The sequence below is a fragment of the Rana temporaria genome, chromosome 2 (genome assembly GCF_905171775.1).
Source record: "Rana temporaria chromosome 2, aRanTem1.1, whole genome shotgun sequence".
NCBI lineage: Eukaryota > Metazoa > Chordata > Amphibia > Anura > Ranidae > Rana > Rana temporaria.
Window position 1 is genome coordinate 136,222,495 of NC_053490.1, and position 72,089 is coordinate 136,294,583.

Genomic DNA, 72,089 nt, shown 5'->3' on the forward strand with positions numbered 1-72,089 from the left:
CCAATTTTCCACACCTACTCCCAAGAATTAAATTATAAAATAGTTCTTTCAAATTGATTTTAAAACAGTAAGAAAACATGCCCTAAATCAAGGACTAATCATCAAAAGGGGCACAGAAATGCAAGTGCAGAAGGGCAGAGTACAAGTCAGGAGGGCACAATACAGGTTCCAGGATGCTGCCGGGCCATCCCAGGACAGCTTAGTAAAAAGTGTGACTGTCCCGGCAAATCTGAGCTAGTTGGCAAGTATGATGTAATGCAAGATTATCATGGGGCCCCCATGCATCCATTAAGACAGCCCTACATACATATGCTGGCATTCTGGAGCTATTGTGAATGCTTCAGCTTTCACTGTACTGTACATGATCACCCTTCAGGTGTACCAGACGGTTGTAACATAACCTTACTGCTGTCTTTATGCATCATACAGAATCCCCAATTATGTCCTCCCTCATTCTCTTGAAAATTCAGAGCTGCCATGATTAATAGATCAATACATGCACCCTTGTAAAGTAATCCACCAGATCAATATTCAATTAAAAAGTGTTTTTTTATTTAATCAAGCCTTCATTAGATTATGGATATTGGACATGATTGCAACAAATAGCTACATGGCAGAGAATTAACTGTTGACACTTAGAAAGCATGCTACTAACTTCAAAGGCTTCATTCCCGTATCCCCGCTTACAGTCAGCGGAAACAGTTGTTATACACATACATTTTTTACATAGACTTGACTGTCAAGCTTGTCAATGCCAACATATTATCAAACTGCATCTATGATGTTTTTGTTAACAGGGAGGCTTACTGATACTCAACACAACAAAATCCACCATAAACCTGCTGAAAGCCATACATGTGGGAAAATTGCAGAGTTTACCCCAAGGCAGGCAGAGTACAGGTGGCGATTTGGGCCCAAAACATTTTTTAGCTAAAACATTTTAATTTACCCTATAACAAGCTCCTCACAACTTTTAGATATGATAGGCTAAACACCACCTTTGAATGCTGAAGATGACCTTGTATAAATAAAATTGTATAAACACTTACCGTATTTATCGGCGTATACTGCGCACTTTTTTGCCCTGAAATTCAGGGCAAAATCATGGGTGCGCGATATATACGCCGATACCCGCTTTCCCGCGCCAAGTTTGAACTACTGCGCCGGCATATAACGAGCGCAGTACACTCGTGTATAGTTGGGCAGGCTCGGCTCCTCTCGCAGTCACGTCCTGGATGTACAGGATGCACAGGACGTGACCGCGAGAGGAGCCGAGCCTGCCCGACTATACACGAGTGTACTGCGCTCGGTATATGCCGGCGCAGTAGTTCAAACTCGAACGGGAAGGACACCGCAGATGGATGCCGGAACCGACAAGGAGGACACCACCGAAGCCGCAGACGGACGCCGGACCCGACGATGGACGCCGCGCAAGACACCAAAACTAAGTACTAAAATGTTTTTTTTACAGGAATGCGGGTCCACTTTAGGGGTGCGCGCTATACTCCGGAGCGCGCAATACCCCGATAAATACGGTAGTTTATATTTATTACATGTTCCCATTCACATAGCATGAAAAAAAAAAAAAAAAGAAGGATTGCTACATACGCAAAAAAAAAAGAGCCCTACCTAAAGTGACAATGAAACCTTCTGTTGTTAAAACACTTTCACAATTGATTACTGAGTATGTAGTTTCTTCATATATTAATCCCTGCCCATGTTCCTGTTAAAGCTGGCGTCATGATGACTGGCCCAGGTTTCCTGTCCCAGGGAGACTCCATTCTCTTGCAGCCTCCTATGGAGTCACCCTTGCATGCAGGGACTAACGCTCTCACTCTCTGCACTGTGTGCATCAATATAAATACACAGCTCTGCAGCCGAGGATAACAAAGCACTCCCCTGCTCCACCCTCCTTCTCCACCTCCTTTTTTCCACAAGCTAACAGACTGGCTCTAGATTGCACTGTCCACTGGTACCATACATAAATGGGCGGATGGGAGCTACCCCATTCTGAGTGGACCTACCCGTACATCACTCAGAACAGGAGGGCCATTCACAGCCCATCACATATTGGAACATGGGCGCTGTGATTGGCCCTCCCGATCACATGATGGCTGTGTCCAACGACTGCCTTCACACTGTGTAAACAGAGACATTGGCTCTCCCTGCTAAACTCAGTGGGGTGGGTGGGTACATTGGGGTTGACTTTCTTAACGAAAATAGGTTGCTCACTTTGCAAGAGAATTTTAATTTTGCCAGCTGATAAAAAGAAGATCCATGTCTAGCTTAACGAGGTACTGCAGTCTGCTCCCACAATTTGTTATAAAAAACATCTTTGCCATTGTGAAGCTTGGATTGGATTGGATTGGAATAAATGCTTACAGTGGGGATTGAAAGTTTGGGCACCCCAGGTAAAAATTTGTATTCATGTGCATAACGAAGCCAAGGAAAGATAGAAAAATCTCCAAAAGGCATAAAATTACAGATTAGGCATTCTTACAATATGTCAAAAAAGTTAGATTTTATTTCCATCATTTACACTTTCAAAATTTCAGAAAACAAAAAAATGTTGTCTGCAAAGGTTTGGGCACCCTGCAGAGTTAATATCTTGTACTGCCCCCTTTGGCAACTATCACAGCTTCTAAACGCTTTTTGTAGCCAGCCAAGAGTGTTTCAATTCTTGTTTGAGGTATCTTTGCCCATTCTTCCTTACAAAAGTCTTCCAGTTCTTTGAGATTTCTGAGCTGTCTGTCACGCACTGCTCTTTTAAGGTCTATCCATAGATTTTCAATTATGTTGAGGTCAGGAGATTGTGAAGGCCATGGCAAAACCTTCAGTTTACGCCTCTTGATGTAATCCCCCGTGGATTTTGAAGTGTGTTTAAGATCATTATCTATTTGTAGAAGCCATCCTCTCTTTAACTTCAGCTTTTTCACAGATGGCATCAAGTTACCATCAAAAATTTGCTGAAATTTTATTGAATCCATTTTTCCTTCTACTCGTGAAATGTTCCCTGTGATACTGGCTGCAATACAACCCCAAAGCATGATTAATCCACCCCCATGCTTAACAGTTGGACAGAGGTTCTTTTCATTAAATTCTGTGCCCTTTCTTCTCCAAACATACCTTTGATCATTACGACCAAAAAGTTCTATTTTAACCTCATCGGTCCACAGAACTTGTTTCCAAAATGCATCAGGCTTGGCTATATGTTCATTTGCAAAGTTCAAACGCAGATTTTTGTGGTGAGGACGTAGAAGAGGTTTTCTTCTGATGACTCTTCCATGAAGACCATATTTGTACAAGTATCTCTTTATAGTGGAATAGTGTACCACAACTCCAGTGTCTACCAGATCTTTCTGGAGGGATCGTGCAGTCAAACGTGGGTTTTGAATTTTCTCACAATCCTGCGAGCTGTTCTGTCTGATATTTTTCTTGGTCTTCCAGATCTTGCTTTAACTTCCACTGTTCCTGATGACTGCCATTTCTTAATTACATTCCGAAACAGAGGATATTGACATCTGAAAACGCTTTGCTATCTTCTTATAGCCTTCTCCAGCTTTGTGAGCGTCAACTCTTTTCAGTTTGTTTTCTAGACAACTGCTTAGAGGAACCCATGGTGCTGATTGTTGGGGCAAGGTCAGATGAGTCTGGGCATTTAAAACCTTTGAGATTGACATCACCTGGTCTTCCTAGACGATGATTGAGAACAATCCATGACACTGGCAGGTCTTAGCTTTGCAAAGGGGGCAGTGCATGCTATAAATTCTGCAGGGTGCCCAAACTTTTGCAGACGCAATTTTTTTTGTTTTCTGTAATTTTGAAAGTGTAAATGATGGAAATAAAATCTAACTTTTTTTGATATATTAAAAGAATGTCCAATCTGTAATTTGATGCCTTTTGGAGATTTTTCCATCTTTCCTTGGCTTCGTTATGCACATTAATACAAATTTTTACCTGGGGTGTCCAAACCTTTGATCCCCACTGTATAGAGCGCCGAATGCGAGTTGTGAAACTCGCGTCTAAGCGCTTACCAACAAGCTGGGGGTATCCAGTTCCCAGGATCAAAGAGAAGAGACCAGGACATCTAAGTAGAAGAGGGGAACAAGCTAGAAGTAAACAGAAATATAAAAAGAAGGGGGAGGGGGGGGCAGGACACAAGGAGGCAGAAGATTTAATAGATGGAAAGTTGAAAAAAATTACTGAAGGTCCACGCTAAATTAATTCTATATCTGTCTATTTCCACATTTACAAGCTATTCTGAACAATACAAGCTGACTATAGAGTCCTGCAAAGGTAACACTTTTTTGTAATTATTTTTAGGTATGCGGTGTGAATGGAAATATAACAGTGTGCATAGTGGGGGTTTTCTCAAATTTGACTGCAAATTTTCAGAATATCTTATTGTTCATATTTTAATTCCCTTAGCTTGGTCATCGCGAATATGAGACTTAAATATGAACTTTATCCCCCTGCCCAAATATATACAAGAACGGATGAACTAGTACGATACACCAATCAGTGGCAGTTGAATAAAGCTTTTCCAAAAACGCTGTATTCATCTACAGAGGTGACTGTCCATCCCTGAATAATTTTTCATCCTCTCCTTTGGTATCACTCCACTTTTTTTTTTTTCCTCTTTCTTCACATCGTTGGTCAGGTAGAAGAAAAACATGACATTCAGTCAAGTTCAGAGCCCTCCCTTTACCTCCTTTGGGAATTCTCTGAACAAAAAAAGGAAGGCCGGACCTCTGTTTTTATTAACACCTTACTGCCAAAGAGCACAAGACTTATGCTACGCATGACTCAATAGGTACTATGGTTAAAAAGAACATAAAATGGTTATTTGTAAGAGAGTGTAAGCTAGAAACCTGCATTGCATAAATATGATCATCTTATAGTAGCTCCACTAGGGAATTCCGATCTATTCTCTGTCATCTGTACGCTTTGTATATTATTTATGTGCGGAAATCTTAGAAGCGGTAGATATAACAATATCATCCAAACATGCCTTGCATGTACTCATAATGACCACCTTGCTAGCTACCCTTTGCTATGCCTGCCTCCCTGATCTACAGTCAGCTGTCCATGTCCTAAACATAGCTTTTGCATGGAGTAATGAAGGAGGTTTTATCCAGGGAGCTTATTAAAGCATTGCACACACACACATGCAGTGTGGCTTACACAATACTGTCTCTGTGAGTGATGTTTAAAGCACCAGGCACTGTCAGCTCCTCACACCAGACCTAAACGGAGCCAGACGTAGGGCGGGGAGTGAGGGGGAAACATCCTCTGCCTGGATCTGTCTCCCTGAGGAGTCCTGGCAATCCCCTCCATAAATCCAGGGCTCTGCTCTTATCCGTCTATCCAGAACATTGATCTGAAAGTGTACAGAGTGAGGATTAAAACGGAAACAGTGAAGGGAGGGCCTGACCAGACTTGAAGACCACATGAAAATTGGGCTTTAAATGCAGAATATTCTACTAACAGATTTGTCTGTCTGCATCTGTGTAAAGCAGGTATATGCAATTAGCGGACCTCCTGCTGTAGCAAAACTACAAGTCCCATCATGCCTCTGCCTCAAGGTGTCATGCTTGTGGCTTGTCTTGCTATGCCTCATCGGACCTGTAGTTCTGCAACAGCTGGAGGTCCACTAATTGCATATCCCTGGTGTAAAGGATCAACACATGCAGTGGTGGATTACTTTATGGCCAATGTGGATAGTAGCCTGTGGCCGTAAAAAAAACACAAGCCTGTTTGCTAAAAATCAGTATTGCATTGCAGCCTTCAGAGTATAGAGCTCAAACTGAAGTGCGGGGCTTGATATAGATGGCAATGATCTTGCAATGAGAAAAACCAGCGGCTCTGATAGGCTGTAAACGGCTTCCAGATGCTTATCCTCGGGACGCACGGGGGGTGCGTTCCTTGGATAAGAGTGACAGGCGTCTCAGCCAATCAGGTTTACCAGTTCTGGTTACCGGTAACCCGATTGGCTGAAACGTCGAGGGCGGGAGAAGACATCAAGGAACGTTAAGCACGGCTGACCCCAGAAAGGCAAGTGCCTGGCGGGGGGAGGGGGCATTTTACAGGGCACAGTGGCAGCATTTTACTGGGCACAGTGGCGACAATTGATGGCACAGTGGTAACAATTGATGGGCACAGTGGTAACAATTGATGGGCACAGTGGTAACAATTGATGGCACAGTGGCTGCGTTTGGCATGGCACAGTGGTGACAATTGATGGGCACAGTGGCTGCGTTTGATGGCATGGCATAGTGGTGACAATTGCTAGGCACAGGGGTGAAAATTGATGGCACAGTGGTAACAATTGATGGGCACAGTGGTGACGATTGATGGGCACAGTGGTGACGATTGATAGGCACAGTGGTGACGATTGATGGCACAGTGGTGACAATGGGCACAGTGGTGACAATTGATGGCACAGTGGCTGCGTTTGATGGCATGGCACAGTGGTAACAATTGATGGCACAGTGGTAACAATTGATGGCACAGTGGCTGCGTTTAGCATGGCACAGTGGTGACAATTGATGGGCACAGTGATGACAATTGATGGCACAGTGGCTGTGTTTGATGGCATGGCATAGTGGTGACAATTGCTAGGCACAGTGGTGACAATTGATGGGCACAGTGGTGACGATTGATAGGCACAGTGGTGACAATGGGCACAGTGGCGACAATTGATGGCACAGTGGCTGCGTTTGATGGCATGGCACAGTGGTGACAATTAATGGGCACAGTGGCGATAAATGATGGCACAGTGGCGACAATTGATGGCACAATCGCGACAATTGATGGCACAGTGGTAACAATTGATGGGCAAAGTGGTAACAATTGATGGCACAGTGGTAACAATTGATGGGCACAGTGGCTGCGTTTGGCATGGCACAGTGGTGACAATTGATGGGCACAGTGGTAACAATTGATGGGCACAGTGGTAACAATTGATGGCACAGTGGCTGCGTTTGATGGCATGGCATAGTGGTGACAATTGCTGGGCACAGTGGTGACGATTGATGGCACAGTGGTGACGATTGATGGCACTGTGGCTGCGTTTGATGGCATGGCACAGTGGTGACAATTAATGGGCACAGTGGCAATAAATGATGGCACAGTGGCTGCGTTTTATGGCATGGCACAGTGGCTGCATTTGATGGCATGGCACAGTGGCGACAATTGATGTGCACAGTGGCTGCAATTGATGGGCACAGTAGCTGCGTTTGATGGGCACAGTAGCTGCGTTTGATGGGCACAGTAAGGCTGCAATTTTTTTTTGTTTGTTTGCGCCCCCCCAAAAAATTTTGAGCACCAGCCGCCACTGCTCCCCACCCAGTAGTAGCCGGGGTCCCAGAGTGTAAGACTTGACAGGCTGTGAGGCGGGCGGCGACACCGCCATTACTAGTCAAAAAAAATATGTCCCTGGATTTAATTAAAAAAATCTGGGTCACCTTAAACTAAGGTAAAAGTTTGCATAAGGTAACAATCATCCACATTCACAGCTTAGCCCATAAATCAGACCCTTAAAGGAAGTTATGAATGCTAGAGTTGGTTCACAGTGCACAGGCCCTGGGCAAGGGACTACTGTATTTGGGTTAAGGGGTTATATTATTATTTATGCTGCAGAGGCTGGGAAGGGGTGGAGAATAAAGATTTTCTGAATGCATCAGGGATTATGATTTCTAATGAGTTTTGATCAGAGACTAATATGGGGATAATGAGGAGCTATTGTTTAGAGCAACAGTTGCAGACCACTGATGATCCATGAGAACATTTTGGTGGCCCCCAGGGGCAGGGTCGATCCGAGGCGGGTGCGCTGGGTGAAGTTCACCCAGGCACCACAGAGGTGGGGGCGCTCAATAGCCAGACTGCTCCCCTCCTTCCTCCTTCATTGTTGTTGTCCGAGGCTGCTCTCTCCGCCGCCGCATTGTATTCCCTGCTGAAGTCCGCCCGACCATCCTCCTGTCAGAGATCATCGAAGGCAGAGCGGCTGTCTCTGTTCCGAAAGAGACCCACGCAGTGACGTCGTTGGGGGGGCCATGCAGTGCCCGTCGTTTGCGCTTCTTCTCCTCGCTGTCACAATCTTCTCCATCTGGGCGGCGCGGTTGCACACTGTGCTCTCCTCTCCAGGTGCTGCCAGGGTGGGGTTTGTCCTGAGGGGGAATCTGTATTAATGGAAGGGGGATCTGTATTAATTTTGTACGTACTCGTTATCCACGCATTTCCACATTGTATGCATTGCCCAAAGTGCATAAAGACCTTAAAAATCCCCTGAGGAGGCCCATTATCTCGGGTAATGGCAGCATCTCCGAGTGGATTAGCCAGGTCATTGACCAACATTTAAGGCCACATGTCCTAGAACTTGCCTCTTACATTAAGGATACAATTCACTTGCTTCAGATTCTTGACATGGAAATTCCAGATTCTGCAATCTTGGTCACGATTGATGTTGAATCTTTGTATAATAGCATCCCCTACGATCGAGGTATTGCTGTAATTACTCGTCTCCTCAAACAGAAATCAACTACAGAATGGAAGTTCAACAATTTCATTCTGTGTATGCTGGAATTCATCCTGAGGCACAATGTGTTCCTCTTTAAGGATTCCCACTACCACTCCCCCACTCCAGGTACAGGGGGTGGCTATAGGGACGTGCTGTGCACCCTCATATGCCAACCTGTACCTGGGGGAGTGGGGAAAAGCCTTTCTGTCCAGTGATGATTTGATGACATATACACAGCACGTCGTCCTGTGGCAACGCTGCATTGACGATGTGCTGTTGATATGGAATGGCCCAGAAGAAACCCTCAAAGAATGCTTAAAAATAATGAACAACATAGAATTTAATCAATTTTTTACTGTGTTATGACTGCTATAAAATCAACTTTCTGGATATCTGTATTACCAAAGATCAGTCTGGGAGGATCGGCAGTAAACTCTTTAGGAAGGAAACTGCCGGCAACACTATCCTTCATGCAGATAGTTTCCACCCAGAGCCTCTTAAAAGATCCATCCCATACAGTTAATTTTTGCGTGTAAAACGCAACTGTACGGATGTAGTGGATTTCCAACTGGAAGCTGACAAATTAACTTGTAGATTATTGATTAGAGGTTACACAAAATCCTCTTTGAAAAAAGCATTTAACAGGGTGACAATTTGACAGACTTGATCTAATCTTTAAAAAAAAGAAGATGAGACAGGGTGATGAAGCTACACAAATCATCTTGCGTTTTTCTAATGAACACGATAGAATCCGCAAAATCCTGTCCAAACATTGGGCCATTCTAACCGAAGAGCCATCCCTTTCGGGTTTAGTTACTAAACATCCTCAAATCACATACAGAAGGGCTGGATCTCTGGGGGAGATGCTTACCCAGAGTGAGTATAGAGGTGATCAGAGGAAAGACCCGTGTCAAATCGGGGGTACTTAACCCTTGTGGGTCTTGTTCCTTTTGTAAAGTAATAGGCAAAAGAACGTCACTAATCTTGCCTAATGGTGAGCGTTTCCACCTGAAACATTTTGCGAAGTGTAAAACGCAGGGTGTGATATACCCGTTACAATGTCAGTGTGGAACACTGTGGAACGTTCTATGTAGGCAAGACGCGGCAAGAACGTGTGAGTAAACACTTGGCCAGTATGAAGATCTGCACTTTATATTTACCCTTGGGGAGGCATGCGGCGAAATGTCACGGCTACAGAATGCCATCACTTAATTTCACCGTCTTGGACCGGGTACATACAGGACCTTTTTAGGGAAACATCATGGGGGGGTATTTATATATTTTTTTCATTTTTGTTGTTAATTTATTGTATCTAATGGTACATTCCTTATGTCTTGGAATATGTATGTTTGTAACTTTTATATGTTCATGCACTGGATGGAATTTGAGCCTAAAAAGCCCCTTGCATTATTCGGGTCTTTTACCTTCACAGCATACCTGGCACAAAGCCCCCCCGAATGAGGGAGGGGCATTTTTGATGGTTTTTCTGACTACTGCCGGGACAGACAATATATCAAATTTTTGTGTCAGGTGGCGATTTGTCATGTTTGGCAAAGGTAGTTTCCTTTTTGTCTATGCGGGTATTTTTTCCTTTTGTTTGTTTTTTTGCTACAATTTACGCATGGTCTTTTTTCCTTCCAATTCTTTCACTTTGGAGTTTAGCATTTTGTTAGATCTCTGGCAGGATCTGTCTGGACTTCCGGTTCTATGCCTTTCACTATTCCTGGCTCAGTCTTTTTTGGCTGATGGCACTTCCGGTTTATGTCCTTGAAGGACTGTGCTCCGATTTTTGACGGCTTATTTCCGATCGCGGCACTTCCAGTATCAGCCTGTTCCGGCAAAGGGATTCTGTCATTTCCGGCCACTGTCTATGACGCGGCCGTTTCGTTAGCTAGCTCTGCTCCCCTGTGGATATTTTCTTATCCATGCCCTGCCCTCGATGACGCAGTGGTTCCGCCCAAGGTGCGTCATCTTTGGGCGGGGTTTTGGGGTATTTTGGACGATTCCTGGAATCCAATGTTGCAAGTTCCCACTGGACATCGCAGCGAAAGTTTCTCACTATGGATTTTTTGCTACTGTAGCAGTTTCAATCCTTGGAGTTTCCTATAAACTTTTTCTTTTTGGGATTTTCCAAGAGCACAGCAAGTCCGTTGATTGAATTTCTCTAAGAATGAGTTACTTATGAATCAGTTGCCATTTTCCTCTTGATTCTTTGCAGGCCTTTTGTCCCTTTCCACCTTGGTCCCTCTGTTCTTTTTGGAGGAGCCCTGGGACATTTTTTGTCTTTTAGCAATCGAAATTGAACATCGTGTTCTGTGGCTTCCTTAGTTGTGGATGGTCTGGTGGACTCGTGCGGGTTCTGTGTGAGGGATTTGGTTCATATCTAGATAGATACATGTACGTTTTTTATATATTATATTGTAATGGGATGTAATTCTTATTTAGACCGGGTTGAGAAAAAAATATATCATGGTCTAAACCTTTATACAATGTGAATGTATTTTTTGATTGTTTAGTCTACAATTTCAGAGACACTGTTTTCCCTGAGGAAGATAATAGTATATATCCATATATTTCAAAACACGTTAGATTAGCTATCTGACACCTTCAGAAACCTCTGCCTTAGGTCCTCGACGTTCATATGCAGATACTGCCTATCATTCTATGTATTATTGTTTTTAACTATTTACCACTTAGTGGTTTATGTTTGTGAATATTTTGTATTAAATATATTTTTTTGATTCCATTTATTGCCCATAAAATCCCAATACTTTGAGGTAATTTCCTTTTTTGATTTACCGGGGATGGTGGCAATTTAGATGCCAGATTGTGGGGCGTACACTTTTTCATTTTACCAGCAAAGTGTGGACCAGTGGAGTTTAACGTCAGTCTCCTACAGCTTTCTGCCAGTACCTCTGTATTGGGTTTTAATTACTGAAAGAAGAAGAAGAAAAAAAAAAAAAGCTTATTTACCGACCAGCCCACAGACAACCGAATCAACCTGTCTAACAGTATGCGTTAAAAACAGTGGTTAAGTCTGCGCACATTTACAAATGCATGCGTAAGTTACGGAGCCTTGCCAAGGTAAACTGGTATCTGTAGAACCCATCGCGAAAGAGTGACTCCACAGTAGAAGCACATGTATTCTGATGGATAGGTGAAAGGCAGATGGACTGAAGGGGAACCCACCCATTCTTAAAGGTGCAGGAGCATATGCTTCCACTGTGGAGTCACTCATTAGTAATAGGCACTACAGATACCAGGGTACCTTTGAGACTGTAGCTTAAGCATTCATTTGCAAATGTGTGCAGACTAAGCCCCTGTTTTTAACACACAGTTGATTCAGTTGTCTGTGGGCTGGTATCAGCTCCCCCCCCCCCCCCCGTGGCTTTATCCTTGGCCTTGTTTATATCTTATGTTACCCTCCAATGCTTCTTATGAAATGGCCAGTTATAGGTGGGTGCAGTGGTCACTTTTTTGTATCACATGCCAGACTAGCCTTACCACATCCAGAGACCTACTCACAGAGGTCACAGCTCTGGACAGAATTTAGTGCTTTCCAACTAGTACATTATACCATTTCTGGTACAATATCCCTTTGAGTTTACCAAAACCAAATAATAAGAGGTGAAACCTAAACACTTCCAATTTGTATGTAATCAGGAAGGCCCTTGTATTACATGATTGAAGGTAAAGTGAAAGGAAGCTGAATAAGAACATTGTATAATGTAGCGCCAGCTTTAGGCCCCACTGAAATACCAAGTTTTTCAGTGTTGTAGTCAGACTTCCTATACATTTCAGACTAGACTTGCAATCTCTCAGTCCAGTGGGGTCCTTGTATGACCAAAAGATGTGGAGTTTAAGATGAGCAGCAATCTGGATTAATCTGGTCTCTACATAGCAGCTATGTAGAAGTCTTGAAAGAAGACACCAAAGGGAACAAAATTATCAGCGGGGTGTCAAGGAAGCTTGAAGTCATTATAAAATAAATAAATGGCTTGATTGAGGGAGTCATTTTTACCAGCAGAGCCAAAGAATAAAAAGGTTTGCAACCTCCTATGACAAAAAAATAAATACAAAATAAATGGGGGGGGGGGGGATGTTATATTGGGGCTGGCTTACAGGGTTTTTTCCCCAGTATGCCAGTATTTCCCAAAACTCCTGCTGGTGGCAGCAAATAACACCAATGTTTGAGAACCCCTGTGTCTCAATAGACAATAAGAAAACGGGAAATCTATAACTTATTTAAAAAGCCAAGCTCTTATTCGTGTTCTTAACCACTTAAGACCCGGACCAAAATGCAGCTAAAAGGACCCGGCGAGGTTTTGCGATTCAGCACTGCGTCGCTTTAACAGAAAATTGCGCGGTCGTGCCACGTGGCTCCCAAACAAAATTAACGTCCTTTTTTTCCCCACAAATAGAGCTTTGGTATTTGATCACCTCTGCGGTTTTTATTTTTTGCGCTATAAAACAAAAATAGAGCGACAATTTTGAAAAAAAAAAAAATTAATATTTTTTACTTTTCGCTATAATAAATATCCCCCAAAAATATATAAAAAAAACATTTTTTTCCTCAGTTTAGGCCAATACATATTCTACCTATTTTTATTTTTATTTATTTTTTACCAAAAACGCAAGAAGCGATTATCGGTTGGTTTGCGCAAAATTTGTAGTGTTTACAAAATAGGGGATTTTTTTTTTATAAAAATGCAATAAAACTATGTTTTAATACTAATGGCGGCGATCAGCGATTTTTTCGTTACTGTGACATTATGGCGGACACTTCGGACAATTCACCCGCTACCCCCCCACGGCTGGGTACTAGCACAGGACGTACCTGTACGTGCATGTGCCCAGCCGTGCCATTCTGCCGACGTATATGTGCAGGAGGCGGTCCTTAAGTGGTTAAAGAGCTCTTGCTACTAAAAGCTAAAATATTAATTAAGTTGCTATACTAGCCAATTCCTCACAAATGGGAAGTAGGGGGGCATTAGTATTCCAACAGGAAGCAAGTCTGAAAAAAAAAAAACCAACAGAGCCCAAAAGAGCTGGCCAAGGATGGGGAGAACAAGCAGTATCACTCACCTGTTCAACACACCAGTGCCAGGTGAGTGAGTGAAAAACGTATATAGCGCTGCACATGCGAACTAAAATCGCCTCTGGGCGCTTGTTTGACCATTTCTCCTTTGACCTCAAAAGAGATGGGTTTTGATCTTTCTCCTAAAGGCCAAGTGGTTCTCCTCCAACCGAATGGAGGTTGGTAAAGTGTTCCAAAGACGAGGGCCTTGGACAGCAAATCTTCTTTGGACTTGTATCTGGTTTTGGGGATTTGGAGTAGATTTTGGTTGGAGGATCGCAGCGCGCGATTGGGGTTATAAGCCTTTAGTTTTTCGCATAGATATTTGGGAGCATTTCCCAAGATACATTTATGCGTCAGACAGAGTGCTTTGAAGGTGATGCTGTCTTTCACTGGTAGCCAGTGAAGGCTTCTCAGTGAGGGGGAGATAGGACTTTCCCTGTGTGCCATCTGACTTCCTGTTTTGGCAGGTGCTGCAACCAATCACAAGAAAAGAAGGCAGGGGACTGGTCCGGTTTTAAAGAGGCCGCATGCAGGCTGCTTGGTGTTCAAGCAACACATCTGCACACTAGCGGTAACACAGTAAAGTGTTTCCCAGTGCCTCCCAGTATGGTTTTTATGATCTCCAGTACTCCCAGCATCTACGCGTCTCAAGGTTTCCCAGTGTCATCAGTTGTTCCAGCCTTACGATTCATGTGTATGCCAGCCTGTGAACCCAACCCTGCTCATGCAATCCTTGTGTTCCCCAATCTGCATCCTGCTCCAGTAATCCTATCCACTCCCAACTGCATCCAGTTTCCCATCACCACTTTTATCTGTCTATGCATTGGAGTTCAGTAAACCTCTCAATAACAGCATTAGAGCACTACCAGCCATTGTTTCTCCAATGTGCTTCTGTGTGTCCTCATGCACTCCTACTGCCTTATGTATTCCGCACCACAAGGGACTGTCACCTTCTCTCATTAGCTGGATGCTCAAGCGAGCCAGAGGACCAAAACCAGGGTATAGCCTGCAGTGCAAAATCTCCACCTCTAGGAGCTCTGGTGAAGACAAGACCATTCCTTAGATACTGTGCTATGACCATTCATCCAGCTGCAACAAATTCCTGGTCAGCCACTCTGCCCCTAGTGGGAGCAGATTATCAATCTGTGACAAGCAACAATTGCCATGTGCTCCAATCAGATGGGGCTCCATTTTACCCATGGCAAGAATTATAGATCATTATTAAAACATTCTATTAACTGAGTGTCAGGGGAATGGCCGTAGAGCTGGCAATCTCAGCTCTCACCCGGAACACAGTGTGGTACTATGTATTTAGGGCACTGAGGCGTCGGTGGTAAAGTGTTGTTTTAGGAGGTGCTTTTCACCCCCACTAGCAGCTCAATAAAGAGTTAAAACTGCACATGCCCATTGATTTCAATGGGCAGGGTCACTTTAGGAGCAGTGTATACATCGCTCCTAAAACGCGCCAAAGATGCTGCTTTTTTTTGCCGTTCTGCCAGCGCAGTGCCCCAGTGTGAAAGCACTCAGGATTTTTACACTGGGACTGCAGATGAGGCTTTTGTCCCCAGGTGCTTTACAGGCGCCATTTTAAGCACTACAGCTGCTGAAAAACACCTTCAGCTACATACAGTTTATACCGCACATCCAGCCTCGCAGGTTAGTAAGGGGCATAGTTTGTGCCTGCTTGTAAATTGTGTGGAAAGATGGAGTTCTTTAACAATTCAAAATACTGGCCAATATGTGGGAGAAGGGTAGGCAAGCTTTGCCACTACTTGGAAGTTGCCCGTTTTAATGATGGCAGTGAAGCATGTTGCGTACTGCAGTAAGTTATAAGGCTGCTGTGAACCCATTGGGGACTGGGGAGATGATAATCTATATCTGTCTCCACATACACACACTTGGGTTATTTTTTTTTTTTTTGTATAAACCGATTTCAGATTTACAGTGACTGTGTATAACAGGAGTTTTATTTCTTAGCTTTATGCAGACTGTAAAGCTGACCGATCCCACTTTTATTTTAATCGGATTAACTATATTTTGATTGGAAGGTATTTTTATATCATAATATCTAAGCTTAGTGGACTGTACAATGAGACTAGCCAGCTATAAAACTTTTACCCCAGAAATGTGATGTTTGGCGGGAAAATTAGAAAATCTCTGACCCTGTGATGAGCCATGAGTTGATAGCGCCACCTAGTGACAATTTTTTAATATTGCAGTTCCATTTCATGGGTAGCACAGCTTTGCCCAGTTCCCAGATCCAACCTTCTAGGAAAAGAAAGCTTTAGTTTTTATACATTTCTTGCATGCATCATTGCAGACATTCGCTATATTGTATTGTGTTCCAAGAAACCCACTGCAGGTCTCATCACCTTCTTTAATCTTTAACAGCTGCAGTCCATCATCACAAGTAAAGCAAGCCCATTATTTAGTCGTCAAGCTATTGCTCAGAGACCCAGACCACCTTTGTAGAAATCTTTCAATATCCGTTTTTCAAGGTCTCATACTCTAGTCTCCCCTATGACAATGTTCTTCAGCTTCGTTAGATGAAGCAGCCTTAAAACTAACGCAACAATGAATATGTAGATATCCAGGCAAGTTTTGGTAAAGTAGACTTACAAACCAAAAAGCAAAGCCTTCCATTAAACCAGTACACAATAGAACCCATCTGTATGCATCACTTCCATCACAAGGCCAAAACTAGTGGTTTATTCTTCATTTTAGCATAGCGGATAGAGCCATGAAAAATAGATTAGATTTCTCCTGGACAATACAAGTTTACAGCTCAGGTAGAATCTAATATGGAGCCAATTCAAAAATAATCTGGACTAGGGCTAAAACGTAAGATAGAATCTATTTTTCCTTAGACTCAAAGTTTCGATAATTGACTTGATTTCTGTCTAGTGGATTCCGTTTCACTTTCTGTCCTGGCCAGGTTTTCCCTCTTACCTCTATGCACTTCAAAGTAGATGAACAATATGGGGGCTGAGAGAGGGGCATAAGAAAAAAATAAAATACAATTTTCATTCAAACACAAAATGTTAATTTCAAAATATAAATAGTGTTTTATTTTAACTTTACTTTAGAATGAAAAAGGAGTATAAAACAAAGTCCTGGGAGCCCACGTATTGGCAGGATACCATGGAGTTTACACCTTGCGATTCCCTCTTAAGTCTGCAGTGCCATTTCTTAGAGCAGTATCATTACTGCATGGACAGGTGTTACCACATGTCACATCCAATGTTGCAGTAGTCCCCTTCTGAGCAGAAGCAATGGAGGGCAAAGGCAGAACATTTCCTATTTGCTGTAATTAATCCTATAAAGGGATAAACGTATGGTTTGAACTGGAAAATTATTCCAGTATTTCTTTTGTATAGTTCACAGAGTCTGAACAGAAAACAGTGTACCAGTTACAGAAATGGACTTTGCCTAGCAGCATCTAGTGCATTTAATTTAGCACACAGGTCTTTTCTTAAATGGATTTAGCTGATGCAGTTTAAGAATGCAACTTGGTTGGCTAAAACTGTCCTGGCAACGGTTAACCCCATCATTTCCAAAAAGGGCGTGCATCCTTTTCTTTCCTTTTACTCATGCGACAGACTCCTGGTGATGGAAAGCTTTATAGAGACCAATAAGGAATCAGGATTCTCCAGGGCAGATAGGTGTAAAGTGCTAGAATGAGGAAAATAAATAAATAATCATCAGGTAAGAGACATTTGATAAAACTAAAAAAGTATTTCTGTAAAAAAAAAAAAAGGAAGAAGGACTACAAAAAAGGAAAACCGGCTTATTCAGTAATACAGAACAAAGAGGACCACACCAGTCAAAAACGATCCAACTGTAGTAATCACATCTACACATTTCACTTTACTGAAGAAACATTAAAACATTGGTTGCATCAGTTGAGAAGAAGAAGAAGAAGAAGAAGAAGAAGAAGAAGAAGAAGAAGAAGAAGAAGAAGAAGAAGAAGAAGAAGAAGAAGAAGAAGAAGAAGAAGAAGAAGAAGAAGAAGAAGAAGAAGAAGAAGAAGAAGAAGAAGAAGAAGAAGAAGAAGAAGAAGAAGAAGAAGAAGAAGAAGAAGAAGAAGAAGAAGAAGAAGAAGAAGAAGAAGAAGAAGAAGAAGAAGAAGAAGAAGAAGAAGAAGAAGAAGAAGAAGAAGAAGAAGAAGAAGAAGAAGAAGAAGAAGAAGAAGAAGAAGAAGAAGAAGAAGAAGAAGAAGAAGAAGAAGAAGAAGAAGAAGAAGAAGAAGAAGAAGAAGAAGAAGAAGAAGAAGAAGAAGAAGAAGAAGAAGAAGAAGAAGAAGAAGAAGAAGAAGAAGAAGAAGAAGAAGAAGAAGAAGAAGAAGAAGAAGAAGAAGAAGAAGAAGAAGAAGAAGAAGAAGAAGAAGAAGAAGAAGAAGAAGAAGAAGAAGAAGAAGAAGAAGAAGAAGAAGAAGAAGAAGAAGAAGAAGAAGAAGAAGAAGAAGAAGAAGAAGAAGAAGAAGAAGAAGAAGAAGAAGAAGAAGAAGAAGAAGAAGAAGAAGAAGAAGAAGAAGAAGAAGAAGAAGAAGAAGAAGAAGAAGAAGAAGAAGAAGAAGAAGAAGAAGAAGAAGAAGAAGAAGAAGAAGAAGAAGAAGAAGAAGAAGAAGAAGAAGAAGAAGAAGAAGAAGAAGAAGAAGAAGAAGAAGAAGAAGAAGTGTGGCCAATTGTTGAGCATTTAATTTGTGCAATGCAATCAGTAACTATCTGGAGTATAAAAACGTGGAGCAATCTGGCACTTATAAAGTGGTTAAGACAATATTAAAAAAAGACTAGGCCAGCCCCTCTATCAGAGGCTGGCATAGCACACTATGTATGCGTTTTTTTTAAAACAAGCAGTGTAAATACTGAATATCAGCTGTCTTCAGGCTGGTCACATGACTCGCGGCTGCTTTCATCTGATGGATGTCTTCTGCGGGAGGTGCCGTGATCTCCCGCTGACGTCAGAGGGAGATAACATGGCTGCTCGTCTCCTCTGCACAAGCCACCCATCAGCACTGGAAAGCAGCCTTGAGTCACGTGACCGGCCTGAAGACAGCAAAAAATTCAGTATATACTCTGCTCATTTTTAAATGCAACACGCAGTGTGCTATGCCAGCCTCTAATAGATTACATTTTTTATTACAATAATATCGGCGGGGGGATGGGGCCAGAGACAGACAGAGAGAGAGCGCCGACAGCCCATCACAGAGGGAGGTACTTTGACCACGTTGATCAGAGTGGAGCTGCCCTGGTTATCGCAGTCTGTTTGGAGAGGGCATATAGGAAGTGGTAGGTTTAGTTTTTTGTTTTTTTTACAGCTTAGAGGTGAGCAGATTACATAGCACAAGTGCTGTGTAATCTGCTTTAAGGGACCAGAATCTACATATTTAGATTCCCTCCGGTGTGGCAGGGGTTAACAGAACAGAGAGCGGCGACAGGTTATTCAGCAAGAGTTCCCAGCTATGCCCTGTTCAGCTCTATTCATAGAAGCCTTACTACAGCTTAATTGAATAAAACTCAGTGTTTACTATATGGTGGTTGAGGTGGCAATTTATAACATACAGGTAAATGACTGCTGAACGTTTTTTTTTATTTTTTATGAAGAAAACAAATTTTGTTTCCCTCTTTTCAGTCAAACCTTCTTGTATGGCTTTGATACATTTTTATGGCTCCCAAACACAGAAATTAGAACACAGGATTAGAGCAGGCCAGAAAGCCAGCTTGCAGACAACCTCTCAGTGCCACACCAAAGGTTGTCTTTCTGGCCTGCTCTAATCTCCCCATGGGTATTTTTACCTGTGGCTGGGCATGGATATTCCTGGGGGTTCCACTTTCATTTTGCTGTAGGAGACATACATTTATTTGTGACCCTACTATTTGGGCTAGCCACAAAGCCCTAGGATTTCACCAAGACAGTGGCTCCTGTATTAGAAAGCCTGGTACACACAATGAGATTATCGGACGAATGATTGTCCAGTTTTTTGCATGCCAGTCTCCATATCAAAAAAGGTTACGAAAGTCCAAAAATTCTCGTACGACACAGTAAAAATTTGCAAGTGATGCAATGCATTTGTTTTTTCCAATATAAATGGCGCCACCCATAAAAAGACTTTTGCAGCAGCTGCCCCTTTAAGTGCTTGTATCCTTTGTTAGTGACCTTACACTCACTACAAATATCAAACCATGAGATGCTGTACAGTGAGTACAAATATCGTATTGAAACTTCAAAACAAATCTGAAAATCTCCAAAATGTGACAACACTGAAGAAATTACACTTTGCTACAATGTAAAGTAGTGAGTGTACAGCTTTTATAAACAGTGTCAATTTGCTGTCCCCTTAAAATAACGCAAAACACAGCCATTAATGTCTAAACCGCTGGCAAAAAAAATAGGATTTTTGTACTCACCGTAAAATCCATTTCTCTGAGTTCATAGACGGACACAGCCTTCATTGACATTAGGGTTATGCTTCTCCTGGTAGGAAGAAGCATAACCCTAATGTCAATGAAGGCGGTGTCCGTCTATGAACGAAAGAGAAAAGTGAGTGCAGTGGTTGTCTTGGAGGTGTGTTTGGGGTTGTTACGTTTGAATACTGCCCTGCGACTCAGTTTCCGAAGAGAGGGGATCATGTTCTGCTTCAGGAGGTCACAGTACATGTTGGCATTCATGCATCCCTCAATGAACTGTAGCTCAGTACCAGCACTCATGCAGCCCCAGACCATGACACTCCAACCACCATGCTTTACTGTAGGCAAGACACACACTTGTCTTTGTACTCCTCAACTGGTTGTCGCCACACACACTTGACACCATCTGAACCAAATACGTTTATCTTGGTCTCATCAGCCCACAGGACATGGTTCCAGTAATCCATGTCCCTAGTCTGCTTGTCTTCAGCAAAAGGTTTGTGGGTTTTCTTGTGAACCATCTTTAAAAGAGGCTTCCTTCTGGGACGACAGCCATGCAGACCAATTTGATGCAGGGTGCAGCGTATGGTCTGAGCATCGACAGGCTGACCCCCCACCCCTGCAGCAATGCTGGCAGCACTCATATATCCATTTCCCAAAGACCACCTCTGGATATGATGCTGAGCATGTGCACTCAACTTCTTTGGTCGACAATGGCGAGGCATGTTCCGAGTGGAACCTGTCCTGTTAAACCGCTGTAGGGTCTTGGCCACCATGCTGCAGCTCAGTTTCAGGGTCTTGGCAATCTTCTTATAGCCCAAGCCATCTTTATGTAGAGCAACAATTCTTTTTTTCAGATCCTCAGAGTTCTTTGCCATGTTGAACTTCCAATGACCAGTAAAGAGCGAGATCAAATTTACAACACCTGCTCCCCATTCACAACTGAGACCTTGTAAAACCAACGAGTCACATGACACCGGGGAGGGAAAATGGCCAATTGGCCCCAAATTGGGCATTTTCACTTTTCAACTTTTGTTGCCAGCGGTTTAGACAATGGCTGTGTGTTATTTTGAGGGGGCAGCACATTTACACTCACTACTTTACATTGTAGCAAAGTGTAATTTCTTCAGTGTTGTCACATGAAAAGATATAGTAACATTTTTACTTTTGTGAATATATATATATAATAAATAAATAAATAAATAAATAAATGGATTTTTGTACTCACCGTAAAATCCATTTCTCTGAGTTCATAGACGGACACAGCCTTCATTGACCTTAGGGTTATGCTTCTTCCTACCAGGAGATTTAGGCAGAATTCTACAGCACTTAAGGTGTTAAAAACTTTCCTTCATGCCGCTCCTCCCAGGGGGCGTGGCTCCCCCAGGCATAACCCACACCCTGCTTTAGCAGCCTCAGTTCGTAACAAGCAGTACAAACAAAGGAGGGGTGGGTGCTGTGTCCGTCTATGAACTCAGAGAAATGGATTTTACGGTGAGTACAAAAATCCTTTCTCTTTCGTTCATAGACGGACACAGCCTTCATTGACCTTAGGGACGTCCCCAAGCAGTGTCAAAAAATTCGAGGGGTGGGAAAAATAACACAGCAAAAACAGGTTACACCCCAAACAAAAACCGGAGTTACTCAACGGAGGAACTCCAACCTTAAACTGCCGCCTGTAACACCTGCGGCCGAAGGAGGCATCAGAAGATGCACTCACATCCACCATATAAAACTTTGAAAAAGCGTGGACCGACGACCAGGTCGCAGCCTTACACACCTGTAACACAGAGGCTTGGTGTCGGAAAGCCCAAGAGGCCCTGGTCGAATGCGCCATGACCCGAAAGGGGGGCGCCCGCCCTTCAGGGCATAGGCCTGAAGCACAACCTGTCGGATCCACCTGGAAATGGTGGCCGACGAGACTGCCAGGCCCTTACTGGGACCGGACACAGACACGAACAGCGAGTCAGACTTCCGGAACAGAGCTGTCGCCGACAAGTAAACTCGAAGGGCCCGAACCACATCCAAAGAATGTAAAGTGGCCTCCTTCGGGTTCTTCGGCTGAGGACATAAGGATGGAAGAACAATGTCCACATCCAAGTGAAAAGCCGAAACGACCTTAGGGAGAAAAAACGGCTGCAGCACCACCTCATCCTTACGGATGACCAAGCAGGGAGCCTTGCAAGACAAGGCCGCCAGAACAGACAGACACCCGTCTGATCGAGGTAATTGCTAGCAGAAATAAAATCACCTTTTGTGACAATAAACAAAAAACCTCCCGAATGTCCTCAAAGGGAGCATCCCGAAGCACTGAAAGGACTAAATTAAAGTCCCATGGGGGTAATGGAGGGCGCACCGGAGGGGCCACCTGCCAGACCCCCTGACCCAACGCAAGCACCCAGGAGTGCGATGCCAAGGGTCGCTGCAAGTAAAAACAGCCAGAGCAGAAATCTGGCTCCTAACCGTACGTAAGGCGAGAGCCTGAACCACTCCCTGCTGCAAAGACAGCAGAATCCTGTACACAACGCATGTACGAGAGTGCCAGTTCATCTCCCCACACACAGAGAAGTAGGCCTTCCATGTATGAGAAAAAAACCTACATGAGGTAGCCTTCCGTGCAGGCAGCACGGTAGAGACCACCAAGCCCAATAGGCCTCTGTCCTTAAGCCCCTGGCTCAACAGCCACGCTGCTAAGGCCGGTGGCTGTGAAACAGGGTGGAAGATCGGACCCTGTAACAGAAAATCAATTCCCAGGGGAAGACGCTAGGGGGCGTCTGCCAGCAGACGCACCTGGTCCGCGTACCAGAAGCGACGCGGCCAATCTGGGGCAATCAGGACCGATAGAATCCCTACAGCTTCTACTCTGCGCAGCAGGCGAGGAAGAAGCGTCCGAGAAGGGAAGGTGTAAAGTAGGCGACAGCGACCCCAAGGAGCCACCAACGCGCCTGACGCGTCCACCCACGGGTCTTTAAACCTGGCCACGAACCGTGGCCCCTACCGATAGAGACGGGACGCTAGAAGGTCCACATCCGGAGTGCCCCACTTTCGGCACAGACCCCGAAACACCTGCGGGTGGAGAGACCACTCTCCTTGGCCCAGTGCAGTGCGACTTAGGTAGTCGGCTAGCCAATTCCGTATTCCCGGAATGTACCCAGCCGATAGAGCCGGAACGGACCCTTCGGCCCACCGAAAGATGCGCGCGACCCCCGTCGCTGCAACAGAACTCTGTGTGCCTCCCTTATGATCAACCTATGCCATGGACGTGGTGTTATCGGACAGGATCCTGACCAGTCGGCCCTGTAGATCCAGGGACCACCTGGCAAGGCAAAGCTTGATTGCTCGGAGCTCCAGAACCTTGATCAGTAGGCAGGACTCCACCTGAGTCCAGTGCCCCTGGGCTGACTGGGTGCCCCAAGCGTCCCTCCCCAACCGGAGAGGCTGGCATCCGTCGTGACCACTGTCCAGTGGCCTGCAGAAAAATGACTTTCCGGCCCGAAGCACCGGAAACGCCAGCCACCACACCAGGGGAGACATGATCAGATGACTCAACTGAATCTGGTAATCCAGAGATGACGGAAGCTAGTCCCATCGTGACAGCAGTTCCCTCCGTAGTACCCTGGCGTGGAATTGGGCATACGGAACCGCCTCGAAAGAGGCTACCAACTGACCCAGAACCTTCCTGCAGAATCGCAGAGATGACCGCTTCTGGGTCGGCAACTGCTGCACAGCAGATAGCAGAGTCTGAAGTTTTTCTGCTAGGAGAAAAACACTCCCGCCCCGGAGGAATCCAGGACCAGTCCCAGGTATCCCTGAGACGGAATCAACCCTGATTTCAGGACAATCCAGAAACCAGCCGAACACTCGGAGAGCCTGACACGTGATAGACACGGCTCCACCAATGCAGAGCTCGAAGAAGCTTGTAGGAGAATGTCGTCCAGACATCCCATGATAACAAACCCCCGCTGTCACAGCCGGGCCAGTATCGGGACGAGCACCTTGGCGAAAACCCGCCGAATGGGAAGGACATCATTGAAAATGGCCCCCCCCCCCGACCGTAAAGCACAGAATCTCCGGTGGTTTGAGGATATGCAGGTACACGTTCATGACATCCAAGGATGCCAGAAAATCTCCCTGATGAAGTGCCGCTATTACCAAGTGAATCGACACCACCTTGACAAAACAAAACGAGGGACTTGAGGCCCAGGATCGACCGGGCCCCATCCTCCGTGGGGACACAAACAGAATGGAGTAAAACCCCAAGACCGTTCCAACGAGGGAACTGGCACAATCACTCCCCTGACCAGAAGATCCTGGACAGCCCCTGATGGAGTCAACCGGCGAACCGGAGGAGGCCAGAAGCCGGAGGGAAAAAACCTGTTTGGCAGACAAGAGAGAAACTCAATCTTGTACCCCAAGGAAAACACTTCGCAATGCGAAGCCAGTCTCCCACCCGAGACACGGGTGGGAGCAGACCTTCAGGCAGAAGCAGGTATGTCCGCAGACTTGTTAGGCATGCGGTATCTGGTGCGCTGCTACCCCGCAGCGGGGATTCAAGCACCATGTAGACCTACCCCCACCGCACAGGGCGAGCGAAAAAACGCTCGGAGGTAGGCAAGGAGGGTCCTTGTACAGGGCGAGGTCCCTAGCCCTTCCCAGACTGTGGGAACAGCATGCGCTTACCACCCGTGGCATCCTCAATGATGCCATTCAGGGAAGTCCCAAAAGGACTGTTCACCCTTAACGGCCATCACCAAGGCCACCTTAGAGGTCCTTCTTCCAGCTCCTGCAGCAGGAGCTTCGCCCTTTAAGTCGGGGCCTGACCAGGGCCCCGGCCAGAGCCGGCCTCACCGCCGAACCCACCACCATGAATAGGGAGCGGGCCACGGCCTCCACTCTCCTATCAGCGGGATCCTGAAATGCAGGAGCCCCTTCCACAGGCAACGTGGTGGCCATGCGCAGTCTGGACACAGGGGGATCCACTGGCGGAGGAGAGACCTACTTTTTTTTTTTTTTTTTTTTAAAGCCCCCCTCAAGGGGGTAACAGGTTGCAAAGTTTTTTGACAAACTTTTTGCGGTGCATCCCATTTCTTGTATAACATATAGTCCAAATAAGGAACACAAGGAAACCCTTCAGCGGTGCGTGGTAGTCTGCTGGTACTGACACGGAGGTGTCTCCACAATCCTCACGCACCACAGAAACAAGAGCTCCAACAAATTCTTGCCAGCAACTGACTGCAGCAGAGTCATCCTCACTATCCATAAGGGTTAAAACCCGCAGCCTCTGACATAACAGAACCAGAAAAAAACAACGATTCTATGTCATCCCCAGAAGCAGGCTTCAGGGAGGGGGCGCTTTTTTACCCCCCATCCGGGCACCAGCTGCTTCAAACCTGGCAAGAAACCCAGGACAGCCAACATAACAGATGTGGCAGGGGAAGGGGCATTAAGGGTTAACTCAGGCATAGCTTGAGTTCCATAGTGTCAGCGCTGAGTCACCCACCCTGCAAGGCAGGACAAAAAAAAAACCACTGGTCACCTCCTTGCTGCTATTGCAGAGCATGGGGGCCCCCGGTATTCACCACCCCACCCAGCTGCAGAGGGAGCTGAAAAACCTGAGGTGTGCTCTGATGTGCTGGCTGTGATGTGTCTTCACCTCATGGAAGATTCACAGCGTTTCACAGTCTAAAACTGTAACAGCACTAAAACTGGTAGAAGAGACCAGAGGCTGTGCTGAGTCATCTCGGAAGAATCACAGCGTTACCAAGGAGATTTCCAAGATGGCCACCATCTGAGGTAAAAATTACCTCATAGAACACAGCAGCACTGGCTGTGCTTTGTCTGTCACCTCAGGAAAGAGCAGCACCCCCCAGAGTAACATAATAAAAAAGCGAGAAAAATCGCCAGAAAAAAACTCCAGAGTCCAGGAACTCCAGAGAGAGCCTTGACCTCCTGTCGTTAGGCAGAAAACAAACTGAGGCTGCTAAAGCAGGGTGTGGGTTATGCCTGGGGGAGCCACGCCCCCTGGGAGGAGCGGCATGAAGGAAAGTTTTTAACACCTTAAGTGCTGTAGAATTCTGCCTAAATCTCCTGGTAGGAAGAAGCATAACCCTAAGGGTCAATGAAGGCTGTGTCCGTCTATGAACGAAAGAGAAATATATACAATATATATATATACATACATATACATATACACACACACACACACACACACACACACACACACACATACACGTATTGCTATACATGAAGGAAAAAAAAAAATTGTAACTAGATTAAATTCTTCCCCCCTCCCCTTTACCTAACCTTACCCTTTACCTAAAGTGTTACTGAACCCAGGACCCAACATTCACTATATCAGGTCCCCCACAGAACATGGAAATGCAATTATTTCAGAAAATATAAACTGCTAAATACCCTCTCATCAGCAGTATATAGCAGTCTTGTTACTTCTTGTGACCCCTGACTAAGGTCCCACCGTCTGCCTGCTGCACTGTCTGCTAGATCTTAAATAACTAAGGGGCGGTGCCACACGGTGAGGTCACTAGGTGGCACCACCGCTTAGATACTTAAGAACTGTCAAATGGTGGAAGCCTTCGCAGGAGTTTTTTTTCTTTTTGGGGGGGGGGGGGGGGGGGGGGGGGGGGTCAGCGGCCATCAAGATTGACGATGGACCTACATCAATGGATTTTTTTTTTTTTTGTCTTTTAAATAAAGGACATGTCTTTTACGCCACTTCTTTTTGGTGATTGAGTAGTCAGTCAGAAGCTTTCCTCTCTGGGATCTGTGAGAACCGAGCCATTGGCGATGTTGGGTGGCTCAGTTCTCAGTGCAGAGACGGCGGGGGACAGAGGGAGCATCGGTCTGATGCTCCATCGACCAATGCAAGTATGAATCAAAAATAAAAATGAAACCCATACCTCTTTTAAGGGTGCACCACTCATTAACATCCAGCCATTTACAACCTGTGGTTACTGCAGGTTTTCACTACTAAAACACTGCATGACTTCCTAAAATAACTCTGAAACTTTGGTATTTTAATAGCATTTAGTGAGCGCCAAAAAAAGTTTTGAAAAACCCTGTGAGGTATCTTACCTTATGCAACAGACAATTTTCAGCTCATGCAATTTTAATAACACACTCCTGATTCTAATTTCTCAAACCTACACCTTTCAAGTGGTGACCCATATAGTACTTCCAAAGTCAAGCCACCTATGGCACCAGGGATCTTTATCTTCTTGACTTTTCTGCGGTCAATCCCCACTTTGAAGCGCTTTGGCACCCCTTTTTGTTCACAGACAAGGTAAGCCTTCTTTGCTGCGGTTGAGAATTTCAGAAATGTACCCTTATAAAAAAAATGATTTTTAGGAGAAGGGTGTGCTCTTTGCTTTCCCCCATTAATTTCCAAAATAGACATTGGTCTTTCTCCCTCCGATAAGGTGGAGACTGTTCTCCACACCTGGATGTCATGCTTGCCTTAAACTGGATGTACACCCAATTCATGAAATTTGAGCTGGGCACATATCTGCAGTGTTTCATTATTGCTCTTCACAGAGACAAGTCCAGTAGTGCTCTCCTGACCAGTCCTCTTTTATCAGCCCGATAACTCATGACAAAGTCGACACATCAGATAAAAGCAGCCTGAAATTTGTTTTGGGGGAGGTTGCTATAAATAGATTAGCAGGCAGCTGGTCCTGTTACAACAACACCTCTCAGAATGGCTGCCTATGTGGAGAAAGGATGTGTGGGCCTTTCCTCTAATCAGCCGTTTTATATATCTTGGCTGTATGCCCAGACATCACACTCCCTTAAACAGAAAGTGGAAAATTTCCTAACACATCTGAACTTTCTAAACAGTATATAAAGTTGAAGACAGCAGATATGGATGTAAAAATTATATAGGGAGATCCGTTTCATCTGTGTATCATCTGAGGCTGTTCACTTCACTGCATATGTGAGGGTTTACATCCACTTTAAAAAGGTATACCTTGACCATCTGGCTTTTCACAAGACAGATTTTGTTTTGTCATTCTGAGTGCTCAAAAAGATCCTTTATGTCTAGGGCCACCATTACACAATAGCTTCACCAGTCTTTCACAAGACCTCTCATTCCACTCGTGTTGTCAGCATGTCTTTTCGTCACCAGGGTTTCGTTGTCCATAAGAGACCACCAATTTGAAACCACGTTTACCAAGTTAAATGTATGCTTTTGGGCATGCAAATCACTCACCATGTCTTCCTGTTTATCTAGAAAGATAGATACGGGGTCTGTACAGCTTCGAATAGAGCCAGAAACACACCGAGTTGTATAGAAAGCACATTCCTCGTCAAGACGCGATTCCCAAAATCTCTGCTTGGCAGACACTGCAGCTTGTAATCGTAATCGTGCAATATCAGGTAAAGAGGAAGGACCTATGTAAAGGATAATGACATGTTAGAAATATTTAACTTGTAATGGTTTGATCTAAGCTAACAATTTTTAAATACTGTGTGTACCCAACACCATTTTTATTTCTTACCCAAGGTGCAACACTGCAGAGCTTTTACAGCAGGGTGAGCGAGAAACGAAAGTGGCACAGAGGATTTTATACCAGTCACAACGCTGGAAGAGGAGTCGCTGGCATTTGGCTGTAATGAAGGTGCAAGGTGCATTTGACTGTGAAGCTGAAAGTTCAAAGAATCACCAACATTAGCTCCAGCAGGCTGGACCAGTTCTTGGTGCTGTGGTGCTTTTGTTGGAAGACACCCCAACACTATCAAAGGATCAGACACTGCAGTGGGTTCCTATAAAAAAATAAAAATATTTACAGTGTGTAGTATTGCAAATCATTTAACAGATTCAGTTCGATTAACACGTCCACATGACCAAAAAAAAAAAAAAAAAAAAAAAATTGCTTCATTTAATGAACAATCTAGCTTGGTTTTGCCCCTCTTCCAAGATGGCCGACAGGGCCGTGGACCCTCAGTCATACCAGAGGATGCCATGTTACACAGTAAACTACCGCCAGTAATATATAGGACAAGTCAGCTCTCATTTCCCCCATGATTAAGCCACAAGGGGCGCTACATGACTTTATCACACACAACCGGAAGATTTCGTCATATGTGGAGATGATGCTGATGGCAGGTCTTAAGGGGGCAATGTACTGGTAAAGTGGCAAATAATTCCAGTGCACAGGAGATGTGTGCGTGCGCTGTATTTGCGATTATATTTCCTTCTAATTATCTTTTGTGGTAAAAAAATAAAATAAAATGGCATTTTAAAATGCTGCACTACAATGGCCGTTTCTTCTGAGCTTTTGTAAGCCCATGTGCTGGCAGGCATACCCTGGAGGAGGTTTTTGGTGCTTAATGTCCCAGCTTGACCTATTACTATAGGCCAGGCGTCTCAAACTGGCGGCCCTCCAGCTGTTTTAAAAACTACAAGTCCAATGAGGCATTGCAAGAATGACAGTTACCAGCATGACTCCCACAGGCAGAGGCATGATGGGACTTGTAGTTTTACAACAGCTGGAGGGCCACCAGTTTGAGACCCTTGCTATAGGCCAATATCTTAAGGCGGAAAGGTGGCTGGTGACAGAGCCGATCATGGCGAAAATTGGCTTGTGAACACTTTATTTGAACTTTTTGATGCACGTTAATAATCACGCATTTTGTTATTGATGTTGGATGGTGTTTTTTGCAATTTTTTTGGAAGTGCAAGTTCCCCTTTTTAGAAAATCTGAACCCGACACTCCCCCCCCCCCCACCTGGTCCGGTAACCTGGAGTCCGGCGAGCAACCGTTCTGACAGATCTTATAGCCGCTTTACAAGTCCAGGGATTTGAAATCCCCATGGCTTTCTCTCCTCTTTGCCTGCTGTGACAGGACGGGCTATGCGAGTTCTGATTGGTCAGCACCACCCATTTTAACACGCCGACAAATTAAAATGCTCCTATACCTACCTCCTTACTAGGTAAGTTTAGGAGATTAATCCAAGAGGGGGTCCACTGTAAGTTCACCTTACAAAGTTTTTACAGTTTGCACATTTGAAGCATTATTTATTTGCACAAATACATAATTTCATCATATGGTTTGTATATAGATTGTACTGCATCCATTTGGTGGATGTGGGAACACATGCCAGTGCTGGCAGCAATCAGATTTCTTTTTTTTTTTGTGTTTGTTACAGGTTTAGTAGCTCAGGGAACGATCACTCAAGTTTGTAATTTATGTAAAAAAAAAAAAAGTACCACTCCTGCATGACCAAAATATTAAAGACAAGCAGATCAAATCACCTTGGATAGAGGGGTCATTTCTATCTGAGCCTTGCCACTTTCAGAAACTAAATGACCATGCACGTCCTGTCATTCTGTGGTTTATACTTTGACAACAGATGAAAAGCTATACAGGTCATCTGAACTTTACTCTAGAGTTCAAGTTCTTTTTATATCATACTAATGAAGTATACCAATTAGCCTGTCAATGTTTTCTGTAAACACATTCATCTTCAAGTTGACAACAGTTTGCTATGGGCAATACAGACAAAATGTTCCTGTTATAAACTGAAAACACGTTACCTTTTTCTTTTCAGAGTCTCCTGCCCCTTCACCATCTAAAAATAACCGCATAGCTACTTCTTTCTACACAAAAGGAAATAAATGATTAGGAGTCTTCATTTTTAAATAAAGATCAGCTATGTCATCCAGTTCTGAATGAAAAAGGTAGTCTAGATATTAAATAAATTCAAGCATTACTGTAAAACCAGACAAATCCTATGGTTATAAATAGCATTGAAAGACCAACATTTTTCACAAAATATATTTGCTTCAAAACTACATAATATATGTAAGCATTTTTTTTACATCTGTGTGTTATTTAGCAGAATGAATATTACATTAGGAGAACCTTGTCAGGCATTTTGCATAAAATGGGATTTTTGACTTACAGGTAAAATCCTATTCCTGAAGTACACTACGGGACAATGCCCTCCCTGCCCCATACCACCACTCTAGGGGGGCATTTTTTTTTTTTGTGTCCTGTACTGTTCAACATAAGAAATTCCAGGTTAAACAATCCAGTGCAGCAGCGCAATGATGCCGTAAACAGGCCACGCATTGTCATCTTCGGGGAATAGGCTGTACTCAGACATCGCTGCTGACGAAACGCGTTGATGTGACCCCTTTACATGACGCATGACCTGCTGATTGCAAATAGCGTTTCTTTCCATGTGAACCATCAGTCTGCTGTTTCATCCCTGCTGCACTGGATTGTTATTTGAAGCTTGAGAACTGGGCAATAAAAGGCGATAGATTTTATAACGGGCATCACGATGGAAGTGTATTTTTTTTTACCCTTCGGTATTATACTATAACTTGCTGCCGAGTGGCGACTGATTCTCCATTGGAAGCTGGTCCTTGAGATTTACCATATGTGCATCTGATTATTATAATCGATTGTCAAACTTTTCTGGTAAGAGGCGCCTGTCAACTGCTGCCATCTGGTGGTGGTCTCCACACTCTTCCTTTTCTTGCACATATGGTACCTTTTGAAGGATCATATATATTTTGTATGTATTGTGAGGAAGGACTCAATGGTTCATTAATGGACCACACACTTTTCAGCACTTAATGTGGTGCACCATTCAGATTTTTGGAGAAATATACACACACACACAATAAATTATATATATATATATATATATATATATATATATATATATATATATATATATATATATTCATTATTTGAATATTACTTATGGCAATTAACCCCTTGCAACCTAGGCCAATCTGACACTTGTCTCCTAAATTTAAAAATCTTTTTTGCTAGAAAATTACTCAGAACCCCCAAACATTATATACCACAGTGGAAACTCGGATTGCGAGTAATGCGGTTTACGAGCGTTTCACAATACAATTTTTTTTTTTTTAAATCCTGTTTCAGTTGGCGAGCGTGGTCTCGCAAAAGAAGCAGGATTCAAGCCACAGTGGTGTGCAGTACCACATTAGGCCAGAGTTGCGGGGCACCGATCGGAGCCATTATGAAATACTCAGAAAATCTTAGTTCCCAAGGGTTTCAGAGTTCAGCCGAGCTGAACCAAGTATTTCCGAGACTCTCCGGCACCCCGCCCACTCGCAGTATTGCATGCCATAGAAGTCAATGCGGAACAAATTTTAATTTCTATTGACTTCTATGGGGGAAACTCTTTTTGATATGCGAGTGCTTTGGATTACGAGCAGTCTCCTGGAACGGATTATGCTTGTAATCAACAAATGTTCCACTGCATATTGTTTTAGCAGACCCCTTATGGAATAAAAATGGTGGTTGTTGCAACTTTCCCCATGCAGAAGTGGCAGCTGTTGGTGAAGAAAGCTTTTTGTCGTGCGGTAGGAGCACCTTTAACCAAGTGATCATTTTGATGAATGTATCAAGGGATTCCCAAAAAAAGGTGGTGTTCAACAAAAGACATGCGTTGAAGACTCCTTTTAAAAGCAGGTTTAGCCAGACCAAGCTTTTAGACACAAAATCTTGCACATATACACAAAGATGAGAGTCTGGAGCAGCCCTTTTCAACCATGATGCCCTAGCAAAAATGTTTGAAAATTGCCAAAAAAAAAAAAAAAAAAAATTGTACACAAGACAGTGCAGTGGGTGGATGGATGAAGGTTGCCTTTTAAATTACACAAAGCCACAAGTTTTCATTGTGCACCATTACAACCTTCCAGCCGCCAATGACCAAATAACATCAATGGATGATGAGGAGGTTGGGTGCCTGCACAGCATTCTTGTTTGCCCCTCTGTTGGCACTGGGCTCATATTAGCCAAGAGGAGGGAGAGAAAAACACTGGAATACTAGCCAGTACCAGTGTGTATAGCTAGAGGAACAAATCACCTCCGATGTTGGGTGGCTCACGTGTGTGGATGGTGCTGCGATATGTAAAACTATTGGTTACGTTTTTTACATTTTAGAATGGTGTGCCTCAAGATTGTACATTAAAAGGGTGCCTTGACCGAAAAGAGTTTGAGAAATCCTGGTCTAGAGCCTGCCCCCGCTAAATGTCCAGTCCGTCACTGTGCGTGAATTCATGTGCACCCCGCCCACAGACATTTTAACCCCTTCACGCTCGACTTGAATGGGCTGTTTTTTGGAGCCTGGAAAGCATTGCATCAGAACATCTCTGGAGCCAAGCAGGTCTCCTGCAGACTGGCAGTCCTGTACATCGTAGGGGCCAGGCAGTTTCACATAAACAGGAAGACTCAATGAACTACCACAGAACCATGGCAGTTCATTGACAAATACAAGCCAACAGCTGCAAAGGATGTCGGGCCTTGTAGTTCATTTACACACCCACACAGCATGCGCCGTTTTCAAAAAGTGACAGCTAGTACGGGGAACTTCTCCTTGTGCTGCGGTTACAGGGAGAAGAGGGAACAGCGAGCGGCTGCAGCAGTGAGAACATGTTCCACCCTAAAAACAGGCGAAACATGTAACATGTTTCCAAAGGTGAACTTATCCTTTAAGTTTCCTTTAGGCTTCATGTGCCAAACACAAGGCCCACGGGCCAAATTCAGCCCTCCAGTCCATTTCATTTGGTCCTTGCACCTCTGTTGCAGACTGCCGAGACAAGGTAGGGACAGAGAGGCTCAGAGACAATGAGGTAGCACAATGTGCCAAAATTACTTTATCCTGTGTCCCTTCAAGTAGAACTATAGGCAACCCCCGCCCCCCATACAGCCGAGCTGTATGACATCTTTCTACTGTACACAACGTAGTTGGAGTTTTTAGTTTCTCCAAATTTAAAGGTGTTGTAAAGGTAAAAGTTTTCACCTTAATGCATTAAGGTGAAAAAACATTTGCGGATTCGAGGCCCCCCAAACCCCCCCTTTACTTACCTGACACCTCGAAAGTCCCACACCATGAACATGCAGGCTTCTCGGTCGTCTTCTGGTTCATTCATTGGTTGATTGAAAGCAGCGCAGCCATTGGTATCCAATGACGTGGCGTGCCGGGGCCGAGTGATACAGTCGGCGGCTATGGCCGCCGGCTGTATCACGGGAGCGCACCCGCAAGAACTCAACACCATGCGAGCTTGCATGAAGGTGCCAAGTCCTTGCGGGGGGGGAGCCGAGACAGCCTCAGAGGGACCCCAGAAGACCAGGTTCGGGGCCACTCTGTGCAAAACGAGCTGCACAGTGGAAGTATAACAGGTTTGTTATTTATATAAAAAAAAAAAAAAAAATGTTGCTCCACTATCCTGAACAGAGACCTGATAGAGATGGTAGAAAATCCTAATCCTATACCCATGTTCTGCTTCATGCCCAAAATAAAAGGTTGATGACTTGTGTGTCAGTATTACAAGTGTTGGAATGGGCAAAATACGGAAAGTACAGCAAAAACACCTACCTCTGCTGTACTGAAATACCAAGCAGTGTCATCAGCTCTGCACAGTTAACTTATGTGGACTACAAAAACGCCTCACCCTCATGTAATGGAGAGAAGAGTGGGGGGGTGTATCGTATTCTAAATCAGGAGTTTGTCCAAAGATCTAGTAAAATGGGTAAGCATTGTCACACTTGGACGCAAAGTGTAACTGGCAGGATCAACACTTAAAAAATGGAAAAAAGCCAGAAAATAAATAAAAAAATAAACCTATTGAAACCATGACTGGTAAGCTGCATTATATTCAGATGTGTTCTTGGAAAAAAAATTAAATAAATGTCATGCATCATTCACAAGCCTATGTAAATAAAAATATGGATACATTTTTAAATCCGATGTTACAGGTCCAATTTGTAGAGAAGTGATCTCCAAGACATACTCACCATGTCAGTTTCTTGTACACCTAAAACCTCAGATAAGGAAGACGGTGACATCTCATCGGCCCACTTTACAATCGACTTTGAAGAAGTCTACATACAAAAAACAAAGCAGCTTGCCGTTAGAACAAAAAGTGAAAGCATGTATAAGTGAATTGTATCAAAATACATCACATGACCTTCCTATTTTTTTTTTCCTTCTACATACCTGAACATTGCTCTTCTCAGACTCGAGACACTTATTTGCTTTCTCAAGTGCCAGCGCTCTCGGAGTTTTTGGAAACACTGGTTGCTTGTGTGTGACCGAGTATAGCTGGGAAAACTTCTGCAACACATGTAGAACATGACACAAAATGTAAAGCACCTTTGGGTTATACAAGTTACATTTTGATTTACATACCAATTCCAGTCACAGCAGCTACATAGGACCTATAAAAACAGCAATGACTCCTCCCCAAACCCCCCCCCACTGTCACAGGATTTTACCGACAGCAGTGGGAGCCAATGTTAAGGCCCGTACACACGATCGGATTTTCCAACAATAGTGTGATGGCAGGGTTTTTGTCAGATAATCCGACCATTTGTACGCTCGTTCAGACAATCTTTGGATGGTCATACTCTCAAACTCCGGCAACAAATGTGTTCCGTCAGATTATCTGATCGTGTGTACACAAGTCCGGAGTAAAATCCAAAGTACATGCATGCTCCGAACCAATGCTAACCATAAGACAACATTAGCAGAAGTTGCCAAAAGGGTGGCGCTAAAGAGCAGAAAAACCACGTAGTTTCATGTATGTCGGCTGAAAAAGTTCTGCCGTCTGTATGCAGAACAAGTTCACTGCCAAAGCCCTTCGCACAAAATTCCACGGATTTGTCCGTTGGAAATCCGATTGTGCATATATGAGGCTTTAGAGTGGGGAGAAGAGCAGAAAGCTACAACAGACAGGCACAGCGCTGGATCGAGATCAGGCTCAGGTAAGTATAGGGAGGTGAGGGGGTGATACACATACCAAAACATTTTTTACTTTAATGTAGGGACGGTACCAGGATAAAAACGGTTTAGGCTTTACCACCACTGAGTGGGCAAAGTTACTTTTTTTCCCCAGAATCCCTGACAGTAATGGACCTAGAACAAGGAATTTTTATCACTAGATCAGCAGCCAAGAAACTTGCATTTTCAGAGACGTGGTCAGCAGTAGCTGCCTATATACTTTTAACAGAGGTTTCCATAACACAACAGGAAATGGATTCGCAAGTGATTAAAGGGGTTGTAAAGGTAGATTTTTTTTCCCTAAATAGCTTCCTTTACCTTAGTGCAGTCCTCCTTCACTTACCTCATCCTTCCATTTTGCATTTAAATGTCCTTATTTCTTCTGAGAAATCCTCACTTCCTGTTCTTTTGTCTGTAACTACACACAGTAATGTGAGGCTCTCCCTGTTGTGGAGAAAGCCTCTTGAGGGGGGAGGGGGCGAGCAGGAGTGTCAGGACGCCCACTAACACACAGCTCCTTTATCTAGCTGCAAAGTAGAGAGCGTCCTGACTTGCCTGCTCGCCCCCTCAAGAGGCTTTCTCCACACCAGGGAGAAAGCCTTGCATTACTGTGTGGAGTTACAGACAGAAGAAGAACAGGAAGTGAGGATTTCTCAGAAGAAATAAGGACATTTAAAAGCAAAATCAAAAGGATGAGGTAAGTGAAGGAGGACTGCACCAAGGTAAAAAAAAAATGTTTTTAACCTTTACAACCCCTTTAAGTTATTTATATTTTCAAATGTCTCCAAAATATTTGTAAATTGTATGGTCTTGTAGATCTGACATTGTAAAATGTCAACAACTCTGGGTCCCTGGGACATTCAGAGACTACTTAAACCTGACAATTCCCCTGCATTTAATCTCTGGAAGGGAAGGGATCACCCAATTTTTGACAAATGGTATCCGAGATTTAAAATGTGCAGAACTTGCATGTTCAAGGGGCGACTATCATTTATAGCAACATAGATGTGTAAGGCAGACATATTACCCCAGAATACAAACCATAGTGGTAGATTGTGACTGAAGTACTCTTCTGGCTGACCCTCCAGAGTTCTTGTCACTAGTTACCAGAGGAACACGACAAGGACTGAACATTAGCTCTGTTGAAAAGATGATATCAAGTGAACAAGCATACAGTACATGAGCATAAGGAATTGTCATCTGAAACCGCTTCTTTCATTAAGCCCCCCCCCCCCCCCCCCATTCACACCAAATGTGGCTTTGAAATTACACAACTTCAGTGCAATTTCAAAGCTGACAGTGCAAATTTCATGCACAGATGTCAATGCAAGTCGCACATGAAATGGCCAAAAGTAGTGCAGAAACTTTTTTCAACCCGCACCATTTCAAAAAAACTCACCTATTAAGACAGTGCCATAGAAATACATTAGATGGGATTTTTAAATCGCAAGTCACACCTGTATTCTCACCGGTGTGAACAGGAACACATTAGAGCAAATCATGTTCACACATAATAAAGATTTCTTAGAACACTTACAATATATTACATAAATGTAGCACTACCCCCGGAGGAGCTGCTGGTTTGTTTTGGGTGGCACATTTACCTTGTGGCTCTTCCGAATTCCTAGGGGTGAATGGTGCATATAGCAGAAGTAAAGGAATGTCAGCAACAAGTGTCTTTTCTGTGCTCTTTATTACCCAGCCGGGTAAAAATAATGAACCGGTGATGAAAGGATAGAGTTTGGAAGAAGAACAGCAGATTCAGGAGTAGTATCTGGAACAGTCCTACTCCCATATGTAACACTTTCCGTAACACTCTTGCCTGAGTGGGTTTAGTGTACCTGGACAGGCCTCTCTCACTGACCTGGCAGCCGGAGTATCACTCGAACCCTTTTAAGATAAAGTCTCTGCCACAGACCCTCCTAAGATGAACTTGGACTTGAGGAAAAGTCTCTGCCACAGACCCTCCTGAAATGGACATCAGGGAGACACCTCTGCCACAGGCCCTCTCTGATTGCAGATACGGAGGCAATCCTCCTTGGGTGAATTATGCCTGGATCTCCTTCTCAACGTCGCTCAGGTACCGACTGACAGGTGATCAATCCTTCAGTGTCCGGCTACCTTGATCCCCAGTGGTTTGTTGAAATCCTTTTGGATCACCAGCCTCTCATTGATGCTCCTCAGGCGGACTCCCCACGAACAGCTATACCGCTTGGGATCCTCAAAAGTGGGAACCCAGTCGATCACTGGGTCCCCGTCGCTTCTCAAATGTTCCAAACCAACATGGTCCCAGAACCAGGAACACCGCATGGCACACACGCCCCGGGCCAGGTAGGCCATAACGTCGGGGCGCCGTGATGTGGTCACCCTAAAGATGGGCGCCACACTGGAAGAAGAACCCAGACTCAATGGCGTCTGTTCCATAAGTACCCTCTCCCAGCAAGGACACTCCCTCCTAAATTGGCTGCTGGTAAGGGACACCCAAGCCTTAACTCCACTGCTGCCACCTGTCGTCCCGGGGTGCGATAACACCCCAGCAACAACAGAATGAGCCCACAGTACAGCCAAGCTGAAACAGAGACCCTACTCAAACATTGAAATTGGAATCAGAGTCATTAGCACTCTGATCACCCTCTAAATTTCAATAGCACCGGTATTTGGAAGTAACCAGGCGTTACACAAACAATATGTGAACAAGGGGGTGCAGTCAACTTCCAAGAAGCACGGACATAAGCCTGGCTACGCTAGGACCAAGCAAGCCAACAGGCCACAATTACAATCAGAGAAAGTGATCGGAGCACCAGAAAAAAAAAAAAAAAAAAAAAAAAAAACGAAAAATAAAAACCAAATGGGCACGAAGAACACAGTAGCACATGAGGCAAGTCCAAACAGTGCAACATCTTAAACATAAAATAGGATTTAAAAATGACTTTTAGGGCCCTTGCACATGGATACTCCTATTTAAACATCTACTTTTTCAGTCTTTGCGTTTTTAAAATGTGCGCGCCTTCACAAATATGCTTTCTCGTGAAAACGTATTTCTCGCGTTCTGATTCTGCACAATATGTAAATAGCATTTGTGTGCATTTCCTCCTCCGGCCATTGCTGCCTCCTCCTGGGCGACACCCCAGGAAAAGCATGCACCAGTGTCAGAACTCCCAGCTCAGTGGTTCAGTCTGGAACCTTATGAAAAACCGATGGACCCGCCTAGTTGAACGCTGTCCTCATTACTCTTAGATCTTTACAGCGAGGCCCACATTGAGCAATACAGACACCTCTCTGAAATTCTCCTGGCCAGGCTCTACTTCTTTGTCATTCATTTCCCCGTGAATTCAGAGCCTTACAGTTGTCAGAACCTTTAAGATCTTGGAGGCGCAAGGACATCAAGAAGACTTGGGTGTCAAACAAGACTTGTAGGCCCAATTCGTGCCACCAGGCCATTTCACGTGGCCCTCACACTCAGGGCTTACACTCTGTCAGGACTCTGTTACGCTACTTCTGGCTGACCACCTCCGCTCCACTGTCACTTGTAAAAACAGTAGCCTTCTGTGTTTACAAGGACAGCTTTCCTCTGGATGGCCCTCACAGATGCCTTCTTCACCCACAGTGGAGAGATGGAGCTGCCTACACTGCTTGGAGGTACTAGAGCCGAGTTAGGTAGGCGAGATGCGAGGAAGATTCTGGTAGTGGGGGGGGGGGGGGTTTGGAGAGATGAGGGCTGTGGGGGAAGGTGTGCAGAGGTGGAGGATGGGAGAGTGGTGCAGAAGTCAGACCTGAGGAGGGGTGGAAATGAAATGTGGGCAGCCTGTGAAAGTTGAACCCTGCACTCTTTACACAGCACATCCCCACACTTAGTGTAACCCTGCTTGCTATACTGTGTACACGGCGCCCCCCCTGCACCCTGAACACAGCACTCCCCTGCTTTTCACATCCTGTACACAGTGCACCCCTGCACTATGCACCCTGTAAACCCCCATACAGAGCACTCCTACACAGTGTATCCCTACACTCTGCACCAAGCACACCCCTGCTCTCCGCACACAGTGCCCTCCTGCAGGCTACACCCTGTACACAGGGCTCTAATGCATGCTACATTTCGTACACATGGCCCCCCAAGCACGCTACACCCCTGCTCTTTTTCTCCTGTACATAGCACACAGAGCACCTCTGCACTCTGCGCACCCTGCAAAGCTACCCCCTGTACTCAGGGCAGCCCTGAACACAGCGCAACCTTTACATAGCGTACACCTGAACTCCGCACATAGCACTCCTGGTAAAGATAAGTTTTAGTTGGCCCTTTAAGATCCTCCCACTGCAAATTGGGCACACCCACCGGTCAATGCAGTTTGACCAGGGGGGGGGGGGGGGGGGGCGTCATGGTTGAGTATCTGCACTTATTCTAAGAAGAAAAAAAAAAAGCCCTGGATAGATCTCTATAGTCTTATAGATACGAGAGCCCTTCGATGGCAACCATAATGCTGATGCGGCCCCAGATTAAATGAAGTTTGACACCCAAGTTAAAAGGATAACTTTACTTTAAGTTATTTTTTAATGCTAATGAAAAAAAATCCCAAATTTTATCCCCTGGAAAAGAAAAGTCATCTTACCTTTAAGTGGCACTGTCACATTAGACTTTGTACCGCAGGCAGGCTTCGGTGATGCCGTCTGTGTCAGAAGAGTTCCAGACAAGGCCTAAAAGTAAAAATGTGAATATTTAATACTGTGCCTCCAAAAAAGTCTAAAGGACGTTTTAAAAGTGATCTTACCATAGCACCCTTGAACATGGAGCTTCTGCCCTGCATAGGTACTCTCTGTGCCAGGCTTATTTTCCGAAAATTGGTAATGTTCATTTCAGTGTTGGAGAGGATGCTGGCAAGAGCTTGGGAATCTGCCACAAAATCTACAGAACAAGTATCTGAAACAAAGAAATATCCACACTACTTCAAATAAACATTAATGAATGAATGAATGAATGCCAAGTGATTCCGATCTGCTGACGATTCTATTTACCCAGAGGCCATTCTGTCAGAGGATTCATTCTTCCATAAAAATAAAAGATCTCTGTAAAGTGCATATATGCTTTATACTCTCTCTACAAAATATTGTATTTTACAAAAGAGAAAAAAAAAAAAAATTAAATAAACTCCCTTTCATGGAACTTATCTGCATTTTAATTCTTACCTGTGTTTTTTATGAAGTCTTTTTTCCCTGCAGTTCCATTTACTTCTGTGGAAGAGGTTTCACACCTGGGATACAAGAATTCATTTATACAACATAGTAGATCAAAATTTCTTTACAGTTTTACTTGCCGACCAGGCATTTTCTGGCACTTTTTGTTTACAAGATTAAATTGGTATTTTTTTGCTAGAAAATAACTTGGAAAACCCCAAACATTTTAATACAATTTTTTAAGCAGAGACCCTAGAGAATAAAATGGCGACCGTTGCCATATTACCGTATATGTCACACGGCATTTGTGCAGCAGATTTTCAAACGCAATTTTGTGAAAATCAACACGCGCACACACACACACACACACCAAATTTGTGTAAAATATGAAGAATGTTACACTGAGTAAATAGATACCAAACATGTCATTCTTTAAAAACTGCACACACATGGAACGGTGACAAACTACGATATTTAAATATCTGACGCTTAAATAGTTTTTACAGGTTGCCCGTTTACACTTACGGGGAGATCTAGCGCTAGAATTATTGCGGCAATACCTCACGTGTGGTGCGAACACCAGTTACATATGTGTGCGTGACTTATGAATGTGTTCGCACCTGAGCATTCAAGTGATCATCCCTATTACAAGGAATGTAAAAACATCCCTTGTAATAGAACTAAGGGATGACAGGTCCTGTTAATGGAGAGATCTGGGTTGAATAAGACCCCCAAATCTCTGCTCTACCTTTAAAAGCAATAGATACAAAAAAAAAAAAAAATTGTTTAGTTCCGCCCTTGTACCAGAAGGGACGACGTTGCCCTAGTTCTCCAGGACCATGGAGGTGATCAGAGATGATCTTTTTTTTTTTTTTAGGAACCTCTTTAGTTACCCGTGCGACCAAGGGTATTTGCCTTTAGTTCTACTTTTAAATTGCCAACTAAGCCCAAAATCTCTCTCTCTCTCTCTCCTCCAGTGGCAAAATATCCTCTCCCAAAATAAGCAATCCAGTAACAAGAATATAAAAAAGCTTTCATGGTGACCTTATGGGCATGTCAATGACGCAGCCCTACAGAAAAATCTCACTACTGGAGTTTGCCTTCAGGCCCAGTTAGTACAGATTTGCTATTTTAGCCCTTGTTCACACTGCCGCGACTTTGAATCCAACATTCCTGCGTGACTTCATTGTGGCTTTTCCTACGACTAACAGAAGTCAATGCAAGTCGTGTTGAAGTAACATGAAAAGTAGTGCAGGAATATGAGTCGCACTGATTAAATGGTTCCATTGCCGTTATGGGGTGCGACTTGTCACGCGACTTTGTACTTTCGAGTCACATGACAAGTTGCGGCAGTGGGCTAAATGAACGCGGCACTTATAAAATGGTAAACAGCGCGAAAACATACTGCTGTGCTGAGAGTACAGTGCTGGTCTCATCCGTTTTCGCAGGAAGAGAGGTCAGTTTTGTTAAAGTGTCTTGTGTGGCGAGTGAACAAGATGTTTTATCAGATGTTGCCACATGTGGATTCGGGTTCATCTGCTGTAACACTGGATTTTCCTAAAAGAAACAAGAAAAAGACCAAATTTTGATTTACTAGTTTGTAAAAATATATTAGGTGAATAACACTAAAAGTAAATAATGCAAACCTGTGGGTGAAGCTCATCTTTCTTCAATCCTCCAGGCTCTTTTACAGAGGTTTCTGTGACAGGGTTCCTATTCTGCGTTCTAAACAAGGGCTTTTGCTCATAAGCTAAAAAGGACAATGAATACTGTTAGACTAAGCACTAGATCAAAGCAAGGCATGGTCATTTCACTGGTTAGGCCGACTAAACAACGGATTTCTCCTGAAAAAAAACATTAGGGGCAAAAAAGACAGGCAAGCAATGAAAGTCTCAAAAGGTTGTGTATTTTTTGCTTTTTAAATAACAAACATGTTATACTTACCTACTCTGTGCAATTGTTTTGCATAGAGCAGCTCCAATCCTCTTTTTTGGTTCCCCCGCCGGCAGTCCTGGCTCCTCCCCCAATAGCAAGCCTCTTGCTATAGGGCACTGGAGCTGGCCTGCTCCCAAGCGCAGCTCCTGTAAATTGTCCATTCACACAAGCAGCCTGGCTTGGTGCTTGGTCCTTGCCACTGCCCCCCCCCCCCCCGCCCCACCGCTCTCTCCTCAGTGGCTCACACTGCTGTGCGAGCCACTGGAGGAGAGAAAAAAAGGGTTCAGCCACTGCTCCAATGCACATCACTGGATCAAGATGGGGCTCAGATAAGTAATAAGGGAGGTGGGGGGGCTGAACAAAAGTTTTTGATCCTAACCACTTTTATGTGGGCTGTAAAAAAAAATTCCCCCCTAAATAGCTTCCTTTACCTTAGTGCAGTCCTCCTTCACTTACCTCATCCTTCCATTTTAAATGTCCTTATTTCTTCTGAGAAATCCTCACTTCCTGTTCTTCTGCCTGTAACTACACACCATAATGCGAGGCTTTCTTCCTGGTGTGGAGAAAGCCTCTTGAGGAGGGAGGGGGCGAGCAGGAGGGTCAGGACGCTCTCTACTTTGCACATAGAGAAAGGAGCTGTGTGTTAGTGGGTGTCCTGACACTCCTGCTCTCCCCCTCCCCCCTCAAGAGGCTTTCTCCACAACAGGAAGAAAGCCTTGCATTACGGTGGCGAGTTACAGACAGAACAGGAAGTGAGGATTTCTCAGAAGAAATAAGGACATTTAAAAAGCAACATTGAAGGATGAGGTAAGGGAAGGAGGACTGCACTGAGGTAAAGGAAGCCATTAAGGGAAAAAAATTATGTTTTCATTTACAACCCCCTTTAAGGACCTTGCCTGTTTTTCAGACTTGGTGTTTACAAGATTAAAACAGTTTTTTGCTAGAAAATTACTTAGAACCCCCAAACATTATATATTTTTTCTCTAACACCCTAGAGAATAAAATAGTGGTCATTGCAATACTTTTTGTCACACCGTAGTTGCGCAGCGCTCTTACAAGCACAGTGTTTTTTTTTTTTCAAAAAAATTATTTTGAATGCAAAAAAAAAAAAAAAACACACACACACACACACACACACACACACGACAACAGTAAAGATAGCCCAATTTTTTTTTATATTGTGAAAGATAATGTTATGCCGAGTAAAATAATACCCAACATGTCACGCTTCAAAATTGCGCCCGCTCGTGGAATGGAGTCAAAATTTTACCCTTAAAAATCTCCATAGGCGATGTTTAAACAATTCTATAGGTTGCACCTTTTGAGTTACAGAGGAGGTCTAGGGCTAGAATTATTGCTCTCGCTCCAACGATTGCGGCAATACCTCACTTGTGTGGTTTGAGCATCGTTTTCATACGCGGGAGCTACCCACGCATGCGTTCGCTTCTGCGCGCAAGCTTGTCGGGACGGGCCACTTTAAAAAAAAAAAAAATGGGTCACTTTTATTCCGATTACAAGGAATGCAAACATACCTTGTAATAGAAAAAAGCATGACAGGTACTCTTAAATATGAGAGTACTTCAGATCTCATATTTAAACTAAAATGCAAAAAAAAAAAAAAAAAAAAAGAGAAAAAGAATATTGTCATTTGAAAACATTACAAGAGAAAAATGTCTCTTTAAGAAGCATGGGTGGAAGTGACGTTTTGACCTCGCTTCCGCCCTGCTATGGAGATGGGTGAGGGCCCATCTTGGCCTCACTCGTATCCACACACAGCAGCGTGAAGGAACCGATTTGTCTCCGCCGCTGCCGACTGCTCCGGTAAGCAGTGGAAGACGTGGGAGGGGGTTCTCTCCCACCGCCAACGGTGATCTGGCAGTGAATCCGCCAGAGACCACTGTTATCGAATAAAGGACTGCTCACAGAAAAGATGGATATCTCGTCGTGGCAGCAGCTGCTGCAGTTACCGAGGTATCCATCTTTAAAGTACCGACATATGTACATGAGCGGGTCAATGCATTTACATGAATAAGTAAAAAAAAAAAGGATTTTTGTACTCACCGTAAAATCCATTTCTCTTTCGTTCATAGACGGACACAGCCTTCATTGACCTTAGGGTTATGCTTCTTCCTACCAGGAAGAAGCATAACCCTAAGGTCAATGAAGGCTGTGTCCGTCTATGAACGAAAGAGAAAATAAAATTAAAATCTGCCTTTAGAACCACTATGTTTGTAAGCTACAGAACAAAAACTGTCACCATTTTATTGCCGTAGAAGTCCTATTAAAATGAAACCAATCCTACGATTACCTCCAGGGCTCAAGTCCTGCGGGAACAGAGTTCCTGCACTTTCATCACAGCAGGAACTCAGTTCCCTTTGCAGGACTAGAGCAGCCGAGCCAATCCACTAAGCGGCGATGCCCAGCTCAAGTCACTGTCAGGGGCAGGCGAACCTTAGTAATCCTGTATATGGATTCATCAGGTAGTGTGCGGGTATTCCGTCACTTCCTCGATGCCGCAATGTCTCCTGGGAGCTTTTGTCATTGTTCCCAGGAGACATTGCGGAGGTCTGCCGCGAGTTATCGTTGGATTCAGAAAGAACTGGCTTCTTTCTCAATCCCGCGATAACTCGCGGCAGACCTCCGCAATGTCTCCTGGGAACAATGACAAAAGCTCCCAGGAGACATTGCGGCATCGAGGAAGTGACGGAATACTTGCACACTACCTGATGAATCCATATACAGGAAGCGCCCAGTAACAAAGGATTACTAAAGTACAGTGAATCGGAAAAAAATAAATAAATAAATAAATAAATAAATGCGGTTTAGTAATTATGCATATGAGCGTATCATTTTTTTTTTTTTTTTTGGTGGGGGAGTGGATCTTGGGTGGGAATTCCCACACTTTTTTCCCCAGGACTTGACCCCCGATTACCTCCAAGTCTCAATCATGGCTACTAATCCAGTGCTGGGGACTGTCATACGAGGAAGTTGCTTGTGCCGGGACAAACACATCACATTGTGTATGTGCGATTCTGAAGAAGAGTTTACTAAACCACTCAAGAGCTAAAAAGTTGTCAGCCTCAGTGTAGAGGACAGGAAAGCAATATTTGACCCGATATAATGGGATTTATTTTTTAAAAGTGAAGCTTCACGTGCACATGTATAACACTTAAGCATCTACCTGGAATATAATATATAAAAAATCTCATGTACACACACACACACACACACCATATACCTTTAACAGTCATCTTGGGAACGCAGGACATCCTACCCATATTTGAAGGCCCAGGTTGGCAAGTTGGCACCGTGTACATTGAGCTTCTGATCATCTACATTGTTAAAGAAAATAAGGTACCAAAATGAGCAGCACACATTAAATACCTGCCTACACAAAGATACACCTTCTTATACACTCTTCAGTCTAAAAATAAACCATTTTCAAGCTGTTGCAACAATCTTTCCTCCCTGCACAAGCACAAATTCTTAAGGCCGCATTCACACCTGAGCGTTTTCAGCTTACACTCCTTAATCTTTAGGGTACAAGAATATTGAAGAAAGTTAAAGTCTGCACGCACTCGGTGGCCAGGCTGGGGAGACTACAACGATATATATTATACAGCCTATGACCCAGCCCAGCAGGATTTATTTCAGTCAACTGCCTGTAGCAGAGTAGTGGGTTACTTCCGAGGACCGTCCCTAGGTGTTGCTATGCTTGTTTTTTCCTGCCTAGTCCTACTCCTGAAGGTGGTGATATAACCCAAGGTCAAGAATGGAAGAGCTGTGTCCGTCAATGAATGAAAGCGAAATGTGCATTTATTTATTTTTTCCTAAGGAGCCTGCAGAGCATTACACCCACAATCAGCAGATCAAATGCTCATACAAACTCTCAGCATAGCCGTCTGCTCGTATCTTGTACGGGCAGACAGTTACCTTAGAGCAAAAAAATAAAAAAAATATAAAAAAAAAAAAAAAGCTCAACGTTCATTGAGAACTACAAGCCGTCAGCCACGATGACAGTACTTGTAGGCATTTATTAACAGAAAACTTTGGATAAATGACGTGACCATGTGGGAAGAGCCACAATGTTTTCAAATTGTGACAGTGAGTGAGAGAAGGGGGGGGGGGGGGGGCTGAGGCTGCAGATGCTGGAACATGTTACATGTTCCTTCTTAACAGATGGTGAACATAACCTTTAAAGAATAAAAATAAAGTCCAATATTAAAAGAAGAAGTCATCCAGCCAAAGATCATTTGACCGATCCTACAGCCACCAAGGCAAGTATAAAGGGGGAGAAAAAAAAATCCCACACTTCTCCTTTAATACACATTAACAAGCCAACAGGGCAATGGAGTCCAAGTAGTAATGGGCAGAACAGGGAATCACCGAAAATAGACAGAGTAGCTTACAATGCAAAAAACTTCTCTTTATCCAAATTCAATTTTCAAATATGGCCCTTCCCTTGAAACATCTCAGTAAAGAGGATTTTTACACAGGATAAACACACCTTATGATTACAAACATGTAAATCGTTTCTCTTACCGTGTTCTTGCTGCTGTTGAGTGGATGAGCAATTGAGGACGCTCTCATTGGTACCCTTTGCGCCAAGCTAACTTTGCCAACAGGGGCGGTAGACACACCGATATTTGAAAGGATGCTTGCCAGTGCAGCGGGATCAGCTTTAAAATCCACCTCAGAACCACCTGAAGAAACATGAACACTTACATCTTGTGCATTTTCAAGTATGGTTTGCGCCAAATAAACTTTTCTATAGTTTATAACATTTTTAGATCCCTATATAGAATCTACTACACAAAGTCAAATAATATTAAAAAAGGGGTTGTAAAGGTTCTTTTTTTTTTTTTTTTAAATAACAAACATGTTATACTTGCTTACCATGGGGCACGCTTCCCGAGTCCTGCTGCTACGTCCATTGATGCAGACAGCAAAACTCGGCCCTGCCCCCGTGTGACTGGAGTTAATTGACAGCAGCGCGAGCCAATGGCTCTTGCTGCACTACAGAAGGTTTTTAACCTTAATGTATAGAAAAGGCTGACCGACCACCTAAATATTGTGCACAGTGCCAATTCCACAAGTAGTCAAGAACATATGAATAACTATAACTTGCCCCTTGCTGTCAAAAAGTTCTGCTATTACGTAACCATGAACAGTCAATGCAGGCTGGATGCAACCGCCAGCCATACCCAGACTGGGGGACAGCCAGCAACCGCCAGCCATACCCAGACTGGGGGACAGCCAGCAACCGCCAGCCATACCCAGACTGGGGGACAGCAACAGCCACACACGCCTGGGGGACAGCAACAGCCATACCTGCTGGAATTCGGGAGAAAGAAGTGGGCATATCTGTTCTCTAAACTGGTACACTAGTTACATTGGGCTGCTTTCAAACTGATCCGCAGGTGCAGCGCAGTGCACCAGCGGGTTACCTGCACTGAGGCAAAGACTTTTATTAGCTGCGGGTTTGGTGTGCTTTCTAAAAGCAAGGAAAGCCACAGGTGCACTGTGCTGACCCCACGGTGTAAGTAAACTGCAGCGCATCAGTGTGAAAGCAGCTTTAGACCAGAGAGTGGGTGACTTGACATCTGATGGAAGGGTGTAGGTGGGCGTGGGGTGCGCTTGACATCTAGTCTTACAGATCTAATAGGCCCTTTGAGGGCAACTATAAGGCTGATGTGGCCCGCAATGAAATCAAATTTGACACCCCTGCTCTACAGGGTAGCGGTTTGCAGGCACCTGCAAGTGTAAAATCGATGAGCTTCTACAAGCAAGCCAAGGGTTGAATGAAATGCAGAGGTTAATCTGAAATACCATTTATGAACATGCTTCCTTGTTCCTGGTACTGGCAGCACACCCTTCCATTGTTAAAGTGGTATTGAACCCAAAAATGTAACATAATGCAGCTAATCAATCATTAGATGTGGTGGCTCCCCCCATTTTCACCTGGTGATCTGGCCAGTAACATCTCCTGTATTAGAGTGGCCCCACTTAAGACAAAGGATCACAGGGGGCACAAAAGACAGCTGCACGGTCAGTCTGCAGGGAGTGGAGTGTTAGGTGTACTAGCCAATATAAAAATACACCAAAAAAAAAAAAAAAATAGAAAATTCCGGTCCACACCTTATCAGTTATTCCCCCCCCCCCCCCTTTGGGATGAAGGTTTTACACAAATAAAAACCTGATCATTTTAAGCACCCCTGTCAGTGGTAGATAGTTTGTCCCATCTTTGTAACCGATATACCTGGAAGAGAGCTTACTGAAACAGACTTACTGGCCAAATCACCAGATACAAATAGAAGAAAGCCTGAGGAAGAAAACTAATGCAGCCACCACATCCAAGTATTGGCAAGTTGCAATATAATAAATGTTTTCTTTGGGGTTTAATAATGCTTTAAGTCTTCCTGCTATTTAGTAGGGCACACTTCTCGCTGATCAGTATTGGAAAGTATTCAAGAGGCTTTACAGCAGGTGTCAAAAACGCAGCCCACCAGGCCATTTCATGTGGCCCTTGCACCTCTCCTGCAGCTGCAGAGCCCCCCCTCGTCTCCTTGTTTCAGCAGTCAGAAGGAGAGAGGAGAACAGAACTCTCCACCAGACCCTGCATTGGCCATGCAGCCAGGGAGAGGCTTGTCTCTTCACCCATCCCATCTCAGCAGACAAAAGAGAGGACAGAACTCCTACTGATCCTGCGCCTCTGTGTAGCCACAGCAACCCCTCGTTCCCACCTCTTCTTGTCTCAGCATTCAGCTGACTCCAACCCTCTTCTATACCCCCTCCAGATCCTGCACAGATTTCCAGCTCCACGCCCAGCTTCTTTCTGGCAGCAGAACATAAAGGGGTGCACTGTGATAAGTGAGGGTGGGGGAACCACAAGAAACTTTATTGAGCATTGCTCAGACAAAATACCATGTTCTACCCAAGCAGTCTCCAATAAAGTTTCTTGTGGCCAATACCAGCAGTGTGCAACCGTGCTTTTTAGATTTACATAATCTAAAACAGGAGTGCGAGTTGGCTCTGTTGCGGTCTGCACCTGCCCTTCACAGTTTAAGTCATTACTAAAGCAATTTTTTAATATGATAAAGAGACCATGTATTTATATAGTCTTACAGATACAAGCGGCCCTTTGAGAGCAACCATATCACTGATGCGGCCAGCGATGAAATTGAATTTGATGCCCCTGCTTTATAGACAAGCAGTGTGTGTTTGCAGGTACCAAAGAGACGACATTTTAAACCTGTACCCTGACAAGTTTCATTTGAATTTGTTTCCCCCACCTTGACCCCATTGAGATACCCACTTCATAAATACAGCACTTACACTTTCCCCACCTTATAGTACTTCTTCACTAGATATGCAAAATGCAATATAGACACATTAGGGGACATCAATCACATTTGTGACATAGACGCAATCCAACACCTCTTCAAAGTCTCTGCAACATGTTTACAGTGTATTGGCTATCCATGCATCTGAATTTCCAGGCAAGATAACTGCTACAGATTATCTGTTTAGAGTGAAAAGCTCTCATCTTCAGTAAAGTAGCAAGAAATAAGTCAGGGTTCATTCCCGTGCAGTGCAATTTTAGAGCAGCCAGGGGAGGACATTTTTTCTCAGCTGTAGCCATGTAATTAATCTGTTGCATAAGCTTTACTGCTTCTAAATAGTGATGCCTTACTGCATGACAGAAGAGAAAAATATTCCTATTACAACAAGGCTCGACAAAATCCAGGCGCCCGGTCCCAATTGCGACAAGAATTGTGACCTGGCGTAAAATAATACCCAACATGTCACGCTTCAAAATTGCGTCCGCTCATGGAATGGCGACAAACTTTTACCCTTTAAAATCTCCACAGGCGACGTTTAAAAAATTCTACAGGTTGCATGTTTTGAGTTACAGAGGGTCTAGAGCTAGAATTGTTGCTCACGCTCCAACGATCGTGGCGATACCTCAAGTGTGATTTGAATACCGTTTACATATGCGGGCGCTACTCACGTATGAGTTCGCTTCTGCGCTCGAGCTTGGCGGGACGGAGCGTGTTTTCTGGCTCCTAACTTTTTTAGCTGGCTCCTAGATTCCAAGCAAATTTGTCAAACCCTGTATTACAGGTACACACAACTGAGCAAACACATGGACTACAGTGGGGATCGAAAGTTTGGGCACCCCAGGTACAAATTTGTATTAATGTGCATAACAAAGCCAAGGAAAGATGGAAAAATCTCCAAAAGGCATCAAATTACAGATTAGACATTCTTATAATATGTAAAAAAAAAAGTTAGATTTTATTTCCATCATTTACACTTTCAAAATTACAGAAAACAAAAAAATGGCGTCTGCAAAAGTTTGGGCACCCTGCAGAGTTAATATCTTGTACTGCCCCCTTTGGCAAGTATCACAGCTTGTAAACGCTTTTTGTAGCCAGCGAAGAGTCTTTAAATTCTTGTTTGAGGTATCTTTGCCCATTCTTCCTTACAAAAGTCTTCCAGTTCTTTGAGAATTCTGGGCTGTCTGTCACACACTGCTCTTTTAAGACCTATCCATAGATTTTCAATTATGTTGAGGTCAGGAGATTGTGAAGGCCAAGGCAAAACCTTCAGTTTACGCCTCTTGATGTAATCCCCCGTGGATTTAGGATCATTATCCATTTGTAGAAGCCATCCTCTCTTTAACTTCAGCTTTTTCACAGATGGCATGAATCCATTTTTCCTTCTACTCGTGAAAGGTTCCCTGTGCCACTGGCTGCAATACAACCCCAAAGCATGATTGATCCACCCCCATGGTTAACAGTTGGACAGAGGTTCTTTTCATTAAATTCTGTGCCCTTTCTTCTCCAAACGTACCTTTGCTCATTCCGGCCAAAAAGTTCTATTTTAACCTCATCGGTCCAGAGAACTTGTTTCCAAAATGCATCAGGCTTGTCTATATGTTCCTTTGCAAAGTTCAAACGCTGATTTTTGTGGTGAGGACGTAGAAGAGGTTTTCTTCTGATGACTCTTCCATGAAGACCATATTTGTACAAGTATCTCTTTATAGTGGAATAGTGTACCACAACTCCAGTGTCTGCCAGATCTTTCTGGAGGGATCGTGCAGTCAAACATGGGTTTTGAATTGCTTTTCTCACAATCCTGCAAGCTGTTCTGTCGATATTTTTCTTGGTCTTCCAGATCTTGCTTCAACTTCCACTGTTCCTGATGACTGCCATTTCTTAATTACATTCCGAACAGAGGAGATTGACATCTGAAAACGCTTTGCTATCTTCTTCTCCAGCTTTGTGAGCGTCAACTATTATAAGTTTCAGTTTTCTAGACAACTGCTTAGAAGAACCCATGGTGCTGATTGTTGGGGCAAGGTCAGATGAGTCTGGGAATTTAAAACCTTTGAGATTGACATCACCTGGTCTTCCCAGACGAAGATTGAGAACAATCCATGACAGTGGCAGGTGCAAAGGGGGCAGTGCATGCTATAAATTCTGCAGGGTGCCCAAACTTTTGCAGACGCCATTTTTTGGTTTTCTGTAATTTTGAAAGTGTAAATGATGGAAATAAAATCTAACTTTTTTTGACATATTATAAGAATGTCTAATCTGTAATTTGATGCCTTTTGGAGATTTGTCCATCTTTCCTTGGCTTCGTTATGCACATTAATACAAATTTGTACCTGGGGTGCCCAAACAATCGATCCCCACTGTATATACAAATGTCACACATATGGGGGTTGATTTACTAAAACTGGAGAGTGAAAAATCTGGTGCAGCCGTTCATGGTAGCCAATCGGCTTCTAGCTTCAGCTTGTTCAATTACGCCTGAAAACCTTGGAAGCCGATTGGTTTCTTTGTAGAGCTGTACCAGATTTGCATTATTCAGTTTTAGTAAATCAACCCCTGAGTCTTTGGTGGAAATCAAATTCAGGATCCTGAGACTGCAATACAACCACTTAGCCACCCTTCTGCACCACAGATGAATATTTAGGCTAAAATATTAGTTTGTTATATTCTATTTATTTAGCTACTTGACTTCAATGTTACTACATATTTACTGAAAAGTAGTAAAGTCACGAGCATTACAAAGACAGGCAGACTACATACCCTTTACAACACTGGATTCCTTTTTGTTTTGTCCAAGAGCTACATTCGTTAGGGGTTCCCGGATTTTGTGACTTGCTTGAGAATTACATAATGGTTGCCCACTCAACGATGCTCCAGAATTGCTCACATCTGGAACTTTTACTCGGGGGCGTGCTCCCCTCTGTGAAAAGTTGAAAGGCTGGGGACGTGTGCAAGATTTTTTGCATACGGCTTTTCCCTGTGTAAAGTAAACACAAACACCATCAAGAAGACAAAAATACAACTAGAGAATATCTAATATTTAGAGTGACAATTTTTTTCTTAGGTTATATTTAGTAAATATTCAAATATGCAGCACTAAACCTTCTGACATAACCATGCGATTCCTAGCTGTCATAACATAATACTAGGAAGTAGCCAGATCCCTTGGAAAAGGGATGACAGAGTATTTTTGTATCTCTTATGACTCAGCAGCTTTCTGTTATGTAGTTGCTGACTTGTATAAAAGGACAAAAGGATAGAATATAAATATAACTCCCATACACACAGGCATCAAGCTTACCAGATCCCAAATACATGAACTAGAATCAACTCCAAAATCCATTTTCTAGTTCCAAAAATAAACATGCAAAAAATTAAAACTAAAAAAAAAAAAAGTGTTTACAGTTAGGATTCAGTATGCTCACACTACAGGTATACATGTAGACCGCAATGATTGATATTTTGAGCGCAATCTGCAAAAAAGTGAAACTTCACCTAAAACTGGAAGCTCTGCTCATCCTCCTCCCCCAGCTCATCATTGCAATTTTTTTTCCTCCTGAAAAGGTACCGGATATCAGAGCAGCCTTGCCGGTGACACACACCCCCCCCCCCAGACACATCACATCACTTGTCCCAGGAGGCTGGGGGACCAGTCTAAAAAAGAGCAGCGCATGTCATACATGTGCAGTGTGGAGACAGCTGTGGAACAGCAGGATATCGCAGCCAGCTTCCCACAAGCAGGATGGCAGCGCCAGGGACCCAAATACCACACAAGAACTGGCCTAGGTAATGAGGACTCCTGGACTGGCAAGTGTCTTTTTATTAAAAGACAGCAGCTACAGTATTTGCCATAGTACCTTGCCTGTAGTACCTCTAACTCGGCTCTTAAAGTGGTTCTAAAAGGTACAAGGTTTTTTTACCTTAAAAGGTTTGGTAAAAAACCTTGTACCTGTTTTTTTGGGGTTTACATCCACTTTAAGGCAGAGTTCTGCCGCCCCCCCCCCCCCCCCCAAAGATTAAAAGTCAGCAGCTACACATACTGTAGCTGCTGACTTTTAATATTAGTACACTTACCTGTCCTGGAATCCAGCGATGTCGGCACCCCATCGGCTGTCGGGAGCTGAACCCAATCTCAATCCAGCGATGTGCACAAGAGCACCAGCCCTCAAAGCTCTCTGCCTCCTAATTGGTTCAGACACAGCAGTTAGCCATTGGCTCCTGATGCTGTCAATCATCGCCAGTGAGGAGGGAGCAGGGCTGCCTGCAACAAGGAAAAAAAATATGTTTTGGCCATACTGTATTGTAGATCCCCAACTGTTTACCTGGTAGTGTCCCAATACAAGCAGCAGTTCAGGATGTACTATACAGCAGATTTTTAAAACATGAAGTGCTGGAAAACAGAAAATTGTAGCAAATACTTGCCATAATCGTCCTTTAGGGAAAAATGTTACTGCGCTGATCTGATTATCCAAAAAGTGCAATTTCATAAAGTGCTATTAAGCTGTGAACTAAATTAGTGCACAAACAACCATAAATAAGTGCTATATCAAGTACGACGACCTAATTGATATACTATATGGATAAATATACGTGAGTCTATCACACTATACCAAAAAAAAAAAAAAAAAATGAATAAATGGATTTTATAAAACTACATAAAATGTGCAATAAACGAAGAAATGTAAACAGTGGTTATTGTCAACATGGAGCATCAAGGGACAAAATCACTGCACGTTGTGCTCCTGTGGTAGAAATATTACCGCCGATAGTGCTCCTTATGTGAAATAAATACTATATATATATATATATATATATATATATATATATATATATATATATATATATATATATATATATATATATATATATATATATATATATATATATAGGGAGCTCACCCTAAAAATAACTTTTAGCCTTAGATGGATGCTCATTTTGTCTAGGGGAATAGGCTAGTATTTTTAAAATCGAAGCTGTACTTACCTTTTTAGAGAGCGTTCTTCTCCGCCGCTTCCGGGTATGGGCTGTGGGACTGGGCGTTCCTATTTTGATTGACAGTCTTCCGACGGTCGCATCCATCGCGTCACGAGTAGCCGAAAGAAGCCGAACGTCGGTGCGGCGCTATACTGCGCCTGTCTTTAGACTGTCAATCGAAATAGGAACGCCCAGTCCCGCAGCCCATACCCGGAAGCTGCGGAGAAGATCGCTCTCTAAAAAGGTAAGTACAGCTTCGATTTAAAAACAAAATAGCCGATTCCCCTAGACAAAATGAGCCTCAATCTAAGGGTAAAAAGTTGTATATCCGGGTGAACCCCCGCTTTAAATTTCAAAGTCCCATAGATAGCTAGTAAATGTGCAAACAGCACTAAAAGTTCAATAATGGAACAGCAAACAATTTCGCAATTGAGCGATGGATTCCAATGTGGTAAGTAGGGAGGGGTTCAATGCTGGTAGTGCTTATTGCACGAAGTGAATAATTAAAGGTGCAGCTGTCTCTTCCACCCGACAAACATGTGCCACCATCACCAACGGCTATTGCGAAATGCGTAGAAGCTGTTTGGATACACACGAAGGGGGAGTGCACCAGCGCGTCGGAACCATCTGTTGACAAACAGGGGAACAGGAGCAAGGGACGCATACCTCTCGAGGAACAACACAAACGCTGGTCAGCGGCTATAACGCTCGACACTGCCAGAGATACTTAGTGCCGGTCAGAGGCACTTTTCTTGTAAGTGCACGGTCTTTATTATTTTAATAAATAATATCAATTAGGTAGTTGTACTTGATATAGCACTTATTTATGGTTGTTTGTGCACTAATTTAGTTCACAGCTTAATAGCACTTTATGAAATTGCACTTTCTGGATAATCAGATCAGCGCAGTAACATTTTTCCCTATATGCCCTTTTAACCCTCTACTGAGGGTCAGTATTGCAGCAGATCACTTATTTATTTAAAACATATTTCTTTGCGCCGGTGACACTTATAGCACTTCATAATCCTCCTTTGCCGGCGCTAATCCATGGCAGCATACTACTACATGTATGCCGTCATGTTGGCATACAGGAAAACAGAAAATTGTATCAAAGCATAATTTTCCTTCCCTGGCACCAATTCATGGCAGCATACATGCAGTAGTATGCTGGTGCTAGGAATGAGATTATATATATATATATCTTGTTTTACAGGCTGGATTTAGATTAGTTTGGACCCAATTGTGATCGGGTCACTTTAAACAGACAGATTAATGGCATGTGGATGAAAACATTTCATAGATTTAGTCCGGTTTACCCTTTGAAAATGGCTCTGCCAGCTCTGATGCATCTTCTGGAAATCCGGAGGTGCCATGGTTTTGGACAGAACTGGAAGCTTGCTTTTCATTGGCCCCTTTGGCTCTGTATTCTGTACGGTTTGCTTTTGCTGGCTTGGTGGAAGACATGCTGAAGACGTCACACAATTCTCTTTTCCTTTTCCCTGGCAGGTTCTTTCAGCAATGGAGAGCTTTTTGGATACATTCATAGGAGCGTCATCGTATGACTGCATTTCCAAATGGTGTGGGTGTCACTTATAAGCTGAAATAGCCACTAAAGTCCTTCTCCAAACAAAAAATGGTAAACAAACAAGACCTATAGGAAAATAAAAAGACCATATATAATAATATTCCAATTATCCTCTGTACACTTTAACACTGACAGCAAAACCATAGGGAATGTCAATGGAAACAAATATTTGCAGACATCTTACTGTAACAAAAAGGAAAATAATTTGGCATTAGAGAAAGAAATAGGAGAGTGACAACAGCAACTACATACATAATACTACTGTCCGACTGACAGCAATGACGGGGGGGCCCCACTACATCTCTGACTGACACCAATGACGGGGGGGGGGGGCCCCACTACATCTCCGACTGACACCAATGACGGGGGGGGGGGGCCCACTACATCTCCGACTGACACCAATGACGGGGGGGCCCCACTACATCTCCGACTGACACCAATGACAGGGGGGCCCCACTACATCTCCGACTGACACCAATGACAGGGGGGCCCCACTACATCTCCGACTGACACCAATGACAGGGGGGCCCCACTACATCTCCGACTGACACCAATGACAGGGGGGCCCCACTACATCTCCGACTGACACCAATGACAGGGGGGCCCCACTACATCTCCGACTGACACCAATGACAGGGGGGCCCCACTACATCTCCGACTGACACCAATGACAGGGGGGCCCCACTACATCTCCGACTGACACCAATGACAGGGGGGCCCCACTACATCTCCGACTGACACCAATGACAGGGGGGCCCCACTACATCTCCGACTGACACCAATGACAGGGGGGCCCCACTACATCTCCGACTGACACCAATGACAGGGGGGCCCCACTACATCTCCGACTGACACCAATGACAGGGGGGCCCCACTACATCTCCGACTGACACCAATGACAGGGGGGCCCCACTACATCTCCGACTGACACCAATGACAGGGGGGGCCCCACTACATCTCCGACTGACACCAATGACAGGGGGGCCCCACTACATCTCCGACTGACACCAATGACAGGGGGGCCCCACTACATCTCCGACTGACACCAATGACAGGGGGGCCCCACTACATCTCCGACTGACACCAATGACAAGGGGGTCCCACTACATCTCCAGGTGACACCAATGACAAGAGGGTCCCACTACATCTCCAGGTCACACCAATGACAAGGGGGTCCCACTACATCTCCAGGTGACACCAATGACAAGGGGGTCCCACTACATCTCCAGGTGACACCAATGACAAGGGGGTCCCACTACATCTCCAGGTGACACCAATGACAAGGGGGTCCAACTACATCTCCAGGTGACACCAATGACAAGGGGGTCCCACTACATCTCCAGGTGACACCAATGACAAGGGGGTCCCACTACATCTCCAGGTGACACCAATGACAAGGGGGTCCAACTACATCTCCAGGTGACACCAATGACAAGGGGGTCCCACTACATCTCCTTCTGACACCAAAGAAGGGGGGGCACTACATCTCCAGGTAACACCAATGACAAGGGGGCCCACCACTACTCCAGCTGACACCAATGACAAGGGGGCCCACTACTCCTCCAGCTGACACCAATGACAGGGGGCCCCCACTACTCCTCCAGCTGACACCAATGACAGGGGGCCCCCACTACTCCTCCAGCTGACACCAATGACAGGGGGCCCACTACTCCTCCAGCTGACACCAATGACAGGGGGCCCCCACTACTCCTCCAGCAGACACCAATGACAGGGGGCCCCCACTACTCCTCCAGCAGACACCAATGACAGGGGGCCCCCACTACTCCTCCAGCTGACACCAATGACAAGGGCCCCCACTACATATCCAGCTGACACCAATGACAGGGGGTCCCCACTACTCCTCCAGCTGACACCAATGACAGGGGGTCCCCACTACTCCTCCAGCTGACACCAATGACAGGGGGTCCCCACTACATCTCCAGCTGACACCAATGACGGGGGGGCCCACTACTCCTCCAGCTGACACCAATGACAAGGGCCCCCACTACATATCCAGCTGACACCAATGACGGGGGGCCCCCACTACATATCCAGCTGACACCAATGACGGGGGGCCCCACTACATCTCCAGCTGACACCAATGACGGGGGGTCCCCACTACTCCTCCAGCTGACACCAAAGACAGGGGGTCCCCACTACATCTCCAGCTGACACCAATGACGGGGGGCCCACTACTCCTCCAGCTGACACCAATGACAAGGGCCCCCACTACATATCCAGCTGACACCAATGACGGGGGGCCCCACTACATCTCCAGCTGACACCAATGACAGGGGGTCCCCACTACTCCTCCAGCTGACACCAATGACGGGGCTACTACTCCAACCAACACCGATGGAGCACCATAACTGACAGCATCAATAAGACACTATTCCTCCCATGAAAACCAACGATGTGGCATCTCATGCTTCCACTGATCACAGATAACAATCAAGGACAGTAAAGGGGCCCTTTGCTTGGAAAGTTTGGCGAGCCCTGCCCTAGAGGATGAAGGAAGGAGAACATCAGGCGCACATGAGTGCAGGGTGAGGTATGACTTCATTGTCCTGGGTCAGGTTTCCATACACTTCAATACACACCATGCTGGCTCTACACGCTCCTCACACGCTACAAGAAGGAATACATACACAGCGCACTGTCCCCGCTCCTCGGCACATGGAGCCACGCTCTGCTCCGGGCCCAGCAGCGGTCTCGGCCCCGACAAGCCCCAGCACTCAGCTGATAACACGGCCCTTCCACAACTTTCACAGTTCGTAAAAAGCAGCGCCCTCTGATTGGGTAACTGGCTGGCATAAACTAAGTGCGACAGAGCCCGGCCAACCAATGGGAGCCTGAAAAAGACGTGACGACATCAGGTAGGCGGGTTATCAGTATGTAACTGAAGCTTGATTGGGCATCGGAATGAAAAGATCTCATTACCGTGGAAACCGTTAGGGGCGAGACTTGAGGGAATCCCATAGGCATAGAAAGTGCTGGGTGAGAACGGGCGCATGCTCAGTGGGATTCTTGAAGCCCGAGACGCCATGATTGTAGTTTGTCTGTAGGGCAATGTTCGGTAATGGAAATGTATCTCTGAAATAAATATATTAAGCCTGTAGAAATAAAACCAATATGGCCCCCAAATCTAATGACAGGCAAAGCTGAAATATGATACATTTTTGTAGTTGGGTTAGAATATAATATAAAACCAGTCTTTCTGCCTCTATAGATTATCACCCCCGTGAAAAGTTACCTCCTACTGACATACTGTACCTCCCAACATTTTGAGATGGGAATGAGGGAGGGACTCCTACTAGAAAACTTATGTAGGCATAGGACACGCCCTCTGCCACACCCCCTTAAAGGAGAATGAGCACAAAAAAGGTTAATTAAATCCACAAGGCCTTTTTTACAACTACTATTCCTTTATATTCACCGCTATATTTAGCGGAGCTTTTACCGTTGTTTTTGCAGAGCTTTTGGGTCACTAGCGGGGTGCTTTTAACCCCTGCTAGCGGCCGAAAAACGGTTAAAACCGCGGCTACAGCAGCGCTTTGCCGGCGATTCGGCAGCACGGCCCATTGATTTCAATGGGCAAGGGTGCTTTAGGAGGTTCTAAAGCGCTGCAAAGAAGCTGTTGGCAGGACTTTTTTTGATTCCCTGCCAGCGCAGCGCCCCAGTGTGAAAGCCTTCACACTGGGATTGCAGGTGACGCTTTTTTTCAGGCGATTTACAGGCGCTATTTTTAGCGCTAAAGTGCCTTAAAAAATGTCACCCTTTCACACTGAGGAGTTTTTCAGGCGGTACAGCGCTAAAAATAGCGCTGCTATACCGCCTGAAAAACTCCTGCCCAGCAACCTCAATGTGAAAGTCGGAGGGCGTTGTCAGAAGATTCAGATTTATCTTATCTAAAGCTGGGTGTGGGTACAATACTGGGAGACAAGAGGAAGAATACTGGAGCTGAAAGGCGAGAACTGTTTAAAAAGAATCTGCAGGGTGAAAATGTCAATACGAGAATCATAAAAAGAATCAATAATCTAAAATAAGGAATGGTAGCGCTACCCCTTGCCTATTGGAATGCATGGGCAGCACTGCCGAATCACCTGCACATCGCTTCAGCAGCAGTGCTACACGGGCGCCATTAACCCCTTCTTCAGCCGCTAGAGAGGGGGGTAAAAGCTCCCCGCTAGCGGCCAAAAAGCTCCTCCACCGCCCCAAAGATGCTGCTTGCAGGACTTTGTTTAACCACTTAAGACCCAGACCATTATGCAGCTAAAGGACCGGGCCACTTTTTGCGATTCGGCACTGCGTCACTTTAACTGACAATTGCGCGGTCGTGCGATGTGGCTACCAAACAAAATTGGCGTCCTTTTTTTTCCCACAAATAGGGCTTTCTTTTGGTGGTATTTGATCACCTCGGTTGCGGTTTTTATTTTTTGCGCTATAAACAAAAATAGAGCGACAATTTTGAAAAAAAAACTATATTTTTTACTTTTTGCTATAATAAATATCCCCAAAAAAATATATTAAAAAAAATGTTTCCCTCAGTGTAGGCCGATATGTATTCTTCTACATATTTTTGGTAAAAAAAAATGTTTTTTCGTTTTGAACGAATGGCGCATGCGCCGTCCGTGGATGTATCCCAGTGCGCATGCTCCAAATTACGCCGCAAAGACTCATTGCTTTCGCAGCCCCATTCACGGACGACTTACGCAAACGACGTAAAAATTTACAAATTCGACGCGGGTCCGACGTCCATACTTAACATTGGCTGGGCCATAAATTTGGTGGTTTATCTTTATGCCTGAAAACGCCTTACGTAAACGGCGTACCTTTACTGCGACGGGCAAGCGTACGTTCGTGAATAGGCGTATCTCGCTGATTTACGCATTCTAGGCGTAAATCAGCGTACACACCCCTAGCGGCCAGCGTAAATAGACAGCTATGATACGACGGCACCAGCGGTCGTATCTTAGCAATATTTAAGCGTATCTCAGTTTGAGAATACACTTAAATATACGACGGCACAGATTCGGAGTTACGACGGCGTATCTACTGATACGCCGGCGTAACTCTACCTGAATCTGGCTAATAGAGTCTACCAAATAGGGGATAATTTTATTGCATTTTTACTAATATATTTTTTTCCAGTAATGGCGGCAATCAGCGATTTTTATCGTGACTGCGACATTATGGTGGACACATCGGACACTTTTGGGACCATTGAAATTTTTACAGCGAACAGTCCTATAAAAATGCACTGATTACTATACAAATTACACTGGCAGTTAAGGGGTTAACCAGGAGGGGGCGCTGTCGGGGTTAAGTGTGCCCTAAGGCAGTGATTCTCACTTTGGGGGGGGGAGTGTGGCTGGGCGTGTGACGTCACTGATCGTCGTTCCCTATGACAGTTAACAGACGATCAGTGACAAGCTCACTAGGAAGCACGGGGAACGGTTTGTTTACACTTACCTCTCCCCGTTCTTCCTCTCTGTGACCCGCTCGTGGGACACCGGCGGCGATCGGGTCCGCTGTTCCCGCGGGACGGTCACGGAGAAGGGGACCGGTTCGCGAGCGCGCCGCCGTGACATTTTGCAGACGTATATCTGTATGCGGCGGTCCTCAAGTGGTTAACGTCCCGCAATCGCATCGCTCCAGTGTGAAAGCACTCAGGCTTTCACACTAGAGTGACAGGAGAGGTGCTTTACAGGCGCTATTTTTAGTGCTAAAACTCCCGTTAAAGCGGAGCTCCACCCTGAAAAAAAAAAAAAACCCAAAATGCTGCAAAAAAAAAATAATATTTTTATACATACCAGAAGTGCCCGTTGCTAGGCAGATCCTCCTAATCTGCCACTTCCTGATTGGCGGTCTTTTTTTTTTCTTCTTTTTCTCGGGGTGCCTCCTGGAGAATGGGGAGCGGTGTCTTCTGGGACCTCGTGTGTGTCCCCCAGGAGACATCGCCCATTCACGTAGCGCCGCACGGCTCGCGCATGCGCAGTAGGGAATCAGGCGGTGAAGCCGCAACGCTTCACTTCCTGATTCCCTCACTGAGGATGACGTAGGGGCAGCCGAGACCCGAGCGATTGCTCGGCTTCGGCTGCCGTCATCGCGGGCACCCTGGACAGGTAAGTGTCCTTATTAAAAGTCAGCAGCTACAGTGTTAGTAGCTGCTGACTTTTATTTTTATTTTTTAACTGGACCTCCGCTTTAAGTGCCTTTGTATGAAAGTAGCCCAAGGGCCGGATAAAAAAAAAAAAACAGAAAAGGGCCACATCTGGCCCCGCAGGATGCAGTTTGGAGACCACTGTTTTACAGCAATGAAAATCAATTGACCAGAATGGAAAATACCATATATGGTCACTAGATGGCACTAAGTATAATACTTAGCGCCATCTAGTGGCCAAATGCAGTATTTTCCATGTAAATCAATTAAAAACATTTGACCAGCACAAGAAAAAACCTAACAACATTGGGCTAGATTCAGGTACAGCGGCGCACCTTTTGGCCGGCGTAGCGCATCTCATATGCGCTACGCCGACGTAAATCAGGGAGCCTAGAACGGTATTCTGCAAGATCTGGCGCCGTACATTGCGCCAGCGTAGTGTAAATAGGCAGGCGTAAGCCCGCCTAATTTAAATGTGGATGGTAGTGGGCGTGTTGTATACAAATTAGCCGTAACCCCATGTAAATGTTTTCACGAAGGAACGGCGCATGCTCAGAGTCACGTCGCATATACTCCCGCGTAGCGGGCGCAAGTACGTTCGTGAATTGGCGTATCTAGGTCATTTACATATTCTTAGCCAGATTCAGGTACGGCGGCGCATCTTTCAGGCGGCGTAGAGTATCGTATTTACGCTACGCCGCCATAAGTCAGAGAGGCAAGTGCTGTATTCACAAAGCACTTGCCTCCTAAGTTACGGCGGCGTAGCGTAAATGGGGCCAGCGTAAGCGCGCCTAATTCAAATGAGGATGAGGGGGCGTGTTTTATGTAAATGTGTGGTGACCCGACGTGATTGACGGTTTTTACGAATGGCGCATGCGCCATCCGTGTACATATCACAGTGTGCATTGCTCCAAAGTACGCCGCAAGGATGTATTGGTTTCGACGTGAACGTAAATGATGTCCAGCCCCATTCACGGACGACTTACGCAAACAACGTAAAAATTTCAAATTTCGACACGTGAACGACGGCCATACATAACATTGACTAGGCCAGCTATTTGTTCGACTAACTTTACGCCGGAAAAAAACTTACGTAAACGACGTAAAAAAATGTGCCGGGTGCACGTACGTTTCTGATTCGGCGTATCTAGTCATTTGCATATTCTATTCTTGCGGAACTCAACGGAAGCGCCACCTAGCGGCCAGCCTAAATATTGCACCCTAAGATACGACGGCCGCTCTTATCTTAGCCTAATTTAAGCGTATCTGGTTTCCAGAATACGCTTAAATTTAGGACGGCGTAGATTCAGAGTTACGTCGGCGTATCTACAGATACGCCGGTGTAAAGCTACCTGAATCTGGCTATCTACGCGTAAATCTACGGAAGCGCCCCTAGCGGCCAGCGGAAATATGCACCCTAGATACGACGGCGTACTAACACCTACGTCGGTCGGAGGAAGCTGAAATTCAGGCGTATCTAGCTCCCAGAATAGCACGCATAACTTACGCGGCGTATCAATAGATACGCCGACGTAAAGGCTACGTGAATCTAGCCCATTGTTTTTTTGCCCCATTCACACAAAACAAATGTACATAAACCTTCACTGGGTGAGTTGAAATGCTATTTATTTTATAAATACACTGCAAATTATTGTGGAGAAAACACCCCCCCCCCCCCCCCACGAGACCTCAATCCATCTGTGTCCCCCAAAGCCAGGGATGGACTGGGACAAAAATTTGGCCCTGGGGGCAGCGGACTGCTGTTACTGAAGCCGGCCCACTGAGCCATCAGCCCACCGGGAAACTCCCTGTAGTCCCAATGGCCAGTCCATCCCTGCCCAAAGCCGAACCATCCATTCAGGATAGAGATAACCTAAAAGCTCATTAGCAGTAGAAAGTTGTTCAGGCAAGCATTAGATGACAGCACGTCGGGATGTAAATATAGAGTCGGGCTCGTTTTTCGCTCCAGCGGCGCCCACAATGGAAATGTAGGCCCGGTGTTTCCAGGATGATTCAGGACAGAACATCTTTATGGGACCCGTGCAGCTCGGCTAATAGAAACCAGGTGGGGTTTCTGAAGGGTTTCGGCTCTCGCCTGGTTACAGGGCATCGGTTTTCTGTACTCAGAGCAGGAGGTATTTTTATGAAGGGAACAATGGAAAGTGTTCAACACGTGTGCTGTTCAGCACTAAACATGGGGGTAGATTCAGGTAGATTTGCGCAGTTTTTACGGAGGCGCAGCGCACGTTTTGCCGCTGCGCCTCCGCAAATTACCTGCGCTACCCTTGATTCACGGAGCAGTAGCTCCGTAAATTGCGTGGGCGCTCCGGCAAAATGCCCGGCGTAAGCACGCGCAATTTAAATGATCCCGTAGGGGGCGTAGATCATTTAAATTAGGCGCGTTCCCGCGCCGAGCGTAGTGCGCATGCTCCGTCGGGAAACTTTCCCGACGTGCATTGCGGTATGACTTGCGACGTCATTTGCTTCAAAGTGAACGTGAATGGCGTCCAGCGCCATTCACGATTCACTTACGCAAACGACGTAAATTTCAAATTTCGCGACGCGGGAACGACGGGTATACGTAGCATTGGCTGCCCCTGCTAATAGCAGGGCAGCCTTACGCAAAAACCGACGTACGCAAACGACGTAAACTGCGTACGCAGGGCTCGCGTAGGGTTGTGAATCGGCGTTAGTATGCAATTTGCATACTATACGCTGACCACAACGGGAACGCCACCTAGCGGCCTGCGTAAGAATGCAGCCTAAGATATGACGGCATAAGGAGCCTTATGCCAGTCATTTCTTAGGCTGCAGTCGGCGTATCAAGGTTCCTGAATCAGGAGCATTCGATACGCCGGGGCAAGTAAGCAATTGCGCTGCGTAACTATGGTTACGCAGGCGCAATTGCTCTTTGAATCTACCCCAGGGTTTGTTCTCATTCATTCAGAGTTTTACTAGATGGACTTTTTTCAAGCTGACTATGAAAAACTAAACTAACTAAAGGATGTCGGTGCCAAGAACTCCCGTGCCTGAGGCACAAATGGCGCTGTGAGCGCGATTCCAGGATAAGTCAATATTGTGTGAATCCAACTTTTATGTGTTTTCTTCTTTGAATCTCGGTGAGCTTTGTGTATTTCTTCCAGATCTGTGCAGTAATCCAGTGTGAGATATTACCTCTGTAATAAAGACCGGCCACTGCTGCTCTCTCTGCTTGTGCAGAATGACTGGTCTTGTCTCCTCCCCCTATTGAAGTCTTCTGTAGTGGGTGGAGCTTGCTGGGCCCCTCCTACAGCTCTGCTCTGCGCACAGGCTATGTACAGCATTGTGGATGATATCACCACTACTTTCACGAGGTAATATCTGGATTTGCAAAGATGTTTGGTGCACACAATATAGAAATACACTCAACGGCCACTTTATTAGGTATACCTGTTCAATTGCTTGGCAACACAAATTGCTAATCAGCCAATCAGGGATGGTGCAAGGATTTTTGACCCCCTAGACGAGACCTAATTTTGCCGTCCCCCTGGCTCCACCCCTGACTTCGCCCCCTTTGCCCTGCCCATGAACACCCCACCCTTTTAATGAAGTGCCCATCAAATTGCAGCCCACCAGAGCCCATCAATGCAGCCTCAGCAGCGCACATCAATGCAGCCTCAGCAGCGCCCATCAAATGAAGCCTACCAGCGCCCATCAAATGCAGCCTCTCCAGCGCCCATCAAATGCAGCCTCACCAGCGCTCATCAAATGCAGCCTACCAGCGCCCATCAAATGCAGCCTACCAGCGCCCATCAAATGCAGCCTCACCAGCGCCCATCAAATGCAGCCTCACCAGCGCCCATCAAATGCAGCCTACCAGTGCCCATCAAATGCAGCCTCACCAGCGCCCATCAAATGCAGCCTCACCAGCGCCCATCATTTGCAGCCTACCAGCGCCCATCAAATGGGTGCTGCTGAGGTGCATGACTGTTAGTTACATGTAAACACAGGGTCTGCAGGTGAGTCATCCATACACAACAATAGGGCAGAGCTGGGCAGCATTAGTAGCATCACTTCACACTGAGATATCAGGACACAGCAAAGGACTAAAACTTCAAGGGACAAGGGAATTTAAACTGGGATAATTGGCAAGTAAGAGGCAGCTGCTTTGGGCCCCACAACAATGACAGGGCCCAGGGCAGCTTCCCCTTTTGCCCTGCCTAAGGCCTCGTACACACGACCGAACATGTCCGCTGAAACTGGTCCGTCGGAGCAGTTCCCGCGGACATGTTCGGTCGTGTGTAGGGCCGACCGGACAATTTTCCGGCGGATCGGACAGGTTTCCAGCGGACAACTGTTTCTTAGCATGCTAAGAAACATGTCCGCTGGAAGCCTGTCTGTCGGACATGTCCGATGGTCAGTATGACTCATCGGACATGTCCGCTGGCCCGAGAACCCGCGTATGACGTCGAATTGATTCGACGCATTCGTGGAAGCTTTGAACTTCCGCGTCAGAGAACGTCGGTGTCGTATACATCACCGCGTTCTCTGTCCGCGGGGATTTTGGTTTGATGGTGTGTACAATCATCAGACCAAAATCCGGCAGCGTACATGTTCGATGAAAACGGTCCGGTCGTCTGTACGCGGCCTTAAAGATGGCCCTGGCCATTCCACGAGCAGACGCAATTTAAAGCATCACATATTAGGTATCTATTTACTCAGCGTAACATCATCTTTCACATTATACAAAAAAATTGGGCTAACTTTAATGTTTGTTTTTTTTACAATCTATGAAAGGTTTTTTTTTTTCCCTAAATAAATAGCGTTTGAAAAACCACAATGAAAAGTAGATTTTTACATGTAGGAACGAAGTGTCAGAATTGGCCCAGATACAAAGTGGTTAAAGTATATTTTTTTCACCAAAAATTACGTTTGAAAAACCACTGCGCAAAAACCATATGACATAAAAAAATTGCAACGACCACCATTTCATTCTCTAGGGTCTCTGCTAAAAATAATATATAATGTTTGGGGGGTTCTAAGTGATTTTCTAGCAAAACAAAAATACAGATTTTTATTATAAACAACAAATGTCAGAAAAAGACCTGGGGCCAGATTCAGAAAGTTCAGCGGATCTTTCTGCTGGCGTAACGTATGTGTTGCGGCGTAAGGCCGCGTAATTCAAATGGGGATGTTGGGGGCGTGTTTTATTTAAATGTGAATTGACCCCGCGTTTTTTATGGGTTTTTTTTAACGGCGCATGCGCCGTCTGTAAAATATCCCAGTGTGCATTGCTCCAAATTACGTCGCAAGGACGTATTGGATTCGACGTGAACGTAAATGACGTACAGCCGTATTCGCAAACGACTTACGCAAACGACGTAACATTTTCAAAATTCGACGCGGGAATGACGGCCATACTTAACATAGGATACGCCGCACATACTCCTCATATAGCAGGGGTAACTTTACGCCGGAAAAAGCCGAACGCAAACTACGTAAAAAAAATCGCCGGGCGGTCGTTCGTTTCTGAATCGGCGTAAATAGTAATTTGCATATTCCTCACGTAAACATACGGAAGCGCCACCTAGCGGCCAGCCTGAAAATGCAGCCTAAGATACGACGGTGTAAGACACTTACACCTGTCGGATCTTAGGAATATCTATGCGTAACTGATTCTATGAATCAGGCGCATAGATACGACCGAGCGCACTCAGAGATACGACGGCGTATCAGGAGATACGCCGTCGTATCTCTTTTCTGAATCCGGCCCCCTGGTCTTCAAGTGGTTAAAAATTGTACTGAAGAATCAGTGGTGTGAATGAGCGCTGTCCGGCATGTGAAGAATTTTCATTGTAGAGGAAAGTAAATTGTAGGGAGCGATTTTATCACCGATACACATCCAGAGAGTGTTACTGGGAGAGAAGTGAATTTTCGGATCTATTATACATTCAGGCCGTATTTGGCTGTTAGGCTTGAAATTTCGTCATTCTCTGCATAGTTCCAGCAGGCAGCAACATGTCAGACAATTATGAAGATACATTGTAACACATCAAACAGTAAATCTCAGGAAAGAGGGAAACGGGATCAATTCTTTTTGTTGCTGAGACATACAATAGGTGCTTCCTATTGTGGGGTGACAACGCTCTGCCCATGTCCCCTAAATGTGCTCCAGTGTTGTCACCTAGTACTTGATTGTTTTGGAGTTAAAGCCGACCTCCAGCCTTCAGTCTTGTACAGTTGTACAGGTTCCTCTTCTAGACTGAAATGGCTTACTCTGATTTCACTGCACACTGTGAGCTTCTCACAATGTGCATTAGAAGCTGCAGCAAGTCAGATAGAGTCCTTTACAATCACTAACTACCGTATATACTCGAGTATAGGCCGACCCGAAAAAAAAAAGAACTCAGATCTCATATTTACATTAAAATGCAATACAAAAATAAAAATGAAGTGTCATTCAAAAAAAAAAAAAAAAAAAATCTCTTTAAGAGCATTGGGCAGAAGTGATGTTTGATATGGTGACGGGTGGGGGGTCATCTTCCCCTCACTCATCTCCCTACCAAGCCAGCAGGAGGATGTGATCGCCCTCCGCCACTACCGACAGCATCCGGTAAGCAGTGGAGGGCACAGGTAAGCTACAGGAGGGGGGGGGCACTCTCCCGCCACCTATAAAAGTTTTCTTGTGGCGAATCCGTCGCAGAGACTACTTTTATTTGAAAGAGGACCGCTCGCTGAAGAAAAGGATACCAGGGTTATGGCAGCTAGCTGCTACCATAACAATGTAATTCCTCTTCAAAGTACCGACATAAAATGGTTAAGGGTTGAAACAAATGAACAATATAGTTTGGCAGTGAAAGAGTTAAATCGCATTCACAATAACTGTCACTTCAAGAAAAACATTGTTATTACGGGAGATAAATCCCTATTACATCTGTAGACTGAGCCTACAGGCTCAATTCACAAAGCTCACAAAAAAAGGACGAGGCTCCTTTAAGAAAAAACGTCAGTTATTTTTTTTGCTGAGTCCCAAAAAGCCCACTGTGATGTCATCGCCTGACCCAATATAAGGCTGTGCTGAGGTGAGGAATCAGTAGCTGAGTTATTTGCTGTACAGTGAAGACGTGTTCTTCTCTTTGTCCAGTTTTCTTGTGCTATTTGATTGGATTCGGTTTTAATCGATTCAGTTTTATTGCGATTTCTCAGATTTAAAGCTTTTCTTATTATATCTTCATAATGAGACTACTTAAAAGTAAACAGATTGTTTCTCAAAATAACAACATTGAGAAACCAACCAGAGGAAGCCCCGCTATGGAAGGAGCTATCAACCAACAACAGCTTGTACATCCTACAAGCAAGAAGCCCACCAAAATGCGCAGGGCACGGCGATTTGTAAGTCGCTGCTTCAGATCCGTTATCGGATGTATTGATGCCGGCAGTAAAGCCGATGGAACACGCCGGAACAAAGAACACAGCGCTGGTAAGTTTTATGGATATTGATAAATACAAAATACTTCCATTGGATTCTTTTTCCCCTCATTGATGACAATCCCCCCCCCATATGTACACATGTATTGGGATGGCCATAGACATTGGGCCAGATTCAGTAACATCTGCGCAGTTTTTACGTAGGCGCAGGGCACCGTTTTTGCCCTGCGCCCCCGCAAATTTACGCAGTAGCTCCGTAAATTGCGTGGGCGCTCCGGCAAAATGCCCGGTGTAAGCACGCGCAATTTAAATGATCCCGTAGGGGGCGGGAATCATTTAAATTAGGCACGAGCGTAGAGCGCATGCTCCGTCTGGAAACTTTCCCGACGTGCATTGCGGTAAATGACGTCGCAAGGACGTCATTTGCTTCAAAGTGAACGTGAATGGCGTCCAGCGCCATTCACGATTCACTTACGCAAACTACGTAAATTTCAAATTTTGCGACGCGGGAACGACGGGTATACGTAACATTGGCTGCCCCTGCTAATAGCAGGGGCAGCCTTACGCGAAAACCGCCGTGCGCAAACGACGTAAACTGCGTACGCAGGGGCTCGCGTAACGTTGTGAATCAGCGTTAGTATGCAATTTGCATACTATGCGCTGAGCACAACGGGAACGCCACCTAGCGGCCATCGCAAGAATGCAGCCTAAGATATGCGGGCATAAAAGCCTTATGCCACGCATATCTTAGGCTGCAGTCGGCGTAACGAGGTTCCTGAATCAGGAGCATTTGTTACGCCGGGGCAAGTAAGCAATTGCGCTGCGTACAACATTCTGAGCAAGCAGCTATTTTTAGATCTGATTACCCTGAGCCAAGTCCCCCCTCCCCCCCTCTTTTTCCAACTGCCACCTGCTAACTGACGTTTTTTTTTTTTTTAACAAATCTTGCATGCCACTTATTACAGGCTGGACTGATGACCTCAGTGCCACCCAGCAAGATGGCAGAGATTTACAATATGAAAAGAAAAGAACCCCACATACATGTTTAACCCCTTGTTACCCACATATGAATAGTTACCAAAATTTCAAAACAAATATTCCACAAATATACTGCACATGTAGCAAGCCATTGTAGGCGGAGAATGTCTTTCCACTTACAATAGGAGTCGTTCTACAAGACGCAGATCATTAAACCAATGCCATACATTACAGTGATGGTAAAGCTTGTTCTTTTATTTTTTTACCTGCTCTGTGCAATGCTGAGAAAAAAATATAACAAGCTGCCTCGTGCACACTGGACGTTATGATAACGTTATAAAAACGCCAGTAGCTTTGCAGTGAGTTTTTCAACGTTTTTGCAATAGCATTTTTTTTTACAGCATTTGCATTTTTTTGCGTTTATTTTTTGAGCCAGCGAGGAGCAAGAGAGCCTTGGCTCTTGTGCACATTGCTGGATCATGATCAGGTTTAGGTATGTATTTAGGGGGGCTGCATACAGAAGTAATTTTTTTTTAGAAATGCAGCAAGATAAAATGCTCAGCCACTATTTACTTTTAGGCCCCGTACACACGATAGAATCCATCCGCAGATAAATCCCAGCAAATGGGTTTCTGCGGATAGATCCTATGGTGTGTACACGCCAGCGGATCTGTTTCCGCGGAGAAATCTCCTCTGGGATGGATTCCAGCAGATCGGATATTTGCTGTGCTGCACAACAAATCCATC

At 44.7% G+C, this 72,089-nt stretch overlaps 1 protein-coding gene across 2 annotated transcripts; it reads right to left on the reverse strand.

The window, feature by feature from the left end:
* Positions 1-16,639: 16,639 nt before the first annotated feature.
* Positions 16,640-60,065, reverse strand: LOC120929566 (trophinin associated protein). Of its 2 annotated transcripts, none has more exons than XM_040341158.1 (17): positions 60,048-60,065; positions 56,526-56,860; positions 52,996-53,212; positions 47,438-47,598; positions 46,134-46,227; positions 42,607-42,710; positions 42,366-42,517; positions 40,973-41,037; positions 40,558-40,706; positions 40,399-40,483; positions 36,833-36,930; positions 35,009-35,125; positions 34,807-34,893; positions 30,561-30,623; positions 28,522-28,786; positions 28,233-28,414; positions 16,640-17,270 (listed from the first exon to the last, which is right to left on the reverse strand). In XM_040341158.1, exons 2-17 carry the CDS (start codon positions 56,775-56,777, stop codon positions 17,238-17,240), a joined length of 2,124 nt encoding a protein of 707 aa, XP_040197092.1. In that variant the 5' UTR covers positions 56,778-56,860; positions 60,048-60,065; the 3' UTR covers positions 16,640-17,237. The 2 variants fall into 2 exon arrangements, with proteins under 2 accessions (XP_040197092.1, XP_040197091.1); XM_040341157.1 differs by lacking the exon at positions 60,048-60,065 and adding an exon at positions 59,443-59,627.
* Between the last annotated feature and the right edge of the window lie 12,024 nt (positions 60,066-72,089).

What these genes read in the sequence shown, in the direction of transcription:
- LOC120929566 (XM_040341158.1), bottom strand. Translation starts at nt 56,777, where the DNA reads ATGCAGTCATACGATGACGCTCCTATGAATGTATCCAAAAAGCTCTCC. An exon ending in CCATGTTCAAGGGTGCTATG is followed by an intron (nt 40,484 to 40,557) that starts GTAAGATCACTT and finishes TTTTACTTTTAG; the next exon opens with GCCTTGTCTGGAACTCTTCT. An exon ending in GTGTACAAGAAACTGACATG is followed by an intron (nt 30,624 to 34,806) that starts GTGAGTATGTCT and finishes CCTTTTGTGTAG; the next exon opens with AAAGAAGTAGCTATGCGGTT.